The sequence below is a fragment of the Apodemus sylvaticus genome, chromosome 6 (assembly GCF_947179515.1).
Source record: "Apodemus sylvaticus chromosome 6, mApoSyl1.1, whole genome shotgun sequence".
Classification (NCBI taxonomy): Eukaryota; Metazoa; Chordata; class Mammalia; order Rodentia; family Muridae; genus Apodemus; species Apodemus sylvaticus.
Genome location: NC_067477.1, coordinates 88,004,867 through 88,076,955, shown reverse-complemented (window position 1 = coordinate 88,076,955; position 72,089 = coordinate 88,004,867). Strand labels below are relative to the sequence as shown.

General features: G+C 39.3%; 1 long non-coding RNA gene across 2 annotated transcripts; it reads left to right on the top strand.

The window, feature by feature from the left end:
- Window positions 1-28,769: 28,769 nt before the first annotated feature.
- Window positions 28,770-65,729, top strand: LOC127686692 (uncharacterized). 2 transcript variants are annotated; one of them, XR_007978226.1, is made up of 3 exons: window positions 28,770-28,870; window positions 48,631-48,767; window positions 65,531-65,729. It is a non-coding gene; the product is annotated as an uncharacterized LOC127686692 (long non-coding RNA). The 2 variants fall into 2 exon arrangements; XR_007978225.1 differs by lacking the exon at window positions 28,770-28,870 and adding an exon at window positions 31,917-32,038.
- The last annotated feature ends 6,360 nt before the right edge of the window (window positions 65,730-72,089 follow it).

Below are 72,089 nucleotides of genomic sequence, written 5' to 3'. Positions count from 1 at the left end.
TCTCTCTTCCTCCTTCTCATTCCCTTCCTAATCAGTATAAACATCAAACAAAGAAACAATATAACCTTATAATTTATATTCTGAGAGAAATAAAATCTTGGTAGGTTGAGGCACATTCTATAAAAGGGAAATTATGCCTGGTACTGTAAATGTGGTCAAAGCCTATCACTAGGGAGGTCATAGGAGGTGCCTACCCCTTACTCCATCTGACCTCTAGACTCCTTGGGGCCTCCAGTCTCTTGAGGGTTAGGTGCATCTTCTCTTAATGAACACAGATCCACAATCCTCTACTGTATGTGTGTTGGGGGCCTCATGTCAGCTGGTGTATGCTGTTTGGTTGTCAGGGTTTAAGAGATCTTGCGGGTCCAGATTAATTGAGACTGCTAGTCCTACAGGATTGCCCTTCTCCTCAGCTTCTTTCAGCCTTTCTTTCTTAATTCAACAACAGGGGTCAGCTGCTTCTGTCCATTGGTTGGGTGCAAATATATGCATCTGACTCTTTCAGCTGCTTGATGGAACTTCCAGAGTGCAGTCATGCTAGGTCCCTTTCTGTGAGCGCTCCATAGCCTCAGTAATAGTGTCAGGCCTTGGGACCTCCCCTTGAGCTGGATTCCACTTTTGGCCTCTAGCTGGACCTTCTTTTCCTCTGGCTTCTCTCCATTTCCATCCCAGTAGTTCTTTCAGACAGGTACAATTATGGGTCAGAGTTATGACTGTGGGATGCCCCCCACCTCATTTGATGCCCTGTCTTCCTGCTGAAGGTGGGCTCTATATGTTCCCTCTCCCTATTGTCAGGCATTTCATCTAATGTCCCTCCCTTTGAGTCCTGAGAGTCTCTCACCTCCCAGGTCTCTGGTGCATTCTGGAGGATCCCCTCCAACCTCCTATCTCTTGGTTGCCTGTTTCCATTCTTTCTGCTGGCCCTCAGGACTTCAGTCCTTTTCCCTCACCCAATACAAGATCATGTTCCCCTCTCCCCTCCATTCCTTACCCACCACCGTCCACATTCCCTTCTAGGTCCCCCCTCCCTCTCCACTTGTAGTTGCTTTGTTCTCCCTCCCGAATGGGACTGAGGTGTTCTTACTTGGGCATTTCAGCTTGTTGACCTTTTTGAGTTCTGTGGTTTGTATCTTGAGTACTCTGTACTTTTTTGTTTTTTGTTTTTTATTTTTTGCTAACATCCACTTATTAGTGAGTACATACCATGCATGTCCTTTTGGGTCTGAATTACCTCATTCTGGATATTTACTCATTCCATCCATTTGCCTGCAAAAATACACGTGGAAACTGAACAATATTCTACTCAATGATACCTTGGTCAAGGAAGAAATAAAGAAAGAAATTAAAGACTTTTTAGAACTTAATGAAAATGAAGACACAACATACCCAAATCTATGGGACACAATGAAAGCAGTGCTAAGAGGAAAACTCATAGCCCTGAGTGCCTCCAAAAAGAAAATGGAGAGAGCATACACTAACAGCTTAACGACACACCTGAAAGCCCTGGAACAAAAAGAAGCTATTTCACCCAGGAGGAGTAGAAGGCAGGAAATCATCAAACTCAGGGCCGAAATCAATCAAGTAGAAACAAAGAGAACCATACAAAGAATCAACAAAACCACGAGCTGGTTCTTTGAGAAAATCAACAAGATAGATAAACCCTTAGCCAGACTAACCAAAGGGCACAGAGACAGTATCCAAATTAACAAACTTAGAAATGAAAAGGGAGATATAACAACAGAAACTGAGGAAATTCAAAAAATCATTAGATCCTACTACAAAAGCCTATACTCAACACAACTGGAGAATCTGGAGGAAATGGACAGTTTCCTAGACAGATATCTGACACCAAAACTAAATCAGGATCAAATATATCAACTAAACAGTCCCATAACACCTGAAGAAATAAAAAGGGTCATAGAAAGTCTCCCAACCAAAAAAAGACGGGACCAGATGGCTTCAGTGCAGAATTCTATCAGACCTTCATAGAAGACCTAACACCAATACTCTTCAAACTATTCCACAAAATAGAAACAGAAGGCACTCTACCCAAGTTGTTCTATGAAGCCACAATTACGCTGATACCAAAATCACATAAAGATCCAACAAAGAAAGTGAACATTTCTTTAAGTGCTACTTGGCCATTCAGAATTCCTCTGTTGAGAATTGTCTGCTTAGCTGTTTACCCCATTTCTTAATTGGGTTACTTTGAAACTGTTAAATGAAAGTAAAAATACACCTAAAAATGCAGAAAAAATAACAGTTAACATACCATGAAAGAGACTGGAAAGTATTATGAATGGGATTGCGTCCTCATTTCCTTTCCAGTGTGCTTGTCACCGGTAGTTAAGTGCTGATTCCTGTTTGAACTAACTGCTGCCTTGCATGCTTGTATTCATCACACTGAGAGGTTTCAGGGTGGCATCTTTCCAGTCTCTTATGGATCAAAAAACACCATCTACAAATAGGGATACTTTGACTTCTTCTTTTCTTATTTATATACCTTTTCATTCTCCTATTGCTTTAGTTTATCTAAGCCCTCGAGCACTATTGAATAGGAGTAAAGTGAATGGATACCTTTGTCTTACTCTTGATCTTGGGAATACTTGGGGCATTTTGCATTTAATGACAGATTTCTCCTCTTTAGCCTTTATTATGTTGAGCTATGATTCATTAACTATTAGCCTCTCCATGACTTCATCATAGGATATTGGATTCTGTCAGTCTTTTCCTGTGTCAATAGAGATGATCATGTGATTTCTGTCTTTGAGTCAATTTACATGACAAATTACACAGCTAAGAGTACTTGCTACTGCTTCAGTTCTTAACACCCACATCAGGCAACTTACAGGCACCTGTAATTTCACTTCCAGTAGATATGATGCCTCCTCTGGCCTCTACAGGCACTCATATGCACATGAGCTAACAAATATATAGATATACACAAGTAAATAATAATAAAATAAATGTAAAAAGAGAAGTAGGAAAGGTAAATGAAATACTAAATTAGAGTTTGGATTTTTAAAGCTCCAATTAATAATTAATATGTGTCCACTGAACCCATGAGTGTAAACAGTGACCATCCAATGTAAGGGATTTATAGTAAAGTGTTTTGCAAATTTTCTCCAATTAATACTTTTTGTGGTAAGCATAGCAATAACATTCTAAACAAAACAGATTTTAAAACTCTAACTTCTTGGTGATTACCCTGATCCTGTACATTTATTTTCTTACACTGAACTCTGTCCATTATTATGAGATGTTGAGAAAATTAGTGAAAATTAAATGCTCTGATCTAGAAGATAATAATAATAATAATAATGATAATAATGTGTCTTCCTAACAAATAAAAGAAATAAAAAACCTCTATGCTCCTATCAGAACAGAGCCAGTTTACAGTGACTTCTTTAAGCACTACACATCACAGGAATTTTCCACCCAGTAGTACGTACATAGGATTTCCATGGGATCCTAGAATCTGGGTCTGATGAGATAAGCAGGACAACCCCAAGTGTGGGAGGACTTCAAAGCACTGCTTGGAGAGATGCAAAGCAGCTGTCAGCTCCACGGAAACAATAGCAGCCCACAGGTTGAGCGACTGTGTGAGAGAAGTTGGCAAGGACACCAACGGGTTCCGCAATGACTGCAGGTGCACATTCAAGGCAGGGCTCCACAACGCACAGCCAGAAAGGAATGTTGACATTGCTTGTCTAGCCTGTGGATTCATCCACAGACCCATAAGACAGTTACTACTCTGTCATCTCTAGTTCAGTAAGAGGTACAAAAATGTGCCGCTTGGGAAATAATTAACATTTAAAATCTGAAAATATATCCTGAAATGGCATGTACACAGGAAAGAAAAATGAGACCAGTAAGCTGCCCAAGATCACAAGGTTACTAAGGAACTTCCTCACCTGGAACTCAGACTTCACCCTCACTTTAGGGTTTTGGTTTTCCTGGCAACACGCTCACATGCTCCTGTTTTTAAATGAACTAGATTAAAGCAGGGACTGATTACTGATTGTCTTTTTCTTTTGGTTTGTTTTGATGCTTGGTTGTTTATAGTCTTCCTTTATATATAATTATGTATAATTATACATTTGTATAATATACATATATAATATATAATTATATGTGTATAAATTCATACACATAGAGATATATGTATAGAGAGAGGAAGAAGAGAGAGAAAGAGAGAGAGAGAACATGAGGTTGGGTAGGTTTGGAAGTCAAAAGGATATGGGGAGAAGCTGGAGAAAAGAGAATGATCAATGATCAATCTATATGAAAAAATAGATAAAAATTTAAAAGGACTAAATACAAGCACACAGCATAATATCATTTCTAACTCTTAAGAAGACGGAACAAATTCACTCTTAATTTCTGAGTCAAACTGGATTGCTGCACTCTTCTAGAACTCACAGGGGCCATTGTTTGAAATGATCATAAGTGTATGGCGATCTATAGACATATCATTTCTTTTTTCTTTCTTTTTTTTTGCTTTTTTTTTTGTTTGTTTTTTTTTTGTTTTTGTTTTTTTTTGTTTTTGTTTTTTTTTTTGAGACAGGGCTTCTCTGTGTAGTCCTGGCTGTCCTGGAACTCACTCTGTAGACCAGGCTGGCCTGGAACTCAGAAATCTGCCTGCCTTGGCCTCCTAAGTCCTGGGATTAAAGGCATGCGCCACCACCTCCCGGCTAGACATTTCATTTCATTTACTGTCTGATGGGTCACATTATCATTTTCAAAAATGTACTCATAAATTGTTTATTTAACTTCTCATACCAGGAAGATGAAAGCTAAATTGTTTGGTCTATGTGTTTGGCTGCTTCCTCTTGGTCTCTGTTTAAACGTCACTTTTGTGGCGAGTCCTTCCTGGAACACTCACTTTCAGGTCACAAACCACACCCCACACCCCTGTCCCTCAGCATGTGCAACTTCTACAATTTCTGCCCATTCTTCATGCATTTTCAACCTAACAGATTATAAAGAATCACTTGCTATTTCCTGTACTGGAGCAAGAGCCCTAGGTGACCAAGGGCTGAGTATATGGTATGGTATAGGTGCAAGACAACCTGATTGAAATGCTCATTAAAGTTCCTGCCCTTATGCAGACTTCATTTTCATGAGAATCTATGTAAATTTCAGATAAATGTGGAAAAAGACACTTTTTTATGTAAAGCAACTACAAATAATATATATATATAAAAAAAAAAAGCTCAGTGGTAATACCTCCAAAGAGGGCATTTTGATTATTTCATCGTTAGCTTTTATAATATAAATTACATTAAGCAAATTTGATACTTGTTTTGCTTAAAATTTCAATTTTGTTTCTTCAAGAAATATTGTTGCTCATAGGACAGAATTACTAAACTCTACCAAAATGCCTCAACATCTAAGGATTTCTGAAAGCAGCTTACTGATTGATCATTTTCTGTTATAAAGTGTGCTGCCTTTTCAGGAAACAGAGAAGAGGGTATTACCAAGCAATCTAGAATAATCTACATATAGTCATTTTGAATGAGTCAACATAAAAATTACATTTATCAAACAATGCCAATGGTAATTATCTGAACACTGAGAAAAAAGCAGGGTGCATCCTGGGAGCTGTGGTCCATCTGACCCAGATTGCACTGGGTGCTTCTCCTTGTGCCTATCCTCAGCCTTGGGTTTTCTTACATTTACTTACTGTAATAGCAAACACTGACTTCAGGAAACTTATGTATATATCTATAGAGACTGTGAGATAAAGACAGACAGACACAAATACACACACAGACAGACAGTCACACAAACACACAGAAACCATACACACACTTTCACTGAGGGTACATGTATAGAGGTCAAAGGACAGACTCAGAGGCCATTCCTTAATTTATTCTGTGTAACACAGGGCACTTGGTGCTCACTACTGTATATGCTAGCCTAGCTGGCCCTAGTGCTTCCATTTGCCTGTCCCCACCTCCCATTTTGCCATAGGCACACTGGGATTAAATACACTCACTAATGTACCCGGCCTTACATCAGTTTTAGGGGTTCAAACTCATGACCTCATGCTCTTGCTTAAGACTTTACCCACAAAGAAATCCCCCGCCGAGCCTCAGGTTTTCTTAGATTTTCTTGCTGTAATAGCAGGCTTGGAACACTGTTTGGCATCAGCAAGCACTCTTTTGAGATTGTCATACATGGACAGAAAGAAAGACATTATCAGAAAATCTGATTCTTACTGAAGAGAACACAATCTAGAGTCTATAGATAGTCGTTGTGCAGCTACAGTGCTATTAAAAGGAGAGTCACAACCTTTTTTTTTTTAATTTTCTCTTGTTATATTACTTATACTTTATGACATGTAAATAATAAAAGTGAATAATAAAAGTGACAGCATGACCTACTTATTGGTTTTACTGGAGTAGCTTTAATAAATCCTCATGGAAAATAACTGCTTAGTGTCTCTAAATTCTTACTTTAAGATTTTCTTTGTAACTAAATGCAAGATAATTCTATACCTATACAACAAAATTGAGAAAATCTATTATTTTGTACATGAGGTCTATAAGTACTATCAAGATTAGAGCAATTTTAACAAATTTATAACCTTATTTATTTTTTATTTACTAGATATATCCATTCATGAAGATTTGCTAAAATAGCTTAAGATACTTTTAAGTTAGCCGGGCAGTGATGGCACATGACTTTAATCCCAGTACTTGGGAAGCAGAGACAGAGGCAGGCAGATTTCTGAGTTTGAGGCCAGCCTGGTCTACAGAGTGAGTTCCAGGACAGCCAGGGCTACACAGAGAAACCCTGTCTCGAAAAACAAAACAAAACAAAAATCAAAACAAAAATCAAAATAAAATAAAAAGATACTTTTAAGTTAATAGGACCAATTGATTGCTTAAAATGTAATAGAATAAAAATTGATACTTAACAATAAATACAGAAAACCAACTGAACAAATTAAAATGTACATCATGTTTTAATAAAACTTTAATGTAATTAAATATTCAATTTCCTACAAACTAATAAATTATATTATTTTAACTAGATGTACAACAATCTTTTATTTTATTTCTAAGAAAATATTTTCAGGATTCAGTTGCTCATCTTTGGTGTCATATTTACCAGATACTAATACAGGAGGTTTACTGTATATAGAATATGCTAGGAGGTTTTGGTCACAATTAATCATGTAATTCAGAACAACAGAAAAGGAACAAAACTAAGATGTAGAAAGGAATAAGAGGGTAGGTGAAGGAGAGAGTGGTTGGATAGATAACGAATGCTAAGGGTAAGAATCTACCATTTATGAACTTCATATATGAATATATATATATATATATTCATATAAGTGAGTTTAACTGAAGTTACCCTACATATGGAGTAGTGTTCTTCCAAGAAGACAAACTAAAAGCCCAGTGCATGATGTAGGACACTTTTCCTCCAAGTGCCAATCAAAGGTTTCCAAGATGCCCCCAAATAATACACACTATTGTTATTGTTTCCCGTAAGAACTTGATGGTAAGAGTTTATTGCTCAAAGCACCGCACACTGACCACAAGACACAAAAAGGACAGAGAAATTCCTTCCTGAGGGCTAGCTTTATATTGTTAGAAGTTTCTATTCAGGCTGCCAAGGAGGAAAAAGTCATTAATAGTTTTACCCAGTTGTGAACCCTGTAATCTATAGTAATGGGCATCCAGCAAGTTATTCCCGTGAGTTCAATAGTGGTATTATTGTTCTGTGGGCAACCAACCATGTTCTATTTAGATTTAATGGTCACACCAAAGGAATGAATGCATGCCTATCAGTGTAAACATGATGAGGAACCCATGGTTATACAACTAATAGGCCCCAAGGTTGAACCTACTATCATTTTGCTAAATGGACACAGCATCAAATTGCCCTCTAAATTTGTATCTCTGTGTCCAAAATGAATGCGCCTTTCAGACTTCTTCATAGAAGTTTCATTGTGAAATGAATGGAGGTTAATGCAGAAACTCACAGATGGCTGAAATATAGAGAAAAGGTGTCTGTGGAGTACTCAGCCACAATGGTATTCCATATCACACCACCTTTCAAGGCACAGAGATCATCTTGAAAGAGGGATAGCAAAGATAATAAGAAACAGGATAGGTGAAGCCAGGGCTAGAGAGTGTGTTCTGGGCATAAGACCATTATTCTCATGAACTAACAGGAATCAGTGATGGTTTCCTGCACATGAGCAGTCCAGTCAATATTCCAACATGGAGGGGAAGGGCTCATGAGAGTCTCCCCTGTCTGGGAAGCTATGGACAGTTGTTGGTTTCTGGAAAAGTGAGAGTCATTTGTTTCTAAGCATATGGTCTTCAATAGGTCAACCATGCTCCAGCGAATAGCTGTACACTGATGAGTATAAATGCAGAATAAATTGGACTTAGTGGGATATTTAGAAAAATAAAAGGATACTAAGTTGTGAGGAGAAAAGAGTGAATGTGGAGGGAGTTAGAGGGAATGGTAGGGATGGATATAGTCAAAATATATTGTACACATGTAGGAAATTCTCAGAGAATTAAATAAAATTTATGCTTTTAAAACTCTCCTTAGTTGTTAAAAAAGAAGGTGAGCAGTTACCAGGGATAAGGAGTAGGAGAGACATGAGAGGAGTTAGGGGTGATGAGTGAGGCTTAATATGATCAGAACACATGTATGAAAATTATGTAAACATGTATGAAAATTTCAACCAATTAACAAAACACGTTAAAATTCAACTTTTACTCTTTTATTTATGTTTGCATCATTTCCCCAATACTACTGATACTTGTCTGGCACATCATTCCAGTCACTCATGGTGTTTATATAATGAAATAATACCACAGACGATACTCTCCTATTCCAAACTAACAACCCTACATTCTTCAACCATAATGATTCCACAATGTCTACTGCCCCAATTTCTTTTATAGGAATGATCCAAACCTGAACTGCTCAAAGCAATGCCAATGTTTCTTTCTAGATGCATCATCTTTTGGCTTCTTTTCCTCATAGCACTGATCAGTCTCCTTTAAAACAGTCCAGAAATACAACAATGATCTAGGCAGCAAGCATAGTGGGTACACAGCCTGGAACATGGGGCTGGTTAGCGAGACTGATGTTCACACCGGTTTCTACCAAACCACAGGTGTTCCTGTTCAAAGAGCTTCCTCTCATACACAGGCAGCCAAGAGGTTGCACAGGCCAGGAGACGGACCACAAGCCCTGAAGGCAGGAAATAAATTACTGTTTTTGCCACTCTCCCTAGGCCTGAGGGGTCCAAACAGATCCCACAAACAGAGCTTGTGACCCTGGGTGAATGCACCCATGCTCTCCTTACTCATGACATTAGTAGACTGAAGTAGAACAAGTTGGAATGGAAACTGTACTGGCAATACAATGTAGGCCATTGTGGCCAAGTTCCTATAAATATGACACTATAAAGATAAGAAATCTGACCTTTTCCAGTAATGCATTTAGCCTCATCTTGAGCTGGCATATTTCCAGTTCTCAGTGCCTGCTGAATGGAGTTATTAAACTACTGGAAACTGAAAGGACATGAATGGAATCCACATTTTTTTTCTTTTTTTTTAATTAATCATTTTATTCATTTACATTTCAAATAATATCCCCCTTCCAGATTATCCCTCTACCAATCCCACATTCCCTCCGCTCCCCTCCTCTTTGCCTCTATGAGGGTGCTTCTCCACCCATTCACCCACTCCCACCTCACCACTGTAGCATTCCCCTAAGCTAGGACATCAAGCCTCCCTTCCCTCCCATTAATGTCAGATAAGGCAATCTTCTGCTACATATGTATCTGGAGTCCTGGCTCCCTCCATGTGTACTCTTCCAGGTTTAGTCCCTGGAAGCTCTGGGTAGTCCAATTAGTTGATATTGTTCTTCTTATTGGGTTCCAAGACCCTTCAGCTCCTTCAGTCCTTCCTCTAGCTCTTCCATTAGAATCCCGGTGCACGGTCTGATGGTTGTTTCTAAGTATCTGTATCTGTATTGATCAGGTGTTGGTACAACCTCATAGGGAACAGCCATATCAGGTTCTTGTCAGTTCTTGGCATCAGCAATAGTGTGTGGAGTTGGTGTCTGAAGATGGAATAAATCCCTAGGTGGGATTGTCTCTGGATGGCTTTTCCTTCAGTCTCTGTTCCATTTTTGTCCCTGTCTTTCCTTTGGACAGGAACATTTCTGGGTTAAAAATTTTGAGATGAGTGGGTAGCCCCATCCCTCTACTGGGGACAATCCCTATCTACTGGAGGTGGTCTCTACAGGTTGTATCTCCCTTTGTTGGATATTTCAGCTAAAGTCATCACCATTGGTTCCTGGGAGCCTCTCACTTCCCTGGAGTCTGGGACTTTCCAGTGGCTACCCACAGTTTCCCACCCCCCTCTGCTACATGTTTCTACTCAATTTCCAGATCTTTCTAATACCTGTTTCTGCCAACCTTTTCTCTCCTGACCCTCCTCTCTCCATCCCAGGTCCCTCTTTCATTCTATCTCCTGTGATTATTTTGTTCCCTGTTCTATACAGGACAGAAGAAGCATCTACAGTTTGGTCTTACTTCTTCTTAAGCTGCATACGCTTTGTGGGTTGTATTGAGGTCTTACACTATGCTGCATTCAGCTTTAGAGAAAGATATGGCTATTGGTGAAAAATAATGTAACTACATTCATAATTTAGGACAAAATGACCTTAAAGTCAAATGGCATCTCATGATAAACAAGAAAGAGAAAACTGTGTTTGATATTCTCCCTTCCTAAAAAGAGTGATTGGGTATATTATTACGTTTCTCCTGGGACATTAGCAAGGCTGTTGGAAGATGATCAAATCATGTCAGATTATCTCATCAGAGGCTCGTTAGGTCAGTGGGTTAGGAGCTCATGATAAAGTTAGAAAATGCTTATGTGGACCTGGTTCTCATCATTACTTTGTTTCTTCAGGATAATTGGCCACTTTTTAATGCCCTATTAGGCAACTTGTGTGAAAAAGAAAAAAGGAGAAATTTTTAAAACTATCTCATGTACAATTGTGCCTGGTAGGTTATATTGTTTGCTGTTCAGTATTAGCTAATGGTAGGAATTCTCATCTTTAATTCCCCAAAAGACAGACCCAATCTTAGTGGAAATTCTGTCTTTTCCTTCTTTATCAAAACACTATTTTTGTTACTTTACCTCATACTGTTAAGGTTTCGTTCACTCACTCAAACACATATACCTACAGTCACAAATAATAAGAATGTTTTCTGTCAAATGGCAGAACAAATCAACGTTTATTATTTTCAAATTATTACAGTGTCTAAATATAGAATTGGGAATGTGCCCTTTATTTCCAAGTGCACATGTCCTAAGTATCTTTGTTCATCATTACTTCCTGGATTCCATCTCTTCGCACTAGTAGCCCATTTCTCAGCTTAGATGAGAAGGAAACATATAAGTCAGGAGCGGGATAATGTATGTCTTGACAGGGCTACTGATATTTTCATCATTTTCTTCACAGAACGAGAAAGTTTCTTGCTTTGTTTTACAGACCTCAGTAAAGTACTGACAACCTCAGCTAACAGATTGTATTTCCCTGACTCCAAAGCAGAAGTCACTGCCGGCTTCTTCCAGAAATGCCATTTGTGGTAGGATGATTCAGCAGGGAGAGAAGCCCTTTTGCCCTTTCCACCTATCTCCTTCCTCCTTCTGTAGGAAGATGAATACAGCAGCAAGAACATAGGCCACAGTAGCCATGGAAGCTACACAGAAGATTGAGGAATAGAGGTCTGGCTCCCTGCAGGTATTGGGAGGCCTCTCTTCCATTCTAGCACAACACAGGCCACCATTCCATCCCTAGATTGTTCCCGGGAATACTTTAGAGGAAATAAACATTTTTCTGACATCATGGTGTAAGGATGTTCTTTTTTTCTTTCTACCACGTTTATCTAGATCTATACTTGCTAACTCAGTCTAATTTGTCATCTTTGGTTTTTTTGTTTGTTTGTTTGTTTTTTTTTTTTTTTGAGACAGGGTTTCTCTGTGTAGCCCTGGCTGTCCTGAAACTCACTCTGTAGACCAGGCTGGCCTTGAACTCAGAAATCTGCCTGCCTGCCTCTGCCTCCCAGAGTGCTGGGATTACAGGCGTGCGCCACCACCACCCGGCTCTAATTTGTCATCTTAAAAATTACCTTTATCTAAGTACCACAAATTTATTGTAGACCTATTCCTCCTTTGCCATTATAATAGGCACAAAAATTTTATTAAAGAGAGTATGATTATAAATCACAGATAACAGACCATGACTAAAAAGGACAAGCTACTCATCCGAAGCTACTCAGCTGGTAAGTCAGAGGGTGATCAGCTAAACCTTGACTCTTGACTGTTTTCAGTAGTGTATGTTGCCTATTGCTGACACGGGTGGTTTTCAGGAGTTCCCCATAAGCCTTCCAATGATATCCATGACCTGCTTCCAGATTTTCTCTCCCAGAGTGAAACATTTAAAGATTACTCATGTGTGAGAGAGATTACACTAAGATTTCTATGATCAGAAATGATTATTGTTTAATATTTTCTTAAATTATAAAATCTTTATACAAAGAAAATATAAACAGAATGATGTCCTAGCCAAAACAAACAAAACAAAGCAAAAACAGTTGTTTTCCCATTTCTAGTCATTGGATAGTAAACAGTGCTGATCCAGCCAATCCAACAAGATAGATCAAATCTTTCAGATTGTAGTGCAGTGAGATTTTTGGCTTTTTATAAACTCAATTGTGTTATGTGATTATATTTTTGTTTTAATCTTAGGTGCGAGATATGGGACTGCTTTAGATTGTCCACAGCTACTGACTATGATTTGTATCATGATCTAGGAAGGGTATAATTTTTGCAAGGTATGTTCAGAATTCTGGGAGGTTTTTTGTATGTGTGTGTGTGTGGATTCTCCACTTTATTTTTTTATTTTACATTTTTATTAGCTATATTCTTTTTTAATTTGATATATTTTTATTTACATTTCAAATGATTTCCCCTTTCCTGGCTCCCCACTTCCCAAAAGTCCCATAAGCCCTCTTCCCTCCCCCTGGTCCCTCATCCACCCCTTCCCACTTCCCTGTCTGGTATTGATTGCCCTACATTGCTGCACTGAGCCTTTCCAGAACCAGGGGCCACTCCTCTGTTCTTCTTGTACATCATTTGATATGTGGATTATGTCTTGGATATTCCAAGTTTCTAGGATAATATCCACTTATCAGTGAGTGCATACCATGATTGATCTTTTCAGACTGGGTTACCTCACTTAGTATGATGTTTTCCAGCTCCATCCATTTGTCTAGGAATTTCATGAATTTATTGTTTCTAATGGCTGAATAGTACTTCATTGTGTATATAAACCACATTTTTTTGTATTCATTCCTTTGTTGAGGGACATCTGGGAGCTTTTGAGAGGATACAAATGTGAGAGCACCAGGAGGGCTGGTGGCAGCTGCTTCTTCTCTGCTGCTGATAGTTCCTGTTGTTGCTTTCCCTGCTTTTGTTGCTGCTGGGCCACAGGATTTCTGAGTTGCTAGATTGCGGGTTGGAGATATGATGATGAAGATTGGACTTGCCCCTAGGATCTCAATGTCCACAATCATCAGGAAGCAGTCTAAAGATCTCTATCTCTCTTTTGCCTCTCATCTTCTTTCTTGCCAACCTTGTGTTGGGGGGATTGAAAGGGATTCGGATAGAGAAGGATATAAAAACCTAATAAAATACCCCAAAACGTATGGTTACATAGTTGATATGAGACTGGACAGAAAGAGAAGGGTTCTACCAGTTCTACCAATACCCATAGCCATAACCAAGGGGTGATATACCACTGGCCACAGACCCTTTGCAGTTACTGGTAAAACAAATTGCTATTCAATTAATTCAGTATAATTAATGTAACCCAATAATATAACATGTATATACCTGAATCGCTTAACTAAGTTGTATTAATATTATAAAATCTATTTGTTAAGTAATAGTTTCCTCTTCAAATAAAGGAAAATGGAAATTTTACCAGCAATAAGCTGGTAAAATCAAACCTTTCCTGATGCTGTGGTAACAGGTTCACTACTTCATGGACCAATAGATTCAGATGACTAAAGGAAGGAATGGCATGATTGCTGGTGCAACATGAGCTTTGAGCAAGAGCATCTCCTTAGACTTTAGTGGTCTCACAAAATTTTAAATTGACTTCCCTAAGGTTCAAGAGATATTTGAGTATCATAAAACCTAGTTTAATCTTTTGACTACATGAGTTTTTAGCTAAAATCATTTATTTTCTATGGATGATGATAAGCAGAGGTGATCACACCAAGAGTGACTTTTATAGCCAAGAGGACACATTCATTTCTAAACCCAGTAAAGGTGTTTTATATAGGTACATTATAGAATGTGTGTGCTGTGAGACTCATCCCTAGTCAGCACATTAGCCTCGCAAAGGGAGGGAGTGTATACTCTATCCATCATTATTGAGATCCAAATGACGTCTTGGACATGGCTCCATCCTTTCCACATGCCCCTGCATGTTATGAGCTCAGAAGAACTTTGAATGTGATCTGGAAACTTCCTGATGGTTCTAAGTCTCAGCTTCTCTCACCTGGAGTCTCTCCTCTATACACGTAACTTAGTTAAAATGGAATGTTTCAGGCTGCCCTGACTTCTGTCTTATATTGATTTCCTAATTATTTGTGTGATTTAGCTATTGTTTCATTTGGTTTCTGGGTGAACCATGTAATAAACTACAACTAAAAAAATGAAGTTCTTGTTTGCATATATATTTTCATAACAGATATATTTAGGTGATGTTTGCTTTGTGGACTTCAAGATATAAGAGCACTTCTTATGCTCTGGAAAAGATTCAAAGCATCAGTTATTTTAACCTCAACCTTACTCCCAATATTCAAACTTTAATGTCTTATTTTTCATAGTTTCAATTTTCTCAAAAATGCTTCATTTCAAGTTAAGTATATATTACATTACAAATTAATGATTAATTTGCTTGAAATGGAAAAATTAAACTAAAATCTTGGTTGAAAAATATTTGTCAACAACATTTCACCCTTGAGCTGGTTTTATAGAAACTGCATTCCTTAAGCTGCTTGGAACGAATTGCAGAGAAAATTTAATTTTTTAAAAAAAAATCAACATTAAAATTATGTGTTTGTTATCTCAGAAGAGAAGCCCAGAAAGTGGGGTATTTCCAGATCTTGTCTTGGGAAAGTCAGGCTTTCCCAAGTTATTAAGATCACGGTGATTTCCAGGTTTTACTTTGGCACGTTCCAAGGTTGGACTTTGCCCTCAGCAAAACTGACACATCAAATACCAATCCCAAGAATATCCTTTTTTTAGGGGTTCTTCTTTAAAGCAAATCTTCTTCCAGAGATCCCAGCAGGCCTCTCACCACACACTGTTACTAAGTGAAGGAAGCATGGAGAAGGTGGAAGAGTTACCTTGTTTCATGTGGAGAAATCAAGGGCTACACCTTAGGCCCAGTGCTTCCAAGAAGGCCCGTCCTCCTTGAAGACAGTGGCCACCTCTAACTTCAAACTGTCAGTTATCGAGAAATGTTTCAAATGCCGATCCTTGGTGACTAATATTTCCAGATATGGAAAGGTTGACCCTACTCCCATGATTTATGACCTCACTTCTCTGTCTCTAATTTTTTTTTATCTACTAAGTACAGATGGACTCCAATGGCAGTGCCCATCTGCAATTGGCTGGATTTATAATTAGACCTTCTCTGGAAGAAGACTGGTACAATATACTGTATTTATGATTTAGAAATATTGAACTTAGGAACATATATTCAAACCATAAAATAGTTTCAAACATTAGTATCTAGAATATATAGAGAACTCTCAGACTCAATAAAAACTGAAAATGATTCGATCTTAAAGTTGTTAAAAAGATACAGTAATTATATTTTTTAACCTTTAGCATTTAGCAATTCATAGCTCAGTGTTCACGAATAAAATGGTATTTGTAATTTTCTTTAAAATAATTTCATCCCATGGGACCACTAGACAAAATAAGAATAAAAAACTCTTAAATGTTGAGAACTGATTATAAATGTGGAGTTGTCAAAGCATGTTCTATCTTGTGTATATTTGAAATATTTTAATGATGAAAAACATCTTTTATAACATGGACAAAAATGATGTATCCTGATAAAATAAAAAGCCAGAAATGTCAACCCGATGACTCAGCCGTTGAAAGTGCTCATCATACAAGTCTGGTGTCCTGAGTTCAATCCCTGAAACTCACAACATGGCAAAAGAACTGACTTCAAAAAAAATTGTCCTCCAAAATAACACTGGTAATGAGGCAGATACTCATCAGAACAGACACATACACACACACACACACACCATGCATGCAGACACACACACCACACACACAGAGGCATGCACTTGCATGCATGCATATATGCACACACCTATACATGAATGAAAGACACACACATGCATGTTCATCTCTCTCATACAGAAGGCTAATACTTAAATAGAAATACCTTTTTAAAGAGTCACAACTGAGAACTAGCAGTTTCTCAGAGGTTAAAGTACTTGCCATTCCTGCAGAGGATCCCAACTTTGGTTCTCAGCACTCACATTGGCCACTACTCCCTACAACTTCAGTTGCAGGAGTGATCCAATGCCTCTGGCCCATGCACACACACGCTGTGGTAGTTTGAATAAATATGGTCCCCATAAAGAGTGGCACTGTTAGGAGGCATGGCCTTATTGGAGTAGGTGTGGCCTTGCTGGAAGAAGTGTGTCACCTGGGGTGGGCTTTGATGTTTCAGAAGCTCAAGCTAGGCCTAGTGGCTCACTCTCTCTTCCTGCTGCCTGTGGATCCAGATACAGAACTCTCCACTCCTTCTCCAGCACCATATCTGCCTTTGTGTATCCTTGCTTCCCAAAATGATGATTATAGACTAATCCTCTGAACTGTAAGCCAGCTGCAGTTAAATGTTTCTCTTTATAAGAGTTGCTGTGGTCATGGTGTTGCTATACAGTAATGGAAGCCTAACTAAGATACCTGCCCCTTCAACACACAACACACACATAATTAAAAATAAAGTAGGTTTTAACTCACAAATGAATATTTAACTAAAATACATGTGTATCTGAAAAGTAAGGACATGGAGAAATGATAGTTAATTCTAGGAAAGTGAATATTAGAACTATAAAGATGTGTTACAAATTATGTATCAAAATGAATAAGGGAAAAACAGCAGCAACACCATGTGCTGGTGACAATATGAGGAAACAAGACACCTCCGAGATGTCGGAATATATGATTGCAAAAGCAATGTGGAAAAGAGTTTTACAGTTTAAAAAAAACAACACATGAAGTGTTCCACGAAACAACAACTGCATTTCTGAGCAATAAAGACTTATATTCATGCAAAAATCTGTACACAGATGATCATAGCAGCATTATTAGTAATAACACAAAACTGGATATAACCCAGATGCCTTTCAGTGGACAAATGATTAAACAAACTGAGCAAAATAATATTCAGCAAAACAAGGAGTTACTAACTAACACACATAACAATGTGGTTAAGTCTTCAGAAAAATGCTGAGCAAAAAAACTAAAAAGTTCAATATTATATAATTCAGTTAACAAACCATTACTGAAATAAAAGTTATCGAAGCAGGGAATCCATTAGTGAGGTGCAGAGGAATGAGGCAAGTGTTTACAGAAATGCCAAACTAATGTAGATGGTTCCAAAATTATCACCAAGAGATTAAAGGAGTGAAGCCAGTCAGAAAGTCACCATGTCAGACTGAACAGGAAGCTAGGAGTCTGATCTCAGAAACAGAGGAGCACTCTGAAGCCGTACATGTGATGTTTCAATGGAAGAAATGGCAGGATCGAAAGACACGATAGACAGAAGGCTACTGAAAAGAAGGAAGCCCACATAGAGCGGAAGAGGATCTGAATGTTGATATGGAACCATGGATACTGAGTGGATACCTGACACTTAACAGTGTGCTGTCATAGCTGCCTTGTTTATAATAGCCAGAAGCTGGAAAAAACCCAGATGTCCTTCAACAGAGGAATGGATACAGAAACTGTGGTATATTTACACAATGGAGTACTATTCAGCTATTAAAAACAATGAATTCATAAAATTCTTAGGCAAATGGATGGAACTAGAAAGTGTCATCCTGAGCGAGGTAACCCAATCACAAAGGCACACATATGGTATGCACTCACTAATAAGTGGATACTAACCCAAAAGTTCAAAAGAAACAAGTTACAATTCACCCAGCACAGGAAGCTCAAGAAGGAAGACTTAAGTGAGGGTGCTTTGGTTCCTCTGAGAAAGAGAACAAAATACTCACAGGAGTAATAAGGGAGACAAAGTGTGGAGCAGAGACTGAAGTAAAGGCCACCCAGAGACTGCCCTACCTGGGGATTCATCCTATAAACAGTCACCAAACCCCAACACTATTATGGACGACAAGAAGTGTATACCAAAGGAGCATGCCATGGCTGTCTCTGGAGGGCGCCTGCCAGAGCCTTACAAATACAGAGGCAGATGCTACAGCCAACCATTGGACTGGGCATGGGGTCCCCAATGGTGGAGCTGGAGCGTGGTCCGGGGGAGATGAAGGGGTTTACAGCCCCATGGGAAGAACAATGATTTTGGTGACCCAGACGCCCCACCCCAGGACTCCCAGGGACTAAACCATCAACCCAGGGGTACACATGGTTCCAACCAAAAATGTGGCAAGGAATGCCTTGTCAGGCATCAGTAGGAGGAGTGGTCCTTAGATGCCCCAACAAAGGGAAATCGAGGGAGGGGGAAGGGAGTTGGGGGGAGGGGCATATACTAGGAAGCAGGGGGTGGGGGGAGGGTTTGGGGGTTTTCAGGGAGGGGGAACTGAGAAAGTTTTTACCACTTGAAATGTAAATGAAGATTATATTCAATAAAAAAAGAAAAAAAAACAAAAAATAAAAACAAAAGAACAATGGTCTATCATGAGGAATTGAAAAGTGAAATGAATAATATTCAATGCATTGGTGGCTGAAGTTTAAGGAAAAAAACACACCATTAAAGAACCTGTTGACCATGACTGGCAAGTTTGCCAAGGTCACTGCTGATGAAAATCTACTAGCAAAAAGAGTCTGTAATGCTGAATACACACACTCCAACAGACTTTGCCCCAGAAAGACACTAAACCTATCCAGACAGCTCCTGTAAGACTGAAAAACAGAGCAAGAGGTTGAGTCAGGCTATGGTGAGGCCACAAACAGATATCAGTGTGTATAACTGTGATGGGCAAAAGCTTGTCTCCCTCCTGTTTCAGAGAAGTCAAAGTTCTGACTACTCCATTGTTATGTTTACAAAACCTCCTGGATCACCAGAGACCTCCCTCCTGATTGGTTTCAGAAACATTTTGTATCAACAGCTTGTGTTCAAGTGCAGGGAAGCTGGGCTGGATGAGGGCTGCAGGAGTTTGCTATTCCTGGATACTATAAGTTGTGTTATAGCTATCCAGCTGACATTCTCTGCAAAAATAATTTCTATCCCACACCCTTTGCCTCAAATATGAATTTGTGACATCAGCGATGTTACCAAGGAATCCTACATCAGTGCAGAGTGGACGCCAAAGGGCTTACTTTAACAGTAGACTCTTGCAGCAGAGTCAAGGGACATGCCTGGGGGATGTTTGCTAGGCAGGTTATCATGAAAAGTGTCAGGTAATGTGTTTCCAGCACTCAGAACACAGCAAGAGTGCACAGCATGTAGCCTGATGCACCCTACAACTCCGTTTAGAGATCACAGCGCTCAAGAGGATTACTCTGAAAGAACATCAGGTAAGAAAACAAGTGATATCTGATCTCCTCCTCGTATGTATGAAAATGAGTCCTCCACAGTGCATCAGTAGCTTGGAAAAGCCAGGCACTCTGCAACATGTTAACACACTCAGTCCACTCACTGACTGCTGGGAAAGTAACCAATGGTTCAGAGTCAAAGTGATCGTGACAATGCTAATGGTGATGTTAACCTCAGTGAGAATGAGTGATGGGCCTTCTGAAGGACTAGAGCAGTACACAGCCATAAAAGAATGAGAAATTGTGTCAGTTTATGTGATAAAGGAGAGACTTTAGGAAGAACATTGCTCGTGGGGCCGACAGGTGTGGCAGAAACATTTAACAAAGAATCCAACGTGGTATCTCTTCATTCCCAGGGGACACACTTCCTGCTCCTCACCAATGCCTGATGCCATCTCCCGCTTGAAAACTACCCAGAATCTGACCTCTGAACCACAGCACAGGAGCACAGATGGAGAACGAAAGACCTCTGCTCTTTCTCCACTGGTGACCCCGGGGAGGGTAGTTTTAAGGTCCTGCTAACCTCAGGATGCTGAGCCCCAGTTTAGTTATCCTCAACACACTGTTGACTCTGCTGCATAAGTGGCCCATCACTTACTTACACTTATTATGTGGAAATAAACAACTTTATCAGTCACATAGACCTTTGAGGTGAGGAATGAATGATACATCAGCCCAGTAACAAATAATCCTCACAGGAGTCGGTCATGACACCTTTAGTAGATCAGCGTGCTCACACAAATTATGAAAACTACTACATAAATATCATACATCCTACATGCTTACGATATATATGAAACAAATGATTCTTTGTGGTTGTCTGGTTCTCAAAAGAGCTCATTGTATATATGCAGGTGCTCTGAAATATCACAAGATGTGAGCTCTAAAGCACTGCTCATCTTCTGAGACATTTTGGATGAGGGATACTCTGTGCTGGCATTTCAAAATATTAAAGTGACTTTTTAAGTATGCTTATGATGTATGAAAAATAGTTAAGGACTGTGTATTTTATTCTTGGGACTAAATAATATTTTACAATTATTGGTATGAAGGATAGTAATGACAACTCTCCAAAGACAGCCAACCTTTCTTCTGACCATCACTCATTTCTGTTTCCTCTCCTGGAAGCAACGACACTTCCTGGAGTCCTTTAAAAACCAGGCTTTAAAATTAAGGAATAAATGTGTATCTATGAGACAGGCATACAGCATGGTTTAGATATTGAGTAATTTTTTAGAACTGAAAAATATGCCCCAAAGAACTGAATTGACTGTTTTTACAACTAACAGGCTGAGTCACTGCTTATAAGAATGCCTGCGATAGAAATCAGTCACTCAAGATGAATTAAAAATAGCAATTATACCGGTTTTGCTCACTAGCAAACAACAGACAACAAGACTGCAAACTCTTCTAAGCACGTAGAATGCCTTACCAGACAGCTTTCCTTTTTTCACCATTTTCTTTGGAATGTGTCTGTGGAGTCAGCCATTGCAACACCCCACACATAGAAGCCTGTAGAGACACAGGCCCTACAACTGTTGCAACCTGAGGAGGTTTTTAAGATTCCTTTGTTTTCCTGATTAACATAGTGTAGCACCATAAATCATCATTCTGTCTTGGAGCATCGTTTAAGTGAAACTGTGCTACCTGGACATTTTGTGATTCCATGTGCTGATTGCAGTTTTAATGTTTGTTCCTATTCCCAACTGGCTGTGCTTTTTATATTTTTAAGTAAAAAGGCTGTGCTGTCTTCATTTATGTCTTTGAATCCTGTCTTGTCATTTCTGATAAGACCAATACCGTCTTACCTGAAGTATTCTTATTAAGTAAGCATTATGTATCCAATTATTAAATCATGCTATATCTATACTTAGAGAACAGAGAGTACAACAGCTCTCCCCAACTTCTGTTGTCCCTTGTCACCATTTGTGAGCTTCCCTGGGTTAAATACTCTTTAATTTACAATGACCTTCTAACATGTCACTTGATGTATGAATATTAAAATGATTGTCACCTCTTTTTCTTTTACAAACTGGTACAAATCTCGTGCGTGCGTGTGCGTGTGCGTGCGTGTGTGTGTGTGTGTGTGTGTGTGTGTGTGTGTGTGTGTGTGTGTAAACATAATTTGCTCAAAACTTCAGAGAAGACATTTTGGCTAAAATCTGACTGCAAGTTTAAAGGCCACATTTTATAAAGTCCATGCACATGCATGTATGCGCATGCATACTTGGTTGCCAAGTGTTATTGCTGTAAGCTTCCCACAATATTTTTTAAATATCAGACAAACAGGCGTCAGTATGATTAATTCTGACGAGTACTTATGTTTTTCCTACACACAGTGACCTCTGGAAGCTCTGAGTTCAGCTAACTAAGCACAGTGTCTCTTCAGTTAACTGAAATGTTTGTAAATAAATGATATCTTTTCTCCATTAACATGTCTTGACCTACGAGAAAGAATTGTGTGGGCATTCTCAGATGACTAATTTGTCTTCTCTTTAACCCAATGCAAAAGAGCAAAAAACTTCAGAAACCACAAAATATTTTTAAATATATATCCAGACATTGTTGCCAAAAAAGAATTTCCCAAGATTTTATTTTTTATTAAGCTTGAAGTTGGGTGATTGACAATAAATTATATTTGAATTTTGATTTGTGGCTAAAAGAGAGCTTTTACGTATGATCTCACTTCACTTATGTGGAAACCCTATAGCCTGAGTATTATTATTTCCATATTGCAAGTGTATTAACTAATATTCAAGAAAATAAAATAAATTCTCCAATTTTTACAGGCAGGAAATGCTTAGTTTGGTCTTCATTCCTAGATCATCATCCTTGGCCACCATGCCAAAGAATGCACATGCAAATGCATGTGGCATGAATTCACAGATAAAAAGAAACTTTTAAAAATGAGGAATCCTCAATACATAAGCAATAGCAGCAAACCCAAACAGATGGAATTCATCAAACGCAAAAGCTTATGCATGGCTGACAGAACAACCAATAGGATAGAGACGTTCTGCAGGATAAAAGAAAATACTTGCTAATCAACCTTTATTAAGAAGTTTTTTTCAAAATATATAAGGAACTCAAATTAATACCAAGAAAACAAAGAACATTTTTTTAGTAACAGGCAAAGGAACTAAATAGATAATTCTCAAGAAGAAGGCAAAGAAAAGCACACCATGCATGTCCAAAGGTCTTCAGTATCACTAGTCATCAGGGAAATTGAACAAGTAATTACCTTATATCCTTGAAAATGGCTTTCATAGCCAAAGTTTACTAAACAAAAACCTCTGTGGTCAGTGTGCAATACCACTTTATGAACTGTTGGTCAGCCTTCTCAGACACCCAAAACAATACAGGCCTTTGCCATGCATTCTGATTGCCCACCAAACTATTTGATAAGACCCTCTTACTGAAGATGATTCACATTTTAATTGCAAGGTGTAGGGAAATCTGTAGCTAAATTGTAAAATTCTTCCCTGATGATTAGCTTTCATAGTCCAGAAGATGCTATTAGGCTACTCAGGGAGAAAAGGTGTCAGTGACCTTACCCACTGTGAATATTACAATCTACAATGCCAATCTATGAGGTAATATGTGCTCCTTGGAAGTTGTCTGTTACTCCTGCCTTGCTAGGTTCCATCATCTGGAACATGTGTGAAAGTATCACAACAGAAAGTGGAGCAATGCTTTGCTGATGGTCCCCAAGCTTGTCTTTCACACAGGCAATGTTAGTGTATCAAGTCTTCACTCCAAATTTCTTTAATTTTAAAAATGTATTATATTTCTTCTTTATAGGTTTACTGTTACACATTCTCTCCATACCCTCTCTCCTTCCTTTATCACTACTGCCATTAGTCATTTTTCTCTACAAAGTTTTTGTTTTTACATCACTGTAAATATATGTTTTTATGGATCTATATAACAGTCTAGGAATTACATTTAAGAGGGAACATATTTTGTTGCTGAAACTGGATTAATTTAGTATTTATTTCTAGGTATATGCATCTTTCCAAAAATGGCAAAAAATATCCTTCTTTATGGTTGAAAATGTTTATTTTGTATATATAGCACATTTTCTTTGCCCATTCCTCTGTTGTTGGACACCAAGGTTGGTTCCATTACTTAGCTATTGTGATTAGTGTTGTGTTAGTATTGTGAATGTGATGTGTGGGTATTCCTGTGACATACTGACTTGTGCAACTCCACCTTCCAGTGGCTACAACAGGAACTTACCGCTGTTAATATAGTAGCCAGTGGTATTTCTTGTCTCTTCTCTTCATGATGTATTAAGTAGTTTGCTATCACTATCACAGCTTATGAAGAGAAAGGTTTAATTGGGTTCATGGTTTTGAGCTCAAATCCAAGCTTCGGTGGTCCTAACCTGTGTGTGTCTGCCCTTGCAGTATATAATAGCAGAAGCATGTAGCAGAAGAAGCCAAGAGCTCAAAAGCAAAGATGAAGAGGAAGGGGCTGAGGTTCTTCAGTCCCCTTTCAGAGCATGCCCTATAGTAGGTCTCACCTCTCAAATGGTCCATCACCTCCCAACTGTACCAATCTGAGGACCAAACCCAAAGCATGTGGACATATTGAGAGTAATTATCAAAGCCTAGCAGCAGGACTATCCATGAACCCAGGTGCTTTCCATCCTATAGTGTTGCCACATTCTCCAATACATTAGCAACCAAGAAGAAGCAAGTTTAGGAAGCACCACCTCTGACCTGCTTCTGCTCAGTTCCTTTAGCACGATCTATTTCCAAAGACAGCTGTGCTGTGGTTCCCAACTCACAGCTATTTCCTAACTATGCCTTTTTTTAGGGTAGGAAGTCTTGGATATAAACATCTAGCTGCCATTCCTATGCAACTTCGAAAAGTCATATCAGCTGCCTGTCTCTGTTCTTTTAAATGCAATGACTTTTTGTTGTGTATCTATAACCCAAAGCCTAAGTAAAAAACATTCCCTTTGGTATGTAAATATAATTTGAGAAATAAGACTATGATTCTCCCTCGAAACTGTTATATGCATGAAGGAGTGTTCTTGTATGTAGTGTATACATTTATGTGCACATGTTTATGTAGCTGTTTACGTATGAGCAGAAGACAGAAGCTGATATTGGGTGGCTCTCTTTATCATTCCCTATCTTATCCTTTGAGAACCTAGGGTTCTGGTTTGCAACTGTTCCAGGGATCCTATGTCCCCAGTGCTAAGGTTAAAGACATGGGCCCCAAACCTGTTATGGGCCCTGAAGATGCAAATCAGGGTCATCGTGTTTGAGCACCAGACACTTTACACATGGGAACATATCCCCATCCCCAAACTAATTTACATTTATCTAACTTGGATTGCAGATGACATTTATCAAAACGCCCCTAAACTATTGTAAAAGAATTTCATAAAACAAATACAGTTAAACTCCAAGGAAACAATTCTGGATATTCATTCAAGAACTGCATATACAGCATGTGCCTATCTCTGTTTATATGGCTTTGCATGACTATTTGAGTGTATATAATAAAGAAGGGAGCTGCATCCAGAGTCACTTTTGCCATCTTGAACCTTGGAACAATAATAAATAGCATCATCTCATTAATTAGAAATAATCAAATACATAAAATGCTGGACATAAAAGGTCATATATCAATATGTATTGTACCATTAATATGAAAACATAGCTACACATTTTTAAAATGTAAAAATCACTATAAGTTACTAGTATTTTCAATATTTAAATTGTTATTATACAAAATCCGAGGACTCAAACATGCTTTGTAACATAATTAAATTCTTGGTCTTTAAGGCAATTTATACAAATACCAGTACTGGAGACTCAACTGTATTGTATTTTGATAAACTTTACATCTTAAATGGAAACTTCCTAGCTCAGGAATGCTTTTCAGACGAACGCTCTGTCAAGAGAGTTCTGCTGAAGATACCCTCTTGAGAATACATGTGTTGTCAAGAATGAACTTGCATAGAAGTGACAGAACAGGAAAGAACAGAATTGCTATGCAAAATCTCCAAGAATGTGCAGTGAATGGTGCATATAATTAAGGGGGGGGAAGTGCAAGAAAAGGTAGACTCATAGCTTCCCAACAAACTTAGACCATTTGTGTGTTTATGTGTGTGTGTGTGTGTGTATATATATATATATATATATATATATATGTAAAGCTATTTTTACAACCTATGAGTACAAAACACTGTTTTTCGTAGTGAAATCAAATCTATGATAGTAACTTTTCTCAATTCAGCAGATGTTTTACATTTTTATTGCAATTTCTACCCTATACAAATAGATTAAAGTACTCAAATAGCTTACTGTGCAGACAGTATAAAGAAGGGAAGGAAAAACTCTCAGTTAATAGCTGTCTTTCCTGCATAAAGAAAGTCTATACATTTATTTGAATAAATGGTTTGACGTTAATTAATCTCCTCAGGCCATCCACAAAATATTTGTTTGACTTCTATGGTGCATCATGTGCATAGATATATAAGAACTCTGAAAGGCATACTTAAATTCATTTGTAATGTGTAATTACAAAGAAGTATGGTGCTTTCTTCATATTTTAAAACAGTAAAATGTTGTTTTGTATTTTGTTGAGGCATGGATGGTTTTTTAACTCAATAACTCTCCCATAAAATTAGTGGTTACAGATCTATGGTTACAGTCAACCAGATAAATGCCTTTCTACACATCTGTATCACTTGAGACTACTAGCTATCCAGAAGTGAAAGGGACATAAATTAGTCCTCACAATGCAACTGAGTAGCAGTTTGTCTGAATTTGAGATTTCTGGGTTACTAGAGCATATATTTTCCAGGAATAAAACTCTATAACATAGAAAGACAATGACTCCTGGGTAATGTTTTAAAATGGACTTCAATAAAGTCTGTTTACCAAGAAAACAATGTGACACAGTGGAAAGAGAGTTAAACATGGATTTTGAAGTCATGACTGCTTGGTCTATGTCAGGTACTTTCCATGTACTTACATACATCAGTTGTTATCTTTTAGACACTACTGGCTCATGGAAATTGTATTCTTTCTTTGTAGAATTATTGTAAGGTGCAAATGCAATCAGCCATGCTTGTGATTCCTAGTTGCATTATATTGTCTCCCAGCTTGAGTCCGATGATTCATTACACCAGCTTATACATATTTAGGAATACATCAGGACAAACCTGCTAGAAGTGTATTGGCAAATGGACTGGGAAGTCAGCAGTGTTCTCTTTGAAATAGAAAGTAGCTTGGAAAGCTGGAGTAGCCATAAATTCATGGCTCCTGGAGGGATCGGAGAAGCTGCCATGTCTCCCTGGAAGTTGTCTTGCTGGGTTCCATCATCTAGAACATGTGTGAAAAGTATCACAACAGAAAATGTAACAATGCTTTGCTGATGGTCCCTAAGCTTGTCTTTCACACGGGCAATGTTAGTGTATCAAGACTTCACTCCTCCAGTTGTGGCAAAAGTTAATGACTCATGTGGACACCAAGGAACCCAGCAGAGTCTGGGTAGGAAGTTGACCTATTAGCATGACATGGGAATTTTGGGGAGGGGAGTTTCTAGAGTAATCAAGGGAACTCAAAGACAATGGATCTTATGAGACTGAAAGTCGGAAGACCAAGTAGGTCATTGCCATTACATAATGACCCCTGTGTCTGTGTGCCGGCGATGCATAGAAAAGCACAAAAGCACTTGCCTATGTCATGTGACCAGTCGATTTAAGTTTGCTCAAGAAAGTCATTTTTTTACTCTCAAGAACTAAAAACTTCTGTGAAATAGGATGTGAAATTCAAATGATGTTGCCACACTGGCTCTTTTTTCTTTTTCTCAAACATAAAAAAGGATGTGAAAAACTTGTCTAAAACACATGCTCAACATACCATGAGGATTTTTTAAAGAATAGAAATACTTCCCCTCCTCACTGAGTCGCTGAGCCTGACACAGGCCTGCCATGATGCATAAATGCAATATTAACTTTTAAAATTGACACACAGGCATGTGTCCAAGACTCTCAGAGGCAGATTTGAAACATAATTTTCAACTGTTTCTTTCTGGTTTTATTTCCTTCTTCCTGTGGCAGTGAAGAGTGAGTCCCGAGACTTCAACAATTCCTGCTCCTTCCACTTAACTAGTTATGACCCTGCACTGTTTTACATTATCTGTAACATGTAAGAGGATGAAGTTAGATAACCTTGGTATGTTCCACCAAGCAAAACACCTCTGTCAATATCAGAAGATTGATAGCTTTCCATCCTCTGGGTCCCATGCCTCAACACCTTTCAGATATACCTTTCTATTTCCAGTATCCAAAGACAGGAGGGCAAGCCAATTAAGAGACCACTTTTTGGTCTTCACTCTGCTCTGACAAGTTATTCTAGGACCTGTTTTCTTGCCTATAACGTGGGGGTTAAGGTACCTCTTAAAGCTATTTTCATGGAAGTTAAGCAAGTTAAGAACAAGAATGCTCTGAAGAGTAACTGCTTGGCACTAAAAGTGTGAGTACTTAATCATGATACTCTCCGTGGGAACTTCTTGTCGGTCCTGTATCTGCAGGACATAGGAACGGTACCTGGAACAAGTAAGTACAAAGCAAATATTTGTAAGGAATGAGTAAGTGCAGAAACATGCTGTTTCCCTTTGCTTGACCTAAATGATCCCTTTATAGACTGTGGGACCTGCGTGGGTGTACACAGGTCAAGTGTTTAGAAACTATGCTCTCAATGGAGATCAAGAAACTTCCCCTGGCTTCTCGTAACCCACACTGTATTTTCCATGATCCATTATCACATGTTTTCATGGTGAGTACAGCCTGCCCCATCTTGTACCAGGTACTGATCTTAACTAGATTCTTGAATGTTTGTCTGTGTGCCGGCACGCCTCTGTGCTGCTTCTGTCCAGGCTGCTGGGAGTGTAGCGTTGCTCCTGTAGCCCTGAGTCAGGATGCAATGAATGCTCTCTGGAGTGCTTCATTTTCCACAGATCTTGTGAGTAAATATTTGTATCAGAATGATTTGTCTTTTATAGACACCGTTCAATCTTTTCCTTTCCTCTAACAATATTGTAAGTGGCAGAGTTAGGGTAAGCGCTACTAAAGTATGATACATGTTCTATTTGGTGACCTGGAGGTCATTCTAACAGAGTTTTAAATTCACAATTGTACACAATGCATTGGGTAGCCCAGACTCAGTGGGATTAGCCTACTGTAAAAGCAAAGGTAGATTCAATACTTCCTCCGATTGCTCTTACCTCTGTCACATGAAACTCTGAATCATGCTGTTTTCCTCCTGTGCTCTTTTCCATGAAAACCCTGGGTAATTAATCCTGGCTCAATGACTCTCAAAAGTCTTCAACCCACAACGACTTGAGAAGAGAACTCTGTGAAGGTCGTATGCTGTTTTTACTAAAACATGCCAAAGACAACTTATCCTTCACAACCGCAGTGTCCTTCTATGTCTTCTTTCTTTCCTTTGTGATGAGCCAGCAAAATGTTTATTATGAAAAGTATCAGGAGCTGCTGGGGTGAAAATAGGCCAGCATCCAGGAAGATGTAAGATGAACTTGCCACACATGTACAGAGACTTGCAGTTTTTCATTTGACATTCAATTTCATCTCTCCCTGAAGCTAAACTTTGGAAGACAATTACTTGGGGAAATCACTCCATAATTTTATAACAGTTATAATTTTGAATATGAAATTGGTTGCTCTTGGTACTTTGATCCTTTCATACCCCATTTAAGAAGAACTCTTTTGAGGTTAACTGAATAGATGTTCTAGTTCTTATCTTACCAACCAAACAGGCCCTGTGTGATTTGAGCATGAGCCTCACTCACATTCCAGCCCCCTAATTAAATACTGTGACAGTAGATTTTTTTTCTATACTCTTTGTTTACATTCCAAATGCTTTCCCCTTTCCTGGTTCCCCCCACCCCATCGGTCTCATAAGCCCTCTTTCCCTCCACCCATTTCCCAATCACTCCTTCCCATGTCCCTGTCCTGGTACTCCCCTACAATGCTGGATCAACTCTTTTCAGAACCAGGGCCCTCTCTTTCCTTCTTCTTAGGTATCATTTGATATGCTAATTGTCTTGGGAATTTAGAGCTTCTGGGCTAATTAATGTCCACTTATCAGTAATTGTACCCATGTGTATTCTTTTGTGATTGGGTTACTTTACTTAGGATGATATTTTCCAGTTCTAACCATTTGCCTAAGAATTTCATGAATTCATTGTTTTTAATTGCTGAGTAGTATTCCATTGGGTAGATATACCACATTTTCTGTGTCCTCTCCTCCCTTGAGGGACATCTGGGTTCTTTCCAGCTTCTGGCTATTATAAATAAGGCTGCTATGAACATAGTGGAGCATGTGTCCTTACTGCATGCTGGGGAATCCTCTGGGTATATGCCCAGGAGAGGTATAGCAGGGTCCTCTGGAAGTGTCATGTCCAGTTTTCTGAGGAACTGCCAGACTGATTTGCAAAGTGGTTGTACCATCTTGCAATCCCACTAGCAGTGGAGGAGTATTCCTCTTTCTCCACATCCTCGCCAACATCTGCTGTCTCCTGAGTTTTTAACCTTAGCCATTCTGACTGGTGTGAGGTGAAATCTCAGGGTTGTTTTGATTTGCATTTCCCTAATGATTAATGATGTTGAACATTTCTTAAGGTTCTTCTCAGCCATCCAAAGTTCTTCAGGTGAAAATTCGTTGTTTAGCTCTGTACCCCATTTTTAATAGGGTTATTTGGTTCTCTGGGGTCTAACTTCTTGAGTTCTTTGTGTATATTGAATATTAGCCCTCTGTCGGATTTAGGATTGGTGAAGATCCTTTCCCAATCTGTTGGTTAACATTTTGTCCTTTTGACAGTGTCCTTTGCCTTACAGAAACTTTGTAATTTTATGAGGTCCCATTTGTCAATTCTTGATCTTAGAGCATAAACTATTGGTGTTCTGTTCAGGAAATTTTCTCCTGTGCCCATGTCCTCAAGGGTCTTCCCTAGTTTCTATTCTATTAGCTTCAGTATGTCTGGTTTTATGTGGAGGTCCTTGATTCACTTGGAGTTGAACTTAGTACAAGGAGATAAGAATGGATCAATTTTACTGAAGGAAAGACCACCCAGAGACTGACCCACCTGGGGATCCATCCCATATACAAACACTACTGTGGATGCCAAGAAGTGATTGCTGACAGGAACCTGATATAGCTGACTCCTGAGAGGCTTGTCCAGAGCCCGGCAAATACAGAAGTGGATGCTTGCAGTCAATCATTGAATTGTTCATGGGGTCCCCAATGAAGGACTTAGATAAAGAACTGAAGGAGCTTGAGGGGTATGCGACCCCATAGAAAACAACGATATCGACCAACCAGACCACCCCAGAGCTCCCAGGGACTAAACTACCAACTGAAGAGTACACATGGAAGGACCCAGGGTTCCAGCCACATATGTAGCAGAGGATGGCTTTGTTGGGCATCAATGGGAGGAGATGTCCTTGGTCCTGTGAAGGCTCGATGCTCCAGTATATGGGTATGCCAGGGCAGGGAGGCAGGACTGAGTGGGTGAGTGGGTGGGTGGGGGAGCACTCTCATACAAGCAGGGCTGATGGGGATGAGATAGGAGTTTGGGGTGCAGAGAAACCTGGAAAGGGGATAACATTTGAAATGTAAATAAAGAAAATATCCAATAAAAAGATATACTAAAAATTGAAAAAAAAAAAGAATGGATCAATTTGCATTGTTCTGCATGCTGACCTTCAATTGAACTAGCACCATTTGTTGAAAAGGCTATCTTTTTTTCCACTGGATGTTTTCAGCTCCTTTGTCGAAGATCAAGTGACCATAGGTGTGTTGGTTCATTTCTGGGTCTTCAATCCTATTCCATTCATCCACTTGCCTGACATTGTACCAATACCATGCAGTTTTTATCACTATTGCTCTGTAGTAATGTTTGAGGTCTAGGATACTGATTCCCTCAGAAGTTCTTTTACTGTTGAGAGTAGTTTTAGCTATTCTGGGATTTTTGTTATTCTAGATGAATTTGAGAATTGCTCTTTCTAACTCTATGAAGAACTGAGTTGGGATTTTGATGGGGATTGCGTTGAATCGACAGTAGATGTTTTAAGAAAAAATCATCAAGTCATCTTCTTTGCGCTTGCTCATGTAAGTATTACAGTATCTAAATTTCTATAGTCTTTTTCAGTGAGCTTCAGACTGTCATCTCAAATAATATTTTAAAACCCGTTGACACATTTCCTTCCTCCAAAGAAATCTTGGAGCTGTTTGTTTTAAATTTTAATTATTGAAAAAATAAGAATGTAGCACTCTTAGCTCAAACCAAGGGCCTTATGACTGATCATCTAATTACAAATTACTAGAGTTCTACAAAGGACCTATTGAAAGGACACATTGCTACATAAAAAGATATACATACACATACACATAGGCACACAGCCACACACACATACAAACATGCGGCAAGTAGCTGAGAAATAACAAAAGAATAAGGGTGATATGTAGACTTATCTTGCTTACTGTAATAGATCATGAGATTCCTTTTCTTTAAAGGATCACATGGTGGGTGAAATAACACAAGAGTAAGTTATGCACATTATTTTCAAATCCTAACCAGCAGTACAAGGTCTTAGCTGTGACATGCTATGACCTCATAGCTCAGTGTGAAGCTCTGAACCATTCAAGTTCAGAACAGCACTTTATATAGAAAACAATCAAGTAGGCTTTATCTCCTAAGAGAATGTCAGTGGATGAAAGGTATAAACTTCAGCAAAGGGGAGAGATTGGTACAAATGTATTATTCAAACCTGCACAGCTTGGCTTGTGACTGGCATTCATATAAATCTGAACTATGTATGAGTTTGTGTGGCTGGTAGGGAGGTTAAATCTTTACAGCCTAGCAGAGAACTAGAGCTGACAGAGACAGACAAGTCACAGTGTCATTAAATGATGTTAATGAGCAGATCTTGGGTATCTATATATTTGGAAAACTTCAGCCTATATAGAGGTGATTTTCTTAGAAAAAATAACTTTATTCCTCTTATTTTCTCTTTCCTCAGTTCTTCCCATATCCTCCTCACCTCACTATCCAAAGAACTTTATGTTAATAAAATAATTAAATGAAAACAAACAAAAAGATGCACACATATATAAAAACACAAAAATAGAATTACAAATAATAAATCAAAGGACTAATAATTTTAAAAATGCCCAAACAAAGCAAAATAAGATAAACAGTATAGACATTTCAATGACCAGGTTGTTACATATTTAACTCATCACTAGATATTTTACATTATTTGTAAGATGACAGGTACATGGCTAACATCTTGGCCAACAGGCAACTCACATGATGTCGATTATTAATAAATAGTACTCCCTGTAGTGGTTTGAATATGCATCGCCCAGGAAACAGCATTATTGGGAGGTAGTGCCTTCTTGGAGTACAGGCAGTTTTGTTGGAGCAAGTGTGTCACTGTGGATGTGGCCCTTAAGACCCTTGTCCTAGCTGGCTAGAAGACATTCTTCTTCTATTTGGCATTGGAATGAGATGTAGAACTCTCAGCTCCTCCGGCTCCATGTCTGCCTAGATACTGCCAAGCTCCCACATTGATGATAACGAACTGAGCCTCTGAACCTTTAAGCCAGCCCCAATTCAATGTTGTCCTTTATAAGAGTCGTCTTGGTCATGGTGTCTGTTCACAGCAAGAAAACCCTAAGTAAGACAGTCCCCATGCTGGGTTGCTTATGGTGGTGGAGGGCTCAACTCAACCCCTCATCTTTCAAGGGAAGCTACATTTTCTCCAGATTCAAGAAAACATTCTTTAATGAGCTTGCCTATCATTCTTGAATATTTCCCACAATATTGTAGAGAGCTGGTCCATTCTTCATGAAACAAAGGGTGAAATCTGATACATTAGTTTAGGAAACAGTATTCCATATTATAAGAAAAATTTTAATACAAATTAGTAAATGAAATATTAGAGACAGATGTGGTGGCACATGTATTTAATACCAGCACTTAGGAGACAGAGGCAGGAGGATTTCCATGAGCTTGAAGCCAGTCTAGTCCATACAGTGAGTTACAAGCCAGCCCAGGTCTCATAGTGAGAAGACTTTGTCCCAAAAACAAAACAAAGCAAAACAAAAATCTGTTACTTTGAGTCCTCCTGAAATTACTTAGCCAGCTAAACTTCGATCTATTAACCAAAAGTAGTCCTAGAAACTAATATTTTGCACATATTTTGAGAAGTCCCTGACCATGTCTTAATGTTTATTCATGGACATTTTCTTGGGTTTCATTTTATTTTGTTTCTGACACAAAGCCTTGAAGACTCTATATACCCCTGGCTTGACTCAAACTAAAGATCCCCTGGCAACAGCCTCCTGTGCTCCCAAGAATGAGAACACTACCAAATAAGGGTCAGGGTATCAAGTCATTTATTGATTGATTGAATTATTGACTGATTTGTTAGTTGAATGAATGATTTCTGGCATTTCATTTATTCCTAGACTTACCTAACCTGATCAGAAGTCTAACTCCTTTTCGTCTATATGACGTATCTTCTCTGGAAATAATTTTCCCATTTTATCACTAAATTTATTATCATTCATAACCTAGTCACTGGCTTGTCTCCTTGAAACATTCACTAAAATTGTCTCCTCCCCCATTTAGATAATTAGAACTAGATTGATGATCAGAGGCACATTTTTTTCATGGAACAACTTGCTACTATTCAGTGTTTTGTTTACAATGATTCTCCTTAATAAGTTCAGCACAGTCCATGAGGAACTTTAACATAATTTTGATGCCAACTGAATCATTCCTATTTGCTTTTCATAACATTCACTTGATGTAAACTATAAAGAATAAAGATTACTTAGTAATGTTATAGAGAATCATTTTCAATTCAAATTTAATTTTAATTGATACCGAAAAATTATATCCTGGGTTAGAGAGAGAGTTCAGTTAGCAAAGCTCTTTGTAAACAAACAAGAAGAACTGAGTTCAATCCCTAGCATGACATAAAAAGCTGGCCATATAACAAACTTGTAGTCTCAAAACTGGGGAAACAGAGGTAGGTTGGTCCCTGTGGCTTACTGCGAGGCAGCCTACATTAATCATTAAGATCCAGGTACACAGGGGAGATGTATCTCAAAAGACAAGAGAGATGGCTACAGATAAACAGTACCCATGGTTGATCTTTAATCTACATATACAAACACACACACACACACACATACACACACACACACACACACACATACATATCTCCAATTATGTATTAATAGTGCATTTTAAATAACTATTCTAGATATATTAATATAATTAGATTCAATACACATATGTTGTATAATGCTTGAATCAGAGTAAACATGCTTCAAATAATTAGCATTTCCAAATCCTTTCTCTTAATATTTTTAGAATTTGTACTTTCTATTATCTACCTTCTAATGCTGAGACTTCTTGCTCTTATAATTTGGTACTCACTAAGCAACCTTCCTCTGTCTCTCCATTATTTCATTCTTTTCCCAGCCTCTGGTGACAACCATTCTATTCTTCAGTTGCATTTGTTTTCAGTTTTAATTGCATCATATGAGATCCTGAGGATATCACTTTCTAGATATTGTCTATCTCACTTAACACAATAATCCCTGACTTATCCATGCTGTAACAAATTGCAGAACTTCATCCTTCTATAGCAGAAAACTATTCCAGTATACATTATGTGCTAAGTTTTCTGTAGTTATGAAGTGAATGATAGACACTTTGGTATCCCTTGGCTATCATAAAAAGGCTGCAGTTGACACAGGAGCTAGCTGTGGCTTCACCACACTTGCTTTCCTGTTTTAGAGAGATCCCCGGCACTGGCACAACCAGATCATCTGGTAGTCAGTTCTGTTTGAAGTATTTGAGGAACTGTTTCCCATAACAGCTGCTCTAGTTTCCATAGCAGGCATCTGTGTGTGAGTAATTGCATCACAAAGTCTTCTAACCTAACTCATAACTTCTTATTTGAGTCTTACTCTTCTATAGCTAGCCCTGAAGATGTCTTCACTGTTTACTAGGCTAAACAACTAGAGCTGGCTGTCCAAAGCCTCTGGGAATTGTGACCATTCACCCTTCCTCAAACTCCATAAAAGTTGTTAGTATTTCCACATAAACATAAATGTTTATCTTAGAGGTAATTTGTGAGGCCCTGTAGTTCATTCTCTTGCTGGGACTCGATGACCCAATAAGTACTCTAAATCTCAGCAAAGTTAATCTTCTGGCCTTGGTGTTCTGATGCTAAAGTTGGCAAAGATCTGACACATGCCCATGCAGGACCACTGAGGGCATGAAACCAGAAAATAAGTTGAGAGCTCACAATATTATCTGGAATTGCATCTAGGCCCTTAGCTAAGATCAAGTGTAGAATATTATCTGGGAGCATACCCAGTGGTTAAGAAATGTGTAAAACAATTAGGAAAGGAACACGATGGCACCATTGGCTTCCACCTGCTCATGCACCCACAAGCACTTGCATATAAGCATGCATATAAGCACAAATATACGTGAGACCATAATAAATTTTATACTTTAGTATCTTCTAAGAAGACATTTTGTTATTTGTTTGAGATGTTACTATGCATGTAGCTGTGACTGACCTGGAACTCCCAATGTAGAGCAAACTGGTCTCAAACTCATACAGATCCCAAGTGGTTGTGGGATACGCCCATGATACCAGCACTTGGAAGGCAGAATCAGTCAGATTTCTGAGTTCAAGGTCAGCCTGGTCTACAGAGTTAGTTCAGGATTGCCAAGGCTACACAGTGAAACCCTGTCTCAAAATAAATAACAAAATTAATAAAAAATGAAATGCTAATTGGTACTTTGGTAAAAGATGTATAGATAATTTAATAGCCATAGGATTCAACATACTACTGAAAATTCTTTCTCTCTCAATCTCACTAGGATGTGAATTGCTGCAGTAGAAAGACAGCTTAGCAATAGAAGGTAGTGTAGCCCAGAACTGGGAGGAGATTACACAGGAATCACTTGAGCTGGCTACAGCATCACATGCAGCAGATACAAGCACCCACATACAAGGAATCAGGAAGCTATGAACTCCTGTGCAGCTCTGAATGACTTACCCATGATCTTGTTGAAAGCATGCAACAAACTGGCAGTATCTCTATTTCAACTAAAAAATGATGAGGGGAGCACTCATCCAGCATCCTGCTTGCTCTGAAGCAAGTTGCCATCTTGATTAGGCCTTCTCTACTAACTCCATGTACACATACAGCTGTATTATTTCATTGAGGTTGAGCAAATCGAGTTTCAATCTCCTCGAAATCTTACTCCCTTGAGATGCATTTCACTGTAGTTCTAACCTTCTCACACACCACACAGGTCAGTAGTTGACTCTTCAAGTATCTGGCTTCCCAGCTGGACTGTAAACTGTTACAAATAGGTTATTTTTCCCTTATGTTTTCAAAGCTATGTCCTAGAAACTTACAATTTTAGGTGAATGATAGGACCTTAATGACTATTTGATAAATGAAAGAATAAGTAAGGGAATAGAATGAGTATAGCATGCTGATCAACTTCAAACCATAGGTGAATGTGTCCTCAAATGGACATGGGAAAGTCAAAGGGGACCCATACCACATAGAGTTAACTGAATTTCAGATGTCAGCAGAGGAGGGAGCATCTTCCAGCTAGGGACCAGCAAAGCAGCTTCCACTAGCATCATAAGTCTAGAGGCAGACTATACTTTCAGTCAGAGTACAGTGGACAGGAACCTAAAGAAACCTATCTGTGACCTAATCATTCCAGAGACGCTCACTGAAATTTCAAGCTGTGCCAATTTCTGCATCATACAGAAATAAGGTGAGTGATGTTTATGGAATAGTTCCTATAATATAAAACACCAAAATTGAAGTAACTGAAAGTATTACAGCTGAATCATGAAGCTCTCAGGTTCTGGGTTTATTTGTCTTTTAGCTTCAATCAGCTATTGGATTTTATATTTTACCTCATTATTGACATCTACAAAAGGAAAAAGTTGACACTTGAGTGGAGACAGTGAAGCTTCAGTCAGCAAAAGCACTTGCTCTAGAACAGACAGTACCATTCACCTTGAAATTACTAGCATTGTGATGTGTATGGTGAACTTAAAAATTGAATCTGATAGTGACAAACTCCTACATCTGAGGATTTCTGAACGGCTTCCTGATTTAAATGGAGTCCTTTTAAACACTGACCTGTATGTTAAAGCCTTTTTTTTTTCAAAAATGATCAAAATCTACACAATATCAAGACATGATAACATCTTATAGTGATGGATAGGTGACAGGCATGGATCACCAAGGCCTAGGGCACTGTATGCTAGCATGGAGGGCTGGATCTGTGGGGCAGAAACTCATGGGTGTCAAGGAGTTTTCCAATGGACTTTTAACCATCATTCCCATTATCAATGTCACTGTAGCCATTCAGTATGAGAAACTGCTTCCATAAGCATTTCATCAACTATTAACTGTTTAGCTACAAACAGAATGGGAAGATCTGCCCACAGAAATGTTCTTTTTTTGTTATTTATTTTTTTATTTTCTATATTTCTTGTTTACATTCCAAATGATTTGCCCTTTCCCAGTTCCCCTCTCCTCATAAGTCCCATAAGCTCTCTTCCCTCCGTCCATTTCCCAATCACCCCCTCCCACTTCTCTGTCTTAGTATCCCCCTACATTGCTGCATCAAGCCCTTCCAGGACCAGGGCCCTCTCCTTCCTTCTTCTTGGGAATCATTTGATATGTGAATTGTGTCTTGGGTATTCAGAGCTTCTGGGCTAATATCCACTTATCAGTGACTGCATTCCATGTGTGTTCTTTTGTGATTGGGTTACCTCACTTAGGATGATATTTTTCAGATCCAACCATTTGCCTAAGAATTTCATGAATTCATTGTTTTTAATTGCTGAATAGTATTCAATTGTGTAAATATACTACATTTTCTGTATCCATTCCTCAAAGGCCCTGAGTATTGTAGTGTGTTATTAAGTAGTTGATCTCCTGTTTTCCAGGATAGCACTCTATAACAAAAGCTAAAAAATAAAATAAATAACTGAGATCAACTCTGCCCTGAATGAGTTTTAGTTGATATTTTATTTTTGTTCAAAAACTCATCAGATGTATGTTATTTCTAATTTCATAAGTTTGACTTTTGAATACAGGGGGTGCATATGTTTGGAGAGATAGCATTTAGGTGAGTTTGCTAAAATCTGTTTAACCTGTATTCAATCACCTGAAATGAAATCAATGCCTCCCGACAGTTGAACAATGCTAATTTCTTTCAGTGTGCTATGGAAAAATCTACCCCAAATCATAGACACACACCAATATTTATACAAGCACATAAACAATTCTCAGAATGTATTATTTCTTGAGGCTCACTGACAACAGGGCATACAAGAGAAAAACTTCCTTATACTGTGTTAAAAAAAAAACACACAGGAATCATTTGTGAAGAATTGTAAAATAATCTCTTAAAATTAAAGCAGTATATTTATTAGCCTAAATACAAGGAAAGCTTCAAAAAATTACAGACAAGGGAGATCTTAAGACCTCCTTTAGTGACTATATTTAAAACCAGGCTGGGAACCCAGTTGGTGAATTAGTGTACACAATGACATAGTGTTGTACATAAAGATACATAAAGAAAAAAGCCTTTGATGTCTATCTCCTGAGAGACTGGACTGGGTCCTGTTCAAATTATTTTCAATAATATCAAACCATTACTAGCTAAATTTGAGTGGGCTATTTTCCCTCAATATATTTGTGAAATAACACAGCAGAATTGAAGTGAGTTCAAAGTGCCCTCTCTTGTGAAAAACTAATGGAATATATGCCTTTTATTGTCACTTCCATTTTCCTAATGCAGTTTCTCTCTCTGAACTTCATGGCTGACTTTCTGGTCAGAGTCCATTGGCGGTTCATCTCCTCACTGTTGAAGTAGAGGAAAAGTAGTTTACTGCCTTGTGGCCTATACCACCATTTTTTCTTTTCAGAGACTAAAATCAAACTTTTTAATTAAAAAAATTACCTATTCAAAGATAATCTGCTCCCAATATCTCCACGCCATCTGATACAATTACAGAGATTCTGAACTTGCATTTATCTGACTGTGGCTAAAAGAGGGCAGAACAGAAACACATCTGAAATTATTAGAACTAGAAACTGAATTTAGCTTAAGAATCTAAACTGTAAAAAAAAAAAAAAACCCACTCCTTGGAAAAAGTAAAGGGCTTTAGCTTAATCACCATCTAAGGAGGTGATCTAAGAGGAGGGGATCTAAGAAGTGCTTTAAAGAGAAAAGCAGAGAGGGGGGAAATAACTGGGGAATCTATGCCATTGAGCCCAGGAAACAGGGTTTCAGTAGAGCCAACAGATAGCAGCTTCAGAATGTATGCAAGGTCCAGAAGGGGGATTGAAAAATATCCATCTATGATGAATCTTAGATCAAGATCCAGTAATTCAAATTTTAAGAATTTACCCTTCTGAAAGAAAGAAACAAGAGACTAAAGAATTTAAGTGTGGAAGATCCCTGTGAGCTGAGGTGATTAGAGAAAGCCTGAGGGAAGTGGCAGAGCTTGACCAGATGTTGTTCGGACCATAATTACTCTTCAGAGTGGCAGAGGAATGGTGTCATAAGAGATGTTAAAGATCATTGTGTGGCCACAGTGCTACTTAGGGAATGGACTGCAGATCATGGATGGAGACAGTTGTGAAGACCCACCCAGCATCTAGGATAAGAAGTCTGGAGCTTATCCTGAAAAGTGCAGCTTCAGGGAATAGATGACCATAGGAAAGATGGGCAAGCTGGACTCCTAATGACTGAGTGGGCTGAGCTCGCTTGTGGCCTCTTTCTTCCAACACTGTCCATCATGACGTCACTACTGTAGTAGACGATATGTGAGCACCTTCAACTCATGGTGGTTTGTTCTGGTTTTCCCCTTGATACAAAAGAGATACATTTCAATACTTGTTATACCACCATGGTTACCATAACAACCTGATTCCTTTCTTGTCTAGGAAACACTATGTAGGTAAGTCTAGGGACTCTTTTCTCACCCAAAACAGTGTTATGTAGCTCAGAATGGTGTCAAACTCATTGCATAGTAGAAAATGGCCTTGATCCTTCGGCCTCCTCTTTCAAAGGGCCAGGATTAGAATTTTGCCACCATGCTAGTCTATATTATGCTAGAGATTGAACCCAGGGTATCATGCACATCACTCAAACACCTTATAACCTGAGCTGTGTCCCTAATCCTTAGCACTGTTGATTTTTCATGACAAAGCTACTCCTAAGAAGAAACAGGATGCTACACACCCCTCAGTGAACTCTTATGAAACTAGACTTTAAGCTTCCAATCTTAACTCTTAGACATGTGACCAGGCCTGCACTTAACATCTGAGCTAACCAGTACTTACTAAGTACTCTTAGTACTCTTACCAGTACTCTTCTATGTACAAGTTTTTCTTTTTTCCCAATAATTATTATTTCTGTATTCAGTTTATATCCCAATCACAGCCCCCTTCCATCCTATTCTCTAAGTTCTTCCCTTACAAATCCCTTCTTGCATTGTCCCTTCCCCTCCTCCATAGAGAAGGGGACCTTTCGCTGGGTACCACTCCACCCAGGAATATTTCGTCACAACAGGACAAGGCACATGCTCTTCCACTGAGGTCCAACCAGGCAAGCCAGGTAGGGGGAAGAGGACCCAGTGTCAGGGAATAGAGACCAAGACAGCCCCTGCTCCACTTGTTAGGAGACCCACATGAAGACCGAGCTGCACATTTGCAAATGCATAGGGGCCCTAGGTCCAGCCCTAATATGCTCTTTGGTTGGGTGGTTCAGTCTCTGTGAGTCTCCATGGTTCCGGGTTAGTTGACTCTGTAGGTCTTCCTGTGGTGTCCTTGAGCCTTCCAGCTTTCTCACTTCTTCCACAAGACTCCCAAAGCTCTGCCTGTTGTTTGGCTGTTAGTCTCGACACCTGCCTCCATCACTGCTGGATGAAGCCTCTCAGGAGATAGTTATGCTAGGTTCTTGTCAGTGAGCATAACAGAATATCCTTAATCATGTCTGGGGTTGGCTCTTTCACATGGAATGGGTCTCAAGTTGGGGCAATCATTGGGTCACTATTCCCTCAGTCTCTGTTCTATCTTTATCTCTGCACATCTTGTAGGCAATTCTTTACTCTCCTATTTTTTCCTCTATTATTCACCTAGCACTAAGCATGCATTGCCCTCCTTGCTCTGTCTTTTTGTGCATGCATTTGTTCATCTGCACCAGTGTATCACATGCCCTTTTTTTTGTCTTAGAGCTGAGCTCACTACTGTGCCTAGAATTGGTAAGAATAATTTTGTGACTGAGTTGCTGATAGTCTAACATCAACATTTTGGCATGAGCTCTTCAAGCTTTACATCCATTGAGAACAAGAGCAGAAGCAGAGCGCTGGGAAGAAGTACTTCTCATCAACATGCTTCCATTCACTGATCTGTGGCCCTCTGCTATACACCCTCTGGCTAGAATTTCAGCCTAACCCAGGCAGTGGATGGTGTGGATAACTTACCGACTTTTGAAGTGCAAATGTAGTACTCTAGGGCAAGGATAAAATCATCATGTTCATACTCTAAAATAAGTTTTCTGAAATCTAGATTTAGGGTGAGGGGGTATATCATATAATCACAGAATTTTAGAGAAGTTATATCATGTCATTATTACTGCACACATGTGTAAGTGGTGTGCGGGTGTGTGTGTGTGTGTGTGTGTGTGTAACCTCAAGTGTCATTCCTCAGAAGTCATCTATTTTCTTTGTTTCTTTTTCGAGACAGTCTTTGACTGGCCTAGAGCTTACCAAGTAGCTAGTCTAGTTGTTCAGTAATCTACAAGGATCCATCTGTTTCTGCCAATATGCCCGCTTTTTTTCCCTCTATGTGTTCTATGGGTAGAACTTGGATTCTCGTGCCAGTGAAGCAAGCTCTTTGCCTACTGAGAGTTCCTAGCCCTACCATCTTTCTCAGGGAGAGATGGTGATCTGGGTTTTATTCTCTGCTCTCCTATTTATGACACCTGCACCTGCAAACAAATGAATGGCTTTCCTAAGACTCTGTAGTACTTACTAGCACCCAAACTAAATAAGCCAGGAAGCAGAATTTTTATGTACCATAGAGTCAGCCAACTCTTGTCATAAAAGCTGAACACTGACTTCAAGCAAACATTGTTTTTATGCCCTTTGATTGCCCTGTTTAAGTAGAAGAATGCAGAGTAATCCCGTCATTTGATTGGCTGACTAATAGAATCTGGGAAAGTATGCTGGAATTCTTTTTATCAGTCACAGAATTTGACGCAAATACAGAAAAGCAAACAGAACATGCCCAGGTAGGGTGGTGAAGACAGGCAGGATGTGGGCTGCTGCCGAGTTCAGACTGACAGTAAGTGTCTACAATAAGCAATGCTGTGACTGAGGCTTGTTGCAAGGTCCAGAGCTAAGAGCTGGGAGCTCACCGTTTTCCATCAGGGGTTTGTAGTCCACCAGGGTGACCATTTGGGATCCCACCATTGCAGAGCTATGATATTTAGAGCACTAGGTGATGTGGCTGGCAGCAGAACACTCAGCTACAAATAGGACATCTATATCACATACCCTTCCCCCAAGGCTCAGGGAGCACCACAGAAGGGGGGAAGAAACATGAGAAGAAACAGAGGACTGCTGTGAAGCAACATCTGGACATGATGGGATTTCTGACTCATGGTCTCACAGCAACTGCCGCCCCCTGCACAGTCCAGAGCTACATACTGAGCTCTGGACTGTCGAAGGCTTCTTGGGGAAAAAGAGTCAGTTTCCTTTAAGAATGTGGTCCTGATAGGTTGACCATGCTCTAGTGGGTGGCTTCTCGTAGATGTATGTGGGTAACACAACATGAACTCTGTGGATTATAAAAATATAAGCAAAGAGGAACATGAAGTTGGGATGGGTAGGGGAGTAGAGATGGATCTGGGAGGAGTTAGGGAAAGGAGTGGGGTTAATACGATCAAAATGTACTGTATGCATGTATGCAATTCTCTAAGAATCCATAAAAGTATTTTAAAGTGAATAAAAGAGAATCTACCCTTCTGAAAGACTGCTGAGGAATGTACGGTTGATGTCAAAGTGGCTGCATTTCTCTTGTAAAATGAAGTAATCATAGTCATCCTATACCTAAATATTGAAGCCTCAGGAGTGTTTAATAGCATTTTGTTACATTAATGCTAAAATTCTATTTTTGAAAAACAGTTAATGCATATGAAATAAAGATAAATTCACTAACACATTAATCATATATCTGATGGTTATGATTATATGTGATTTTTTATTTTCTCCCTTATGGTCTCTGTACTTTCTCAAGTTTCCTATACTGAGTATGCCTAATTTTACAGCCTGGGGGAAAAGTTATTTACAGTTTTTTTTTATTTTTTATCAAAAAAGTGCTTCGAGGATCCATGTGTGCTGACCAGACCCACGACCAGGCTTTCATTTGGGTTCGTTCTGGCAGAATAAAAACAGAGGTCAAGATATTGCTATGAATTTGTATAGATCTGCTGAGCACATGGTGATCTGTAAAGTAGATGAAGTATTTCAGATGCCAAAGTCAGTTAAAGATGGAAAAATAAGCCATTCTCTAAGCTCTATTTCCTCCACATTTCTGTTTAGCAGCCCAACAGTCATGGAAACTCTAGATATCCAATGTATTATAGAAAAGTCATGTAAAAGGACAACAAAGGTAAAGGGGGCAGGGATGCCATAGATTTGATTGAGAAAAGCTGAGGGAGGTTGTTTAAGATAAGGATTTTCAGAATTTCCTAAAACACTAAAACACAAAACAGACAAGGTATTTTTTATTTCTGTAACATGATCTATAGTGAACTGCAATGCCCTGTGATGCTGAAGCTACAGAAAGGAGCCGTCAAATTCATCAGAGTCATGCTAAAGTGTCTCCAGTTGTCAAAAAAGCAAATGGCCACTGCAGAATGATGTCAGAATAGCTCCCCATTCCATTTTGCCTGGAAATCGAAAAGACATTAAATGACTTCAGAGTCAAATGAGCCTTCTGAATGTATATGCCACCATTTGTGCTATTCTATTTCTGGTCAAGAGAAGGCACCCAGGGACGCAACTGTTAGTAGTTACCCTAAATTAGTAAGCAAGATTAAATAATGAAAGTGGTCATCTGCTCTAGGCGAGCCTCTGAAATGAGAGTCTATGGAGTGGCTCAGTTTCCCTCTACTGAGTCTACCTCCTGAATAGCAAATGTATCTCTTCACTTGTTTGAAGTCTTTTGAGAAATCATCAACTTAAAATATCCTCATTGTGTTTATCTACCACAGTAGATATACTCTCTGGAGACTAACTTCTTGAGTTCTTTGTATACATTGGATAAAACAATGAATTCATGAAATTCTTAGGCAAATGGATGGAACTACAAAGTGTCATCCTGAGCAAGGTAACCCAATTACAAAAGAACACACATTGGTATGCACTCACTGAAGTGGATGTTAGCCCAGAAGCTCAAAATAAACAAGTTACAATTCACAGATCACAGGAAGCTCAAGAAGAAGGAGGACTTCAGTGAGGGGGCTTTGGTTCCTCTGAGAAAGGGAACAAAATACTCACAGGAGCAATAAAGGAGACAATGTGCGGAGCAGAGACTGAAGTAAAGGCCACCCAGAGACTGCTCTACCTGGGGATTCATCCTATAAACAGTCACCAAACCCCGACACTATTATGGATGAAAAGAAGTGCATACCAAAAGGAGCATCCTTCAGGAAGGGCCCTGCTAGTGCCTTACACATATAGAGGCAGATGCCAGCAACCAACCATTGGTCTGGGCCTGGGGTCCCCAATGGAGGAGTTGGAGCGTGGTCCAGAGGACCTGAAGGAATTTGCAGCCCCATGGGAAGAAAAAAGATGTCAGTCACCCAGACACCCCAGGACTCCCAGAGACTAAACCATCAACCAAGTGGTACACATGGTTCCAGCCAAAAATGTGGCAGAGGAATGCCTTGTCAGGCATCAGTAGGAGGAGTGGTCCTTGGTCAGGTGAAAGCTCAATAGTGGCCCCAACAAAGGGAAATTGAGGGGGGGAGAGGTGGGAGTGGGTTGGGTGGAAGGGCAAATACTTGGAGGCAGGGGTGGGAGGAGGGGTTGGGGGTCTTCAGGGAGGGGGGAAACCAGGAAAGGCTTTATCTTTTGAAATGTAAATGGAGATTTATATTTTTATATTCAATAAAACTTCATAACTGATACATATTAGCATACCATAAGGCAGCATTATAAATGAATACAAGTGTGTTCTTCATGGGTCTGTACACAATGTATTGGCAATTTGTATCCTCTAGAATACCTTGAGGCGTTGCTAAGCTGCTTATCTTAAAATAAGTTTTATCTTCTATATAGTCATTAAATATAAAAAAAGAAAGTTACAATTATTTTCCTTTTGCAAAGAGGAACATTGTTGATGAAGCAAGAGGAAAAGAAAAACACAAAAGAATGAGATTTCTTGCAAATGGGCAAGGGTCACCATTTCCAACCATTGGAATCTAACTAAACATTTCTTCTTTTCAGATGTGCCAAAAGCTATCCTGGAATCTTGGCACAATCAAGTTGTCCACATGGAGATTCCACACACTAAAATACTGTATCTGTCTACTTGTTCAGTATGCATCTCAGAGGGCCTTTTAATGTACCAGCTAAAGTTATAGGTTCTGGAGACACCACAATGAAGATGATAGACAAAGCTCTCATACCATTTTTTGGAGGATGGCAGCTCTTAACTAAATAAGAAGCTGGTTTTGTGTAAGAAGAAAATAGAATATGAAAATTGTTGGATTTGTCTGAATGAACAAGAAACCTGTGTGTTACTCAGCAGGTTAGACTGTATATATTAACAAGCAAGCCCAGAGTCTGAATGCTATAGTTTATTCCCCTCATGGAATTTTGGCATCCTGGTTCAGTACAGGACTGTTTTGTGTACCCTTTCAGGGATTCAGGATGGGGAAAGCTTCACAGTTTAGTATCACCAAACATAATGTGTTGGGTAAGACCACATGACTAATTATGTAGCAGCTTTTAAAGACTTCCAGCTTGCAGTGTCAAGTAGATGGTGGTATACGTGCTATGGACCAAAACATGTCACTGGATTGTAATCAGTTTCACAAAGGAAGGGGTACCATCTTCTAAAGGTTGGTGGGAGGCAAGTGATTATCATTGTGCAGCAGTGAACCTCTTTTGTGAGTGGGTGATACCAAAAAGAAGACCTGAATGAAGAGGATCCAGCCATAACTGCATCAAAGAACAAACTTGGTATATTATAAGTCATTAGAAATGACTTCAGAGATTGGGCAGTTAGCCAGTGTAGGATGGAGGCCTGGAAGAGTCTCTGGTTGGGATCAGAGAGTTAATTAGGAACCATTGGATTTTTGTTTGTTTGAGGTTTTTTTTTACATTTTATTTTAATTTTGAAACCATTCTAAATAATATAGGAAATCCAAGTTTTATAATATTATATTTATTAGAAATATATCTATAATTTGAAAATAATAAACTAAAAAGAGGTCAATTTAACTTTTTAGTCTATATAAGAATACAAATAGTTAAATGCTTGTTTAAATTCTTTATATTACAATGGTACTCTTTCCTCTGACTTCACCTAACTCAGAATGCTGTGGAACAGCAATGTTCATAATTTTCCCAAAATGCTGGTAATTTTTCCAAGGTAATATTTATAAAAGATGTAAGGATTTTGAAATATGCTAATTTGTTGCCACGTACTTCATAAGATACAATAAACTGAGGCCAGAAAGATATCTCAGTAATTAAGAATGCTTGCTACTCTCAAAAAAATAAAAAATAAAACTCAAGGTCCCTTTCTGGCAAGCACACTAGAAAACTCAAACTGCCTGAAAAGCCAGCTCCAGTGAATCCAATACCCTTTCCTGGCTTCTGCTGGTATCTGCACTCACAGGCCTAATATGCCAACAAAGATACACATACAAATATACATATTTAAAAGTAATATTTGTGAAAAGATGGAATTCACTAGAACCCTTTATATTACTAAAATTATAAAACTTATAAAATTAAAATTAATTACTTTTTAAAATCAATTAAAATTGAAGTTAATCACATAATACTTTTGTAATATTTCAAAATAATTTTACATAGTTGAGAACTGCTATAAAAGAACAATATTTAGTTTTGGAAGAAAGTAAATATCCCATCTATAACTTGAAATCCTTGCAATATCTTGAAGTTATCCAAGGGCATCAAAACATGCTGACCCATGGCCTCAATAACTGTCTTTTCTAGAATTTGCCCTAGGAAACTGACTAGAAATATTTAGGTTTTAAACTATTAGGTGTTAACATTGACATGTTGGTGGTTAAAGGGAAAAGAAAAAGAACCTTAACATTATGGTGTCTTTAAAATTGAACTGTATGCACCCACAAGGTACAGTTCCATACAGACTGGATGATGTTGGTACAGAAATATACCAACTGAGGAGCTGGGACCATGACAGGAATGGGAATAGACAAACCTCATGCAGCAATAAGGAAACAATGATTAGCTGGAATTTTGTATGTCTTATATTCTCTCATTATTTCTTATCTAGAATATTTTCTAGCCATTTTCTCATTAAAAAAGAAATCTCTTTCTTTCCAGCTGCATATGGCATTGCACATCTTAATGCCAGCATGTACGATATGGAGACAAGAGAATCATACGTTCAAAGCCAATCTGAACTACCTAACAGTAGCCTGTCTCAAAAAGAGGGCAGGACTGGCAAGATGTCTCAGCAGGTAAAGTTGTGTGTGTGTGTGTGTGTGTGTGTGTGTGTGTGTGTTTGGTTTTTTTCGAGACAGGGTTTCTCTGTGTAGCCCTGGCTGTTCTGGAACTCACTTTATAGACCAGGCTAACCTCAAACTCAGAAATCCACCTGCCTCTGCCTCCCAAGTGCTGGGTTTAAAGGCATGCGCCACCAAAGGTGTGTTTTGCAAAGTAGGATGAATCAAGTTTTACACCTGGGACCCATATGGTAGAAAGGGAGAACCGAACCAACTCACAAGTTGCCTTTGTCTTTGTCTTCTACCATGGCCATGGTAAAAGACATGTATATGCACATAAATACACACACATGCACACACATGCACACACATACACACACTTGCACATACATACACACACAAGCAAATGAATGAATATTTTCCTTTAAAATTGTTAAAGCAAAATAAAAATTAAATTAAAATATGCTATAACACAATATTACATACATGGAAAATTATATTTGTATAAATTTATAGTTCTAGAAAACATATAATACAAACATCACAGTTACATGTATATGAAAGTATATACACAAAAAATTCTAAATGATTGTGATAACTAGTATCAGAAAATATTTTTGGGCTTTTTTTTAAATCTTGAAAATTGATGATAAAATGGTTGAGGATACCACAGAAGGTTGTTTTAGATGTTCATAGCCTGAGCTGCCACCTGAAAGCACGTTGATGTCCTTGGTCCATGGTGCTACCAAGGGTCACATTGGTGTTTATGGTCCATGTTACTGCTGGAGGTCATGTTGATGTCCCTGAAACCCCTGATGATGTTCATAATCAAGGCTGGCACAGGAGATTTTATTGATGTCTGTGTTTCTTACTGCTACTAGAAACCATGTGGAAATCCATGGTCTGTGCTACTGCTGGCTGTTATGGGCAAGGACGTTTCTTTTGCAGTGTATTGATGACTGCTGATTCATAACTGAGAATGAGAGGCACTGAAGGCTTCTGTAACAACCTCCTACTTCCAACCCCTGCCAAAAAAAAAAAAAAGAAAAAGGAGAGAAAGAAAAGAAGTAGTTCTGACTGGAAGCCATGGAAGAGAGTCCTTAACATTTACGATACAGATGCTAAAGTGTAGGCTCTTCACAGTCGATGTCTTGTGGTAGGGTTTGGAAAAGGCCACAGCTATCTTTTTTTTTTAAGACTTAAAATTTTATTAAAACAACATATTAAGTCACTAAAAGAGTTAATATTCTTGCTATAGAAAATTAATTTTTGGATTACTGGCACTATTATTTTAATCAATTTACCATGTGACTACTATACACACCGTAGTAACCTTTTAATGATACAGAACTAACATGTTTTAAATGTCATCCAAATTGTAAAATTTTAATACCTCTGTAATCTCCCATACATGACTAAAAAAATATTCTTTTCAATCAAATAAATCCCATCAAAATGCTTCATATTTCTCTCGAATATTAACAACAGATTCTCATTTCTGAACCAGATATGGCAGTGAACACCATAACATCAGTGTAGAAACAGAGGCGAATGATCAATGTGAAATCAAGGCCAAAATACAAACAGATCTGGTCATTTTATTTCCTAACTTTCCATATGTGGATATACAAATGAAGTCTTTTATGCCTCTAGTTCAAGTCTACACAAATTTAAATTTCTAGATTTTGTGATCAAGTTGTGTTAGGCTTTGGGTTTGATTTTGAGAAAGAACTTAAAATTGAATGGGTAGGGAGGAAGAGAGGATTTGTATGGGAAAAAAAGAAGAAAAAAGCTAAATGCCAAAATTAGGATTACTATTAAAACAAAATAATAAAGATTACATGCATTAATAATTCTACTTACTAGAAATTAAACACAGTAATTTTTGAGGGGCTGAGCACTGGCAGTTTGACCATCTCCAATGAGTGCATTGTACCACAAATTGGACTTGGTGTATTTTTTTCTTTTGGGGCGGAAAGGCACAGAGTGGGAGGATGGATCTGGAAGGTATGGGAATCAAATGTGGTTGTGGTACATTGTATGAAATTCCCCCCAAAAAATCAATAAAATATTATTGACAAATACTATAATTCATCATATTGTTCTATAATAAGAATATTTGCTAAATAAAATAAATCCTATCCCTCTATTACTCCTATTTTCCATTCTAATTTCTCACCAAGACTCTTTATACAATACAAAGTTTAATTGTAAACTCTTCCTTTTTCACTCTCTGCCCTGAAGAGTATTAACTTAAATTATAATCTTTTATTTAACTTGAAAAGATATTCTAGGTTGGATCGGCGGTGGCGGCGGCGGCGGCAGCAGCGGCAGCAGTGGCTGCTCCAGCTGAAGGGCCATCAGCAGTGGAACCAAGGCGTCACAGGGACCAGTTAGGCCCTGTGCCCACGACCACTGACCTTCGCTGACCAGCCGGACAGCAAGCAGCTGCAGTTGTGCGGCGCCTTTCCTGCACGGAGGCCGCTTCAGAACTCGGCCTCCCACCAGTCAGGAGAGGAGCATCCATCTTGGTTCCATACTCCAGGAATCGGACAGACTGAGGTACACAAACATAATCCAAGGCCAACACCGCGGTGGTCTGAGCCCGACGGGCGTTGGCCTGCACCCAGGCCCTGGGCGGGTCGGGGGGCCATCGGGGTGCCAACCCAACCAGGAGGTTTTTTGCCCAGGCCTGCGAGGCCACCGCCGCCATTTTGCCTGCAGGACGACAGAGAGCTCAGGCGGGCAGACCTGTAACAGGCATAGCCTAAGGCTAACAAAGCGGGGGTCCAGGCCCCAAAAGGCACAGGACTGACCCCAAGAACTGGGCGGCTTGGTGGGCCATCTGTGAGTCAACCCGCCCAGGTGATTGTTAGCAAAGCAGACTCTCCCGGCGCTTTCAGGGAGCGCGGGCGCACACGCCCGCCATCCTAGTCACCTGGCAAACCCAATTAACAGTCAAAGCGTAGGGGAACTTTGCTCGGACCTTGGCCTCCCAGGCTTTTGCCTGGACTCAGGGACTGGGCGGCCAGGCTAACCTTGTGTGCAACAGCCCGGTTGGCAGATCGGCTGCCCAGCGGAGTGAGCGGAACACAGGGGAGGTCACAGTAGCATACACCGTCGGCACTCCCGGGGAGTGCACACGGGCTCCATCTGCTCCACAGACACAATCTGGGGCAAGGCCTCAGGCAGAAGCCCTTAGCTCTACTCTCTCCGCTTCCGGATCCAGATCAGTCTGGGCGGCAGCATTACATCTCCAAGTCCTGCAAGTGGCTAGCTGGGCTTCCGGGCGGCCAGCTGGGAGAAGTCAGTGTGCTCCAGTGAATCCAGCGGGCCCCAGCGGGAGCCTTCGGGTGCCTGCTTTGGGATCTGAACAGCCTGGGCAGCAGCACACTGTCTACAAGCAGTGCAGGAGGTAAGCTGTGCACCAGAGGCCAACTGGGAAGGGGCAGCTTGCACTGGTGAGTCCAGCACTGACAAGATAAACTAACACCAGTGAGATCTAGATGGCAAAAGGCAAACGCAGGAACGTCACTAACAGAAATCAAGGCAATATGGCAACATCTGAACCCAATTCTCCTCTACCAACATGTCCTGGATACCCCATCACACCAGTAAAACAAGATTTGGATTTAAAATCACTGGTCATGATGCTGGTACAGGAACACATGAAGGTCATACATAAAGAAATTCAGGAGACAATGGATCAAAAGTTAGAAGCCCTTGCAAGGGAAACACAAAAATCATTGAAAGAAATCCAGGAGAATACAAAAGCCAACAAGGAGGAAATGCAAAAAACACTTAAAGAAATACAGGAGAACTTTGCTCAACAGGCTGAGGTCATGAAAGACGAAACACAAAAATCTCTTAAAGAAATACAGGAGAACTTTGGTCAACAGGCTGAGCTCATGAAAGAGAAAACACAAAAATCTCTTAAAGAATTACAGGAAAACACAAACATGCAAGTGAAGGAGCTAAGCAAAACCATCCAGGATCTAAAATCAGAAGTAGAAACAACTAAGAAAACTCAAAGGGAGATAACTTTGGAGATAGAAAGCCTTGGGAAGAAATCAGGGGACAGAGATACAAATATCAACAACAGAATACAAGAGATAGAAGAAAGAATCTCAGATGCTGAAGATTCCATAGAAACCATGGACTCAACAGTTAAAGAAAATGCAAAATGCAAAAAGCTTGTAACCCAAAATATCCAGGAAATCCAGGACACAATGAGAAGACCAAACCTAAGGATTATAGGCATAGAGGAGAGTGAAGATTTACAACTTAAAGGGCCAGCAAATATCTTCAATAAAATTATGGAAGAAAACTTCCCTAACCTAAAGAGAGAGATGCCCATGAATATACAAGAAGCCTACAGAACTCCAAACAGACTGGACCAGAACAGAAATACTTCCCGTCACATAATAATCAAAACACCAAATGTTCTAAACAAAGAAAGAATACTAAAGGCAGTAAGAGAAAAAGGCCAAGTAACATATAAAGGAAGACCTATCAGAATCACAGCAGACTTTTCACCTGAGACTATGAAGGCTAGAAGGTCCTGGGCAGATCTCATGCAGACTCTAAGAGAACACAAATGCCAACCAAAACTACTATATCCAGCAAAACTCTCAATCACCATAGATGGAAAAACTAAGATATTTCATGACAAAACCAAGTTTACCCAATATCTATCCACAAACCCGGCCCTAAAAAGGATAATAGGAGGACAACACCAATACAAGGAGGGAAACTTCACCCTGGAAAAAGCAAGATAGTAACCTTTCATCAAACCCAAAAGAAGTTAAGCATTCAAATTTAAAAAATAACGTCAAAAATGATAGGAAGTAACAATCACTATTCCTTAATATCTCTTAACATCAATGGACTTAATGCCCCAATAAAAAGACACAGACTAACTGAATGGATACGTAAACAGGACCCTACATTTTGCTGCTTACAGGAAACACACCTCAGGGTCAAAGACAAACACTACCTTAGAGTAAAAGGCTGGAAGACAATTTTACAAGCAAATGGTCTCAGGAAACAAGCTGGAGTTGCCATTTTAATATCAGATAAAATTGACTTTCAACCCAAAGTCATCAAAAGAGACCCTGAGGGACACTTCTTGCTGGTCAAAGGAAAAATACAAAAAGAAGAACTGACAATCCTGAACATCTATGCCCCAAATGCAAGGGCACCCTCTTTTGTAAAAGAAACTTTATTAAAACTAAAAGCACACATTGCACCTAACACAATAATTGTGGGTGACTTCAACACTGCACTTTCCTCAATGGACCGATCAGGAAAACAGAAACTAAACAGGGACACAATGAAACTAATTGAAGCTTTGGACCAATTAGATTTAACAGATATATATAGAACATTCTATCCTAAAACAAAAGAATATACCTTTTTCTCAGCACCTCATGGTACCTTCTCCAAAATCGATCATATAATTGGTCACAAGACAGACCTCAACAAATATAAGAAGATCGAACTAATCCCATGCCTCCTATCTGATCACTATGGAGTAAAAGTGGTCTTCAATAGCAACAGAAACAACAGAAAGCCCACATACACGTGGAAACTGAACAATACTCTACTCAATGATACCTTGGTCAAGGAAGAAATAAAGAAAGAAATTAAAGACTTTTTAGAACACAATGAAAATGAAAACACAACATACCCAAATCTATGGGACACAATGAAAGCAGTGCTAAGAGGAAAACTCATAGCCCTGAGTGCCTCCAAAAAGAAAATGGAGAGAGCATACATTACCAGCTTAATGACACACCTGAAAGCCCTGGAAGAAAAAGAAGCTATTTCGCCCAGGAGGAGTAGAAGGCAGGAAATCATCAAACTCAGGGCCGAAATCAATCAAGTAGAAACAAAGAGAACCATACAAAAAATCAACAATACCAGGAGCTGGTTCTTTGAGAAAATCAACAAGATAGATAAACCCTTAGCCAGAATGACCAAAGGGCACAGAGAAAGTATCCAAATTAACAAACTTAGAAATGAAAAGGGAGATATAACAACGGAAACTGAGGAAATCCAAAAAATCATCAGATCCTACTACAAGAGCCTATACTCAACACAACTGGAGAATCTGGAGGAAATGGACAATTTCCTTGACAGATACCAAATACCAAAATTAAATCAGGACCAACTAGACCATCTAAACAGTCCCATAATGCCTAAAGAAATAGAAGGAGTCATAGAAAGTCTTCCAACCAAAAAAAGCACAGGACCAGATGGCTTCAGTGCAGAATTCTACCAGACCTTCAAAGAAGAGTTAACACCAATACTCTTCAAACTATTCCACAAAATAGAAACAGAAGGAACACTACCCAATTCCTTCTACGAAGCCACAATTACGCTGATACCAAAGCCACACAAAGATCCAACAAAGAAAGAGAACTTCAGACCAATTTCCCTTATGAACATCGATGCAAAAATACTCAATAAAATTCTTGCCAACCGAATCCAAGAACACATCAAAACGATCATCCACCATGATCAAGTAGGCTTTATCCCGGGAATGCAGGGTTGGTTCAATATACGGAAATCCATCAATACAATCCACTACATAAACAAACTCAAAGAACAAAACCACATGGTCATTTCATTGGATGCTGAAAAAGCATTTGACAAAATTCAGCATCCCTTCATGCTTAAAGTCTTGGAGAGAACAGGAATTCAAGGCCCATACCTAAACATAGTAAAAGCAATATACAGCAAACCGGTAGCCAGCATCAAACTAAATGGAGAGAAACTTGAAGCAATCCCACTGAAATCAGGGACCAGACAAGGCTGCCCGCTTTCTCCTTATCTTTTCAATATTGTACTTGAGGTACTAGCTCGGGCAATTCGACAACATAAGGAGGTCAAAGGGATACAAATTGGAAAGGAAGAAGTCAAACTATCATTATTTGCAGACGACATGATCGTCTACCTAAGTGACCCAAAGAACTCCACTAGAGAGCTCCTACAGCTGATAAACAACTTCAGCAAAGTGGCAGGTTATAAAGTCAACTCAAGCAAATCAGTGGCCTTCCTATACTCAAAGGATAAGCAGGCTGAGAAAGAAATTAGGGAAATGACCCCCTTCACAATAGCCACAAACAGTATAAAGTATCTTGGGGTGACTCTTACCAAACATGTGAAAGATCTGTATGACAAGAACTTCAAGACTCTGAAGAAGGAAATGGAAGAAGACCTCAAAAAATGGGAAAACCTCCCATGCTCATGGATCGGCAGAATCAATATAGTTAAAATGGCCATTTTGCCTAAAGCACTATACAGATTCAATGCAATACCCATCAAAATCCCAACTCAATTCTTCACAGAGTTAGAAAGAGCAATTAGCAAATTCATCTGGAACAACAAAAAACCCAGGATAGCTAAAACTATTCTCAGCAACAAAAGGAAATCTGGGGGAATCAGTATCCCTGACCTCAAGCAATACTACAGAGCAATAGTGTTAAAAACTGCATGGTATTGGTACAGTGACAGGCAGGAGGATCAATGGAACAGGATTGAAGATCCAGAAATGAACCCACACACCTATGGCCACTTGATCCTCGACAAAGAGGCTGAAAACATCCAATGGAAAAAAGATAGCCTTTTCAACAAATGGTGCTGGTTCAACTGGAGGTCAGCATGCAGAAGAATGCGAATTGATCCATCCTTGTCTCCTTGTACTAAGCTCAAATCCAAATGGATCAAGGACCTCCACATAAAGCCAGACACTCTGAAGCTAATAGAAAAGAAACTGGGGAAGACCCTTGAGGACATCGGTACAGGGAGAAAGTTTCTGAACAGAACACCAATAGCGTATGCTCTAAGAGCAAGAATTGACAAATGGGACCTCATAAAATTACAAAGTTTCTGTAAGGCAAAGGACACCATCAAGAGGACAAATCGGCAACCAACAAATTGGGAAAAGATCTTCACCAATCCTACATCAGATAGAGGGCTAATATCCAATATATATAAAGAACTCAAGAAGTTAGACTCCAGAAAACCAAACAACCCTATTAAAAAATGGGGTACAGAGTTAAACAAAGAATTCTCACCTGAAGAAATTCGGATGGCGGAGAAGCATCTTAAAAAATGCTCAACTTCATTAGTCATTAGGGAAATGCAAATCAAAACAACCCTAAGATTTCATCTTACACCAGTCAGAATGGCTAAGATTAAAAATTCAGGAGACAGCAGGTGTTGGAGAGGGTGTGGAGAAAGAGGAACACTCCTCCACTGCTGGTGGGGTTGCAAATTGGTACAACCACTCTGGAAATCAGTCTGGCGGTTCCTCCGAAAACTGGGCACCTTACTTCCAGAAGATCCTGCTATACCACTCCTGGGCATATACCCAGAAGACTCCCCACCATGTAATAAGGATACATGTTCTACTATGTTCATAGCAGCCCTATTTGTAATTGCCAGATGCTGGAAAGAACCCAGGTATCCCTCAACAGAAGAGTGGATGCAAAAAATGTGGTATATCTACACAATGGAGTACTATTCAGCCATTAGAAACAATGAATTCATGAAATTCTTAGGCAAATGGATGGAGCTAGAGAATATCATACTAAGTGAGGTAACCCAGACTCAAAAGGTGAATCATGGTATGCACTCACTAATAAGTGGATATTAACCTAGAAAACTGGAATACCCAAAACATAATCCACACATCAAATGAGGTACAAGAAGAAAGGAGGAGTGGCCCCTGGTTCTGGAAAGACTCAGTGAAACAGTATTCGGCAAAACCAGAACGGGGAAGTGGGAAGGGGTGGGTGGGAGGACAGGGGAAGAGAAGGGGGCTTGCGGGACTTTCGGGGAGTGGGGGGGGCTAGAAAAGGGGAAATCATTTGAAATGTAAATAAATTATATCGAATAATAAAAAAAAATTGTAAAAAAAAAAAAAGACTTGACGAAATATCAAAAAAAAAAAAAAAAAAGAAAGAAAAGATATTCTAGTGCTCTCTTGCCATAATATAATCATAATTTTGGCAAATGTTAAGAGTTAAGCTATAATAAAATTCTTACAATTCATTGTGTTTTTAAACTCTATGTAAAGAATTGAATGTAATAAAATCTGTCCTAACTAATTTTATGTCAACTTCACACAAACAAGAGTAATCTGAGAGGTGGGAACCACAATTGAGAAAATATCTTCAAAAGAAGAGGCTATAGGAGAGCATGTAGGGTCTTTTCTTTCTTCTTTTCTTTCTTCTTTTCTTTTTTCTTTTTTTCTTTTCTTTTCTTTCTCTTTTCCTTTCTTCCTTCCTTTCTTTCCTTCTTTCAGTTTTTCTCAATAATTTATTTTTTATTCACTTTACATACCAGTCAGAGCCTCCTCCCTACTCTCTTCCCAGACCCACTCTTACAAATCCCTCCCCAATTTAACCTGAGGGCCCGTCCCTAGCCCACCCTGAGACATGTAATCCCATTAGGACTACACACATCCTCTCCCACTGAGGTTCAACCAGGCAGGCCAGGTAGGGAGAAGGGTATGCAATGGCAGGGAACACAGACCAAGACAGCCCTGGCTCTACTTTCTAAAGGACCCACATGAAGACCAAGCTGCACATTTGCTACAAATGTATAGGAGGCCTAGATCCAGCTCCTGCATGCTGCCTGGTTGGTGCTCCAGGCTCTGAGAGCCTCCATGATCCCAGGATAGTTGACTCTGTAGACTTCTTGTAGTGTCATTGACTACCCTGGCTTGCTCACTTTTATCCTCCATGCTTCCACAAAACTTCTGGAACTCCACCTGATGTACTGTGCAAACATAGCAGAGTATCATCAGGTGATGGCTCTCTCACATAGGACGGGTCTCAATTTGGGGCAGTCACTGGTTGGGTGTTCTCTCAGTCTCTGCTCTATCTTATCCCTGTGCATCTTGTAGGCAAGACAAATTTTGGGCTGAAGGTTTTTTGAGCAGATTGATGTCTACCTCTTTCCTCTAGAAGTCCTGCCTGTCTATGTTAGGTGGCCACTTCAGTCTCTATGTGCCCTTTTGATAGTAATCTCAGCTAAGGTCAGCTCCCATAGACTCGCTGTGTCCTCCCATGTTCCAGGTCCCATGTTCCTCAGCAGTTTCCATTCTTACTCCCAGCCCTCTCCTGCCCCATTCCCCACACCTTATCCCCATCTCCATTCCCCTCCTTACCCATTTCTTACCTAGTTCCCTCTCTCTATCCACTTCTGATGACTGTTTAATTTCTGCTTCTGGGTGAGATTCAAGCATCCTCCTTTGGAATGTCCCTATGACCCAATTTCTTTTAGTCTGTGGATTACAACATAGTTATCCTATACTTTATGGCTATGTCCACTTATAAGTGAATACATACCATACATTTCTTTCTGGCTCTAGGTTTCCTCATTCAGGATGATATTATCACATTCCATACATTTGTCTACAAAATTCACGTCTTTGTTTATAATAGCTGAATAGTATTCCACTGTGTAGATTACCACATTTTCTTTATCCAGTCTTCAGGTGAAGGACATCTAGATTGTTTCCAGTTTCTAGACATTATGAATAAAGCTGCTATTAACAAGGGTGAGTAAATGTCCCTGTGGTATAGTAGGGCATCTTTTGGGTATATACCCAGGAGTGTTATAGCTGTGTCTTGAGGTAGAACTATTCCCAGTTTTCTGAGAAACCACCAAATTGATTTCTGAAGTTGTTGTGCAAGTTTGTACTGCCACCAGAATGTAGGAGTGTTCCCTAGGGAATTTTTTAAATTAGTGATTAATGAGGGAAGTCTTAGCCCATTGTGGGTAGACCCACCCCGTGGGCTAGTGGACATGGGTTCTATAAAAAGGCAGGGGGACTTATTGAGCAAGCCAGTAAGGAACATCCTTCTGCACCAGCTCCTGGACCCAGGTTCCAGCCCTATTTATGTTCCTATCCTGACTTCTTTCAATGATGATGAAGAAGCACAAGCCAAATAAATCCTTTCCTCTACAAATTTTCTTTGATCGTGGTATTTTATCACAGCAATGGTAACCTTACTAAGATGAATTATAAAATGCAGTCAAACTTTAAATTACCTACGAACACATATTTATTGCACGTTTACTATATAAACTTTACATTTGTCAATATTCATTTTGTTGGAAAAATAGACTGATATGTTAACCTATCTAAGATAACTGGAAAGTGATTGAAATCAGATATGAACGTGGGAGCTAATGTCTAGCTCAGTGCTGCAATATTTGCTTAGTAAGTGCAAGCATTGATTACATCCCCAGTGCTAGGGAAAAAGTTGTTTAGCTTCAAAGTTTTGCCACTACACAATATCTGTTCTCTTCTTCCATAGTATTAATCATGTGGCATCAATCAATCTGAATTCAATCAAAAGGTCTATGGAGAGAGTAGTGGAAGACTTGCTATTCACAGATGAGCAAAATTTCTAGGGCAAGACCCATGGCATGTTTGCCACTCATCCCAACACATTTTGGTAGGAAGTAAGACTAGGTTGTGCACTAAACAAGATCATGAGTACCTGAAACACATAGTCAGTATCTCAGGTTGAAAGGTATTTCATTTGACTAAATCACAGTATCCAAAAGGTTTCATTGTTGGGTACCTTTACCAGAGTGTAATCTATGCAAAAGAAAAAGTCAAGCTCTTGGTTTTTCAGAGCAGTGACAGAACTCACTGCTCTTCCTGGTCCCAGGAAATCCACAGAATGCATAGATCTAAGGAACACTTGTACCTGCATGTCCACTAACCTTCTCCACACAGCCATTTTAAAGCCTTTGACAGCTTTGAAGCTTAATTTTATTACATTGCCATTAATCAACTACTCCAATGAACAATTGACTCATAGTCATCTTCATCAATATTTGTTGAAATCTTCCCTTTGGATTTCCAAAGTTACCCTGCCTCACTCTCCTAGACAATAGAAAGTTCATTGCATTTTTACCTTGTTTATTATCCATAATTGTACTTAGATTCTATAATATTGTTCCAGTATTACATCTCTTTCAGAAAATAAAAATAAAAGTCATGCTGTGATGAATATTGTTGGTTGTCAACTTGAACACATCTGGAATTAACTAAAACCCAAATCGCTAAGTACGCTTCTGAGGGATTTTTTATATTTAGATCATTATAAGTGGGAAGACCCATCCTTAATCTGTATCTTTTGAATGAGAAAATCCACCATTAACTTGGTCCATGCCTTTCTAGTGACAACCTATATATGAGATATGGAAGAAGTAAGCTCTCTCCTTTCCCTACTTGCTCTTGCTATCACTGGCAAGTCTATTTCTTCATTAGCATTAGAGCCTACTTTTTCAGGACTCTGGCTCATACTGAAGACCAGTTGATATATCCAGCCTTGAGAACAGAACAACTACGGGATTATTGGATCTCCCATTAGTAAACAGCCTTTGTTTGAGCAGCTGGACCATAGCCTGTAAATCATGGCAATAAATCCCCCGTGGTGTGTGTGTGTGTGTGTGTGTGTGTGTGTGTGTGTGTGTGTAGGTATGTGTATCTATAAATATGCATGATGCAATGTATACATAGAAGCAAGTACTCATATCCATAAAATAAAATACGTTTGTGTGTGTGTGTGTGTGTGTGTGTGTGTGTGTAGGGGAGAGAGAGAGAGAGAGAGAGAGAGAGAGAGAGAGAGAGAGAGAGAGAGAGAACCCTGACTAATATACATGTGCATTTGGTTAAATTGAGAAATATTTGTGTCATGTTGTAAGAGAGGAAGTGATTTTTACCACCAACTAATTTCAAAGCCTCTAGCTTATCAGGCAGATAAAACTATATAGGGAACATATAAGACTTTGAAATAGGTGTGTGGATTCATTTATGGGTCTTCAATTCTGTTGCACTGTTCTACCTGCCTGTCTCTGTAACAATACCCAGTGTGGAGTAGAGACTGAAGGAAAGGCCATCTAGAGACTGCATCACCTGGGGATCCATCCAATATACAGGTACCAAACCCAGACACTATTGTGGATGCCAAGAAGTGCTTGCTGACAGGAGCCTGATATAGTTGTCTCCTGAGAGGATCTGCCAGTGCCTGACAAATACAGAGATAGATGCTCGCATCCAACCATTGGACTGAGCAGAGGGTCCCCAATGGAACAGCTAGAGAAAGGACCCAAGATGCTGAAGGGGTTTGCAGCCCTATAGGAGGAACAATATGAACTAACCAGTACCCCAGAGTTCCCAATAACTAACCTACCAACCAAACCCACATGGAGGGACCCATGACTCCAACTGCATATGTAGCAGAGGATGGCCTTGTCGGACATCAATGGAAAAAGAGGCCCCTGATCCTGTGAAGACTTGATGCCCCAGTTTAAGGGAATGCCAGGACAGAGAAGCAGAAGTGGGTGGGTGGTGGACACCCTCATAGAAGCAGGGGGAGGGGAAGGGGATAGGGGATTTCCTGGTTTCAGGAAACCAGGAAAGGGGATAACATTTGAAATGTTAATAAAGAAAATATCTAATAAAAAATACAAAAGATGATGACTTTGAAATAATCTAACACTAATATGTTAAATTTGGTTCATGTATGACTTGTGCTAATGTTTAGAGGTGCTCTGAGGAGAGCTCACAGCTAAGAAGAGTTTTCTAGTGTCTAGATATTTGGCTTAGCTGTCAAAAGCACTTCTTCTAGAGGACCCAAGCTAGATTCCCAGCACCCACATGGGTAACTGACAACATATCTAACTACAGTTCTAGGAGATCCAACACTCTGTTCTCTATCACATGGAGTCATGTGGGGGAAAATCTAAATCAGTATGTCAGGTAGAGAATATAAAAATATTAGGATTGTTTTAACCTGAGCATGTTTAAATTCCTCCCTGTCACCATGGGTCAGGCAGCATGCACCATCATATTGGTCAGAATTGAAATGCAGAACAAAATGTTGCTGTGGTGACAGACTAGGCTGTAGGTTAACACATGATGGAGTAAAAGTTTCACAGTGCTGAAGAAGGGAAGAGGATTAGAAAGGGAAAACTCAGAGTCTCTGACTGATGGGTCTTTCTACCACAGGAGGCCAAATGATCTTCTTTCCATTCCTGTCCCATCCATTATCCCACCACCAGCAAAGAGACAGTGTTCTAGTCCGCCCTCCCGCTCTATGGCATTAATTCTTACACAGATGTGTATGGAGAAGGTGGCTGGAAATGGATGCTCGGGTGACAAAATGCTTGCAAATTTACATTGTATCGCATCTATTGACTCCATGGGCGCCTCCTTTAGATCCAGCAATGATTGTAAAGCAGATACAAAATGATTTTTAGTTTTCTTTAAAAAAAAAAAACTTGAAGCACCATTGTTAATCTTCCCAGCTTCAGTGTGTCCTAAAATTCTCAACATAAGTGTGAAAACCAGTGGCACCACCAATATTTAGGTTAAGAATTAAGGTAGTTGATGAATGGCCGGAAAAGTGTGAAAAACAAAGAAAGGAGAAGAAAGGATAGGAGGGAAAAGCCATGACAGAGGACAGAGAAGATGAGGGAGAGGATAGAAAAGATGGCCTTTCACAACACACTGATCTCTGATGTATTGAAGTAGAAAGTATATGGATACAGATGTTTAACTCCAGCTGATGGATATTTTATTTCTTAATGTTTTATTAATACAGCATAAATGGAAGGGTTTTGATCTATTCAGATGATTATGCTCCATTCTGCCCTCACCTCAACCAGAATCAGAAGTGCTTTGTCAGAGTCTATTCATTTTGGCTAAATCCTCTGTGACTAATACAAGGCTCACTGCATTGGTATGAGTCTGGTTATTAAGCCATGGTGATGTTTGTATATTTTAGAGGAAGAGAGAGACAATAATCTGTGCTTCAGTGGCTTATGTTTAAACGACAAAATGTGTCATGGAAAATCTCCCCACCTCCTCAAAACTCACATGGTTACTGAGAGTCAAGGGACGAGAAAAGGAGCAGAGGAGAGTGAAACAGAGACAGGAATCGGAGCGAGGGATAGAGAGGGAAAGAGAGAAATAAATTAGTACATTGAAGGATCCAAAATAATATGAAAATCATAATTTAGGTCAAGCATGTCATAAAGTTAAGATTTTTCAGCTAAATCCATCAGTCGATGTTTAGATCATAATCATTTGTCCAAATGTCTTATGACCAAAAACTGCAGGCAGAGAATTCTTACGTGTTTCCTTTCATATGATGCATTCAAACTCTCATTTATAGGATGGTGGGAGGCAGGATCAGAAAAATGGTTCCAGAAATAGGTATGAATGCAGTTTGCACAGAGCAAGTGTTTGAACTTTACTTTACAACTATGGTTGCTTTACTTATACCCGGAGTTCTGAGTCAGTCACACTAACAGTAAGCAGCACATGGTAGAGACCAGAGCTCTTTATTGCTTTGTCATCGTGAGATAGTCCAACAGCTTGTACAAGCTTCAAGAAAGCAGCTAAAGCTACAGTGAAATTGTAGTTATTATATAACCCTCTCATTTCAATAATCAAAATAGATCCCCAATAATTATGGTCAGGACCTTGAAATATCTTAACTTTAATATTCAGAATGTATGAAATTATTTTATTGCAATTTCTAGATCTGCTGAATGCACAGACCTTTTAGGAAGTGCTATGTGTATGAATTTTTAATAAAGCTTTTTAAGGTTTTATAGACATCTGAGTATGGGAAAAGACAATAATGTTTTCCAATTGTCTCTGCTTAAAGGAATGAATCATAACCAACAATTCCCTATAGTGAAATTTCAAATTATCAAAAGGAACCCATTCATTTTATGCCAGTAAGCTTGCAAGGAGGCACAATTTTTGTTCCATTCCCTTTTTATGTTCTAGGAAAATAGAACTCACCTATATGTTTAGGTATAAATCTTTAACTATAATTCACACTAGGTTTTCAAGCATTAACTAAAAATCTAAATCTTTCAGAAAAAAAAGGTCCTGTAAAAATATAAACTAATATTATTGAAGCTGTTGTCTAAATGTATAGGGCTTTCTCTCAATGCTTGCTGATATTTTTTCTATCAATACTTCTGATTGTCACTTGTCTATATATAATATGCAGACATATAAGCATCTGTTGCCAGCATGTCTATATATAATATGCAGACATATAAGCATCTGTAGACATTTAATGATGATACAGGCACACACACACACACACAAACACCGATGTGCACATGCACAAAAACTGCAGTAAACACAGTAAACACAAACACCCTTCTTTCTCATGGCTATAACTGACTACCCCTGCCTATATTCGATGTCAAAATAGCTGAAGATGAGCAGAGAAAGTCTGAGTATGATCCTTGTCTCAGAGAACAGGTTCTAATAGAATGGCTCAGTATGTCCAACACATGCATGAATGCTTGAAAACTGCCCTTTAAAAATGAAATCTACAGCCAAATGTAGATTGGATCTTTGTTTTATGGTTCATGGAGAAATTTGTATTGATTGACTCTTGTAAAATGTTAGGGATGTTATATAACTGGTTGTTTTGTTTATAGTTAATTTGGTTAATATACAACAAAGGATTGTTGTCGAGTTCTTCCTTAATAAAATTAAGCCTGATGGGTGTGGCTTTGTTTTGAGGTGGACTGTGCTGCTACCTGACAGAAGCACTATCTTTGTAGCTCTGTGGTGATGTGTGTCTGACTCTTCTCTACCCAGAAGGTCACTCTATAAGGCATTCCTGTGGATACACAGTTTACTTTACGAAACTTATTTTATTTTCTCTGCCAAAAATTCTATTTGAAACAGAGTCAATGTCTCATTCCAGGAAGAGGAAACGACACCAAGAGTTTCCATGGTAATCAGTCCATGGAATTAAATCAAGCAGGAAACCTCTTCAGAATGCAAAGTCATCTTGCACAACAGAGAAGCTTGAAATATCCAGGAAGTGTGTCATGGCCAAGTGAAAGAAATGGAGATGCGAATACCTCCATAATGTAAACTCCCCAACCCTAAAATAAACACTCAAAGGCTAGCCTTTGTCCTCCAAAATTAAACTCCCAAACAACTGTCATTTCTAATCAGGTCTTTTGTTCCAGTTGTTTTTACGCTGCTTTTGGTATCCTTATCTCTTGTGATCAGCATCATGTAAGACTATGAATCCACATGTTTATGTGGATAAAACAGGAAAAACTCTCATGCTGCTGCTGTATGGTTTACTTTACATAAAGCTCTGTAAAGTTTATAAGCTATGTTCTTATCAGGAAGAGCAGAAGAAATCCCAAAAATGCATCTTAATCCAGGAAAATAAGATAAATCTCTTAGTTGAGACAAAGGGATTTTACTTTGAGACTCTTCTAGGAAATTGAAGTTATTGAGAGTTTTACATCACTCCATTTTATAAGGAGCAAGCCTTGGTATCAGGAATAACAGAGAATACAGCAGGATTCCTCACCATCAAGTACCTTTGTATTGGTGGATCTGGAGACACCGCCGTTAGCTACACTGGTAACAATTTCCAGTGATTATTCATAGCACAGAATATAATTAAATGTCTTTTTCACTGAGGAAGGCTGTAAGAGAAGGTATTTTAAAAACAAATGTATTTAAAATACAAAATATGAAAAGTGTTCCTAAAAACCCATCAGTCGTTATCTTTTCCAACTTTCTAACATAAGTCACCATATATATTTTAACTAATGTTAAATGGTATCTTTTGGTAGTGAACACATGAACAAGAATTTTTTTTCTCTCTCTCTACTTCAGAGACCTAATGTTAATTTCAATATAAATATTCATGTACAGTCTTCATATTTGTTAATTGTAATATACACATTAGGGGACATTTTTTATGATAGCTGACAGATATAAATTTCTTATAGTGATGGTGCTACATCCCCCCAAGACTTGGGACAAGAAATTTCATGTCTCACAAACACACACATCAACTGCCACGCACACATAGAATACAAGGTTCAGTGACAGCATTCAGCATTCACTGTGGTTACACCCATCTGAGCGTGGCCCTGGACCAGAGACTCTCCTAGTGTTGGATGGCTTTTCCTTACTACTTTTTACTCCAAATAGAGAGGTCAACAACAAAGGACAGAAAATATTCATCTAAGTCCAGCCAATGAGTTTATGGGGTTCCCTATAGAAGCATGGGTGACTTGGGTAGCAGCAGCAGCAGCATCAAAAAAGCCTAATCTTGGAAGAAATACACAACTGATTCTCCAAGCCTAGCTAAACTCCCACTACTTCTGATGACCTTGGCACGGTCTAACACCTTGTGCAACAAAGGCAAGGTGCATGTAACTAAGGGGCAGCGGTACAGGTAAGTATCTCATAACCCTTCCTTTCCTTCCAAAAGGAGATATCAATAGGCACAAGAGTATGGGAGTTCCATGCAGATAATCACAGTTGTTCTGGTTTCAAGATTACAACAGCCTTGTTGTGCCTGGAAACAGAGTTCACAACCATGGTCACTCGCCATAAGGTCATAAGGCCATAACCAATTCTGTTACTCTCCCCAAATCAAAGTCTGACCAGAGGTGAAATAGGTAGCATAAGATCTCTGTCATTATTCTGTCTCCTATTGCTGAGATTAAATATCATGTGATAAAAAAATGTAAGGGTGAAAGGGCCTCTTGGGCTCATAAGTTCAGGTAATAGTCCATTGTTGCAGCAAAGTCAAGGGAGCAGGAATATGAAGCAGCTAGTCACACTGCATTACCAGTCACAGGCAGAGAGCAATTAGTTAACACATGCATGGTAGGATTCAGTTCTCTTTCTCCATTCATGTAATTTGGAATCCCTTGCCTAGGGAAGGAAGCCACACATAATGGATAGGCCCTCCCACCTTAATTAATGTAATCAAGATAATCTCCCACTGACATGTTTATATGCCAACATGATCTAGAGAGTCCCTTGATGAGACGCCCTTCCCAGGTAATCCTAGATTTTGTCCTCCTGACAAAACTGACCACCACAAGCACTTTGACCATAATCTCTTTAAAGTACACTTTAATTCTAGAAAGCAATTTCTTTCAGGTTCTGGGTAGAAATGAAATCCAGTGTTTACTTAAATTGGTTCAATAGATGCTAAGACACACATTCAAATACATGTGTGTGGTTTCTTGGGAAACAACCCCTGACAGAGCGGAGAAGAGCTAAGCAAAGGAAGGACTATGGAAAAGGAAGTAAAGCCAAGATGCAAGGAAGTACATAGCTAACAGCTGCATTCTGTTTGTCGATCTCAGAATTTCGTATATAGATGACCATGATCAATCCACTCGGCATTCCTTCCACTCCACTTCCTGCTTCACAGTGCCCTCCCAACATCATGCATGCTTCTTTTCTCTCAAACCTACCGGGGCCACTTAGTGCTACCACTAAAGTACTACCTCTTAGTGCTACCTCTATGTGCACAGGGGAAGACCCATCTACTGCAGCGTAAGTATTTTCTCAGGGGTCACATACCTGGAGAAAACTGACTTCCCTTCCTCCAGAAGCCATTCAATAACTTCTCAACTAGATGTGAGACTTCAGGAGTCCCTTCCAATCCACACTGGGATTTTTGGCTGGATTGATTGGGTGCAGTCTTCTCATAAATGCAGTCATAGCCACTGTTAGTGAGCTCTTGTGTGCAACAGGCCTGTCATATCTAGTCAGTAATGTACCACTACAGATGTTCACTACCTCTTGCTCTCATAATCTTTCTAGACCCTCCTTCTCAGTGATCTCTGAGTGGGGGAAGGGATGGCAAGAGGATATGAAGAGATAGGCTCTTCAAGGCTGAGAACTCCACAACCTCTTATTCTCCGCACAGTGACCTGCTTCAGTGTCTTGGTTAGGGTTATTATTGTTGTAAGGAAACACCATGACCAAAAGCAACTTGGGAAGGAAAGTGTGGATTTAATCTTAAATTTCCAGGTAACAGTCCATCACTGAGGGAGGGCAGGGCAAGAACAAAATTAGGCCAGGAACCTGGAGGCAGGAGCTGAGGCAGAGGCCATGGGGGGTGCTGCTTACTGGTTTGCTTCTATAGTTTGCTTAACCTACTTTTTTATATAGAACACAGGACTATGAGCCCAGGAGCGGCTCCACCCAGCCTATAATGGACTACATCCTTCCCTATCAATTACTAATTTAAAAAAAAAAGCCCCACAGGCTGGCCAACATCACTATCTTATAAAGGCATTTTTTTCAATCAAGGTTCTCTCCTCTTAGATGAGTACAGTTTGTGTGAATTTAACAGAAAACTACCCAGAGCATACTGTAAGAAGAAAAAATCTCTCTGAGAAGGGTTGAAAGACAAACAAATCTAGGCATAAAAAGTTTAAAACTTAGGGGGCAGTTTATCACCGTGTCAATAGTTCTCCCCTAGGGCCTATGACCTAGCCAACCATGAGTCATACATTTTGTCCTGTGCACAGGTTTTGAATCCAATCAGAAAATTATTCTCAGAACATGCCTGCCCCCATTGTTTGTACCAGGGGGCATAACCCGGCCAGGCAGCCATTAGGTACTCACAGGGTTCACAGCTGGATAAGACTGTAGATTTTCTCCCACCACAGTGTGCACAGCACCTCCCAGCAGTGTGAAACCCGGACAACAAAGATGACATTTTCAACTTGGCAGCAACTTGATTTTTCCACGTCCTGTGACCCAAGTGTATGGTATCTTCAGAAAAAGGGTTTTATCATCATGTTGTGAGGGGTGAGGAAGTCTAGTGGCAATAGACTATCATGTTTGACACGAGGGGCTATGCGTCTCCCCTGACCAACAACTCAAAAAGCAGCAGCCCATACCAGGCTCTAGGCTTCTTCTTTGATAGCCTGTGGTATCTAGGAGCCATTGTCCCTTCTTATAGGGTAACTGCATTTGTTCTCCTTTTACAGGCAAGCATGTTTATAGTTTAGGACACAAATATGTATATAGCTTAGGACACTTCTACAATAGCAGATTTCCCTGAACTTTTGTGTTAGTCAAGCCCCCAGGATCCCATACACTCTCAGTAGTTATTTCTTCTTTTTTTTTTTTTAATATTAAAAATGAAAGTTTTATTTTCTTTTTTTTCTTTTTTTTATTATTCGATATAATTTATTTACATTTCAAATGATTTCCCCTTTTCTAGCCCCCCCACTCCCCGAAAGTCCCGCAAGCCCCCTTCTCTTCCCCTGTCCTCCCACCCACCCCTTCCCACTTCCCCGTTCTGGTTTTGCTGAATACTGTTTCACTGAGTCTTTCCAGAACCAGGGGCCACTCCTCCTTTCTTCTTGTACCTCATTTGATGTGTGGATTATGTTTTGGGTATTCCAGTTTTCTAGGTTAATATCCACTTATTAGTGAGTGCATACCATGATTCACCTTTTGAGTCTGGGTTACCTCACTTAGTATGATATTCTCTAGCTCCATCCATTTGCCTAAGAATTTCATGAATTCATTGTTTCTAATGGCTGAATAGTACTCCATTGTGTAGATATACCACATTTTTTGCATCCACTCTTCTGTTGAGGGATACCTGGGTTCTTTCCAGCATCTGGCAATTACAAATAGGGCTGCTATGAACATAGTAGAACATGTATCCTTATTACATGGTGGGGAGTCTTCTGGGTATATGCCCAGGAGTGGTATAGCAGGATCTTCTGGAAGTAAGGTGTCCAGTTTTCGGAGGAACCGCCAGACTGATTTCCAGAGTGGTTGTACCAATTTGCAACCCCACCAGCAGTGGAGGAGTGTTCCTCTTTCTCCACACCCTCTCCAACACCTGCTGTCTCCTGAATTTTTAATCTTAGCCATTCTGACTGGTGTAAGATGAAATCTTAGGGTTGTTTTGATTTGCATTTCCCTAATGACTAATGAAGTTGAGCATTTTTTAAGATGCTTCTCCGCCATCCGAAGTTCTTCAGGTGAGAATTCTTTGTTTAACTCTGTACCCCATTTTTTAATAGGGTTGTTTGGTTTTCTGGAGTCTAACTTCTTGAGTTCTTTATATATATTGGATATTAGCCCTCTATCTGATGTAGGATTAGTGAAGATCTTTTCCCAATTTGTTGGTTGCCGATTTGTCCTCTTGATGGTGTCCTTTGCCTTACAGAAACTTTGTAATTTTATGAGGTCCCATTTGTCAATTCTTGCTCTTAGAGCATACGCTATTGATGTTCTGTTCAGAAACTTTCTCCCTGTACCGATGTCCTCAAGGGTCTTCCCCAGTTTTTTTTTTCTATTAGCTTCAGAGTGTCTGGCTTTATGTGGAGGTCCTTGATCCATTTGGATTTGAGCTTAGTACAAGGAGACAAGGATGGATCAATTCGCATTCTTCTGCATGCTGACCTCCAGTTGAACCAGCACCATTTGTTGAAAAGGCTATCTTTTTTCCATTGGATGTTTTCAGCCTCTTTGTCGAGGACCAAGTGGCCATAGGTGTGTGGGTTCATTTCTGGATCTTCAATCCTGTTCCATTGATCCTCCTGCCTGTCACTGTACCAATACCATGCAGTTTTTAACACTATTGCTCTGTAGTATTGCTTGAGGTCAGGGATACTGATTCCCCCAGATTTCCTTTTGTTGCTGAGAATAGTTTTAGCTATCCTGGGTTTTTTGTTGTTCCAGATGAATTTGATAATTGCTCTTTCTAACTCTGTGAAGAATTGAGTTGGGATTTTGATGGGTATTGCATTGAATCTGTATAGTGCTTTAGGCAAAATGGCCATTTTAACTATATTGATTCTACCGATCCATGAGCATGGGAGGTTTTCCCATTTTTTGAGGTCTTCTTCCATTTCCTTCTTCAGAGTCTTGAAGTTCTTGTCATACAGATCTTTCACATGTTTGGTAAGAGTCACCCCAAGATAATTATAGGCATAGATGAGATTGAAGATTTACAACTTAAAGGGCCAGCAAATATCTTCAATAAAATTATGGAAGAAAACTTCCCTAACCTAAAGAGAGAGATGCCCATGAATATACAAGAAGCCTACAGAACTCCAAACAGACTGGACCAGAACAGAAATACTTCCCGTCACATAATAATCAAAACACCAAATGTTCTAAACAAAGAAAGAATACTAAAGGCAGTAAGAGAAAAAGGCCAAGTAACATATAAAGGAAGACCTATCAGAATCACAGCAGACTTTTCACCTGAGACTATGAAGGCTAGAAGGTCCTGGGCAGATCTCATGCAGACTCTAAGAGAACACAAATGCCAACCAAAACTACTATATCCAGCAAAACTCTCAATCACCATAGATGGAGAAACTAAGATATTTCATGACAAAACCAAGTTTACCCAATATCTATCCACAAACCCGGCCCTAAAAAGGATAATAGGAGGACAACACCAATACAAGGAGGGAAGCTTCACCCTGGAAAAAGCAAGATAGTAA